Source organism: Streptopelia decaocto, assembly GCF_964273445.1.
Source record: "Streptopelia decaocto genome assembly, chromosome: 14".
NCBI lineage: Eukaryota > Metazoa > Chordata > Aves > Columbiformes > Columbidae > Streptopelia > Streptopelia decaocto.
Genome location: NC_138669.1, coordinates 8133481 through 8205569, shown reverse-complemented (window position 1 = coordinate 8205569; position 72089 = coordinate 8133481). Strand labels below are relative to the sequence as shown.

The 72089-nt window shown below is 44.6% G+C and overlaps 1 long non-coding RNA gene across 4 annotated transcripts; it reads left to right on the top strand.

Moving 5' to 3' along the window:
* The first annotated feature begins 29134 nt into the window (after positions 1-29134).
* On the top strand, positions 29135-46160 carry LOC309445963. 4 transcript variants are annotated; one of them, XR_014185390.1, is made up of 5 exons: positions 29135-29521; positions 29669-29827; positions 32891-32978; positions 43962-44241; positions 45570-46160. It is a non-coding gene; the product is annotated as an uncharacterized lncRNA (long non-coding RNA). The 4 variants fall into 4 exon arrangements; XR_014185387.1 differs by lacking the exon at positions 43962-44241 and having other exon boundaries at positions 29135-29288; XR_014185389.1 differs by lacking the exon at positions 43962-44241.
* Positions 46161-72089: the final 25929 nt, after the last annotated feature.

Below are 72089 nucleotides of genomic sequence, written 5' to 3'. Positions count from 1 at the left end.
TATGTGCCACAACACGGGGAAAGGGGATGAGCAATGTCTAAGTCCTGACGCAAAGGGAAGAAAGTCGTGCGGTGATCACTGATTCCCTGAACTGCACACTGGAGATCTGATTGACCGCAACAACGTGAATATAGAGAGAAAAAGAAAGATGAGAGCCTGGAGTATTCTCTAAGACAGCCATGATCTTGGGGATAGGCTGCCTGCAGATGTGCTGTCCTGTGCTATCAAGATCTCTATAGTGTTTCTCCTTGGAAGGGTTTACAGATAGAGAAATATTGCTCTCCCCAGAGATTCCCCTAGGAAAGAAAAGCAACAGCTCAATGAACACTCCTTTCTCCAGGAAGGCAATGTAGCAGTCTTTGAATTTATTACTGTAATTGCTACAGGACTTATTAATAACCTTGCTATATCCTTGCTAACCTTGTCTCAAAACCAGTCAAGACCAGGGGATGATATTGCATGAGTGTACCCATTAGGTAGTTCTATACTCTTGCAGATGGACTTGACAATATTAAACCCTGGGCGGATTTGGCCAAATACGGTGCCAATCCCTTGCTGAGCTGGAAACCTACTCAGAGGACGGTGTTTGCACCAAGCTGCCAGCACATCCCATGCCCTGCTGAGCCTCACCTCCATGTCCAGGCAGCCATGAGCAGATCCAAAAGCAGGGCAGCCTGCTGGGTTTTCATCAAAGGCTCATTTATCTCTGGTGAAAGTACATGACGGATCAAATGTTTTGCCTTGATTAACGATGCTAATTAAGCTAATGGATCTGAGTAATTTTACAATTGATATTTTTCTGTAATTTTGTTTTTGCTCTGCGGTAGCCAGAACTTACTGCCCTGTCAGCTGTTCTCCGTCATGTTCAACATTATGCACAGACATCATCTTTAAGGTCATATAAATAAACAAAGCAAGAAAGCTCTTTGTATTTATCTCAGCTCTCCCCCTGACACCTGCTGCACATTCTCGGGTTGTGCAACAAAGCAAGATTTCAAAAGCAGGGAGTAAAGTCACCAAAAGCAGTATCCTAGCAGAGAAAAAGATTGAATTTGGGGGTCAGGATGTTAAATTTGGCTTCCAGAAACTCGACTTCTCATCCCAATTCTACTACGAGTATCCTGGGGGCCATGAAGGAGCCACTCTGTTCCTCATCAGTAAATTGGATAAACGAGGCATGCTGTTGGCTTGCTGTGGCAGAGGCTGCAAATGAACTGTGAGTGTAATACACACACAATATTGGACTCTACGATCTTAAGGGTCTTCTCCAACCTAAAGGATTCTATGATTCTATAATATGGGTATAGATGTGCAAGAGAGAGGGATGCTGAGCTAGATTTGGGCCCCGAAGGTGATGTTGTAATGCTAGCAAATACCCGAGGGATAGAGCATGTTGATTAGGTGGTATTGCAAGAGACTGTTTGCCTGGCACAAAACCTCCGTGCACATGTAGGAGCAAAGAGCAGGAATCAGACATGCATTTTGTGGGTGCAGTATTGCACGCACTGAGGAGCCTTTAAAAACCCTGTCTGTTTTATGTAGTGCCTCAATCCCCACAGGTAGAATTTGTGGGTCTTTATTTGTTTACAGGACACCATCAACCAGAGAGCCATGTAACTACCAACCATGTAATTACACTGTAAGGCAAATTCCACGTGTTGACAGGGTAAATAAAATACCAGCTTATTTTTCCCCCTCTGTGAGAGAGGGTTATCATGAGATCTTACAGCTGCGAATTATGTAGTAATTATGACTTCAATAACCAGGCAACTTCCAATATGGTTACCAAGTGATTACCAGAAATGGGAGACTATTATATACTGGGTCCACATGAATCATGGACACTAGAGACTGATGTGGCAGGTCCAAACACCATTCCCACCAGTTCATTTTCCATTTTTTATCCAGTCTAGTTTCAAACACCTCAAACAATGGCTTCCATGATCAACCTTGGAGATGATTCTGCCCAACAGAAGGAGAAATGCTGAAGTTCATCACTGTAGCTCTGGCTGTATTTATGCCCCATATTCCTCAATAACAACCATCCTGACCCTGGCTTCAGCCTCCTGAGTGTGCCTGAGGCTGATGGCTTTAGAGCAACCGAGCAATGAGCCAAGAGCAAGAAAAGCTCCATCCAGCCTTACTCAGCATGCTGCTAAAGCAATAATTATATATGTAGTGTTACAGCTCAGCGGATAGCACTGGGCAATATCTGTAAGCCTAAATCTTGGCAAAACTTGCATAAATGTCTAATCTCTCATGCTGAGCATGCTTGCAAGAAGTGGCACACCTGGAAAACAAGAGGGCTGTGTGAGTGAGAAGAAGAAATGAATAATGATTTGGGAGGTGGTAATATACTTTAGGTTTTATGCTTGGACTAAAACAACATTTTATAATGTGTATATTTAGTGAACCTAGAAACAAGGTCAATGGGTCAAGAAGTAAATAACTAAGAGGTGTCAAGTTGTGTGTCCTGCTCTGTGTGAGGGCTCTGAGGAAGGAGGCAGGAGCTGAAGCTTTGGATCTGCCTGAACTGCAGAAGAATTGTGCTGTGAGATGGAGCCCATGTTGCTCGGAGAGCCCAGTCCTCTACCCACAGGAGCTGCTCACCTCCAGGTCAGCAGCTGGGGGACCCTGGGCTCCAGATTTTGCATCTCTTGGGTGAAACAGGTCTTTGCCTTGGCAGATGGTCCATGGCCAGGTCTCTGCTGAAGCTGAACGAGTTACACCTGAACTACTGCTCAGGGGTATCACACACAATCAGACCTATTTCCTGAGTATGTGTCACTTTCATAAGAGCAAAGCCACATACTTTTCTTCAAACTCTACAGCCTTTTAATTCAATTTTTAATTATTATTCCTTATCATGCTCAGTGTGTTTCTACTGCACTTAGGAAACTGTCTCTTGTGGTTAATTTAACACCTGCAAATTCCCAAAGCTGTTAACCTAAATCTAGTGGATAAAGTCTTTGCCATACATTTAAAAGATCATGAGGTCAAGTCTACTTGGGACTGAGCTTTTGTTACTAAGCCCACAGGGTATCTATTTTACTTCCTCTGTATGATAGACCACTGTAGGGCTTTATACTTATTTATCATCATTAACGGAGACATTCTGCAGTTGACTGAAATTTTATGCAACAAAACAAAATCTCAGAAGTGAGTGCTTTCGGGAATATTTCTTAACCATACCCTGCTTGAGAAGGACAAATATTGATTCAGAGACTTTGGGTACATCGATTATCCTTTTAGAGAAAGCACGATCGCATTAATAAATCTTGGAATTTTGCTCTTTGTGTTTCTGAGAGACTGTTTTCTCAGCACAGTCACATGCTGAATAACTGATTAGGGTCTCTTTTATTTGTTTTGTTTTTTCCCCTCTAACACTACAGTGCCAGTTCTGCTGAAGTGAATGTGAGCCTTTTTGCTGCCACCACATGAAGTCCTGCCTTTCCCCCTAAGCACATGTACAATACAGAAAGGGTCACTAATCTTAGCTCATAAACCTCTTTCAAATGACAAGCTATTACTTCCTCAGCCTGTAAGAACTAAGGCTTGGCTGCCCTTTTTCTTAAAAATGGAGGGAAAAGGAAAACCTTGAGGGGTAAACCAAGGCCAAGCTTTTCAGATGGTTTTGAATGATAAAATAAGAAAATTTCAGTGTCCAAGGTCACCACTCATCATTAATTTCTTACTATCATCCTCTTCGTTCAAACTATAGAACTGTTAATTTTATTATCTCAGAAGATCTCCTCTGCCCCTATAATTGACTGAGAAGATTCAACATTGCTGATAATCTGAGAGGAGGATCTGTGAGCTTCCACCACAGACCAGAGGAGTCATCTTCTAATCTCCTCCTCATGAACTGTAACATCAACATGTCCGAGACTGTAGCTGGCCAAGAGATTCAGTGCACTTACAAGCTCTTAGGCAAAAAAACGCAACAGAACTGCTGAAGAAACTACTCCTTCCTCCTTCTCTGAGCGTATGGAAAGCAGATGATGGGTCAAAAGGGTGAGGGTGAGGCTCTGATGTGCCCCAGCAATGACCCTAAAGGAGTGGCTGTTTTTCCTCAGATGAGGAGCAAGCAGGACAACCATCATGATAGCAAATGATGCCATTCTCCTTGAGCCTAAAGGAAATCTTTTGGAGGACATCTGTGACCCCGATAGATCAATGGCAGGTCAGATAGTCCTCAGAAACACATATGATATTGGCATCTTCCTGGCACAGCATCCCCAGAAAATCCACTCTTGGCCAATTCCTCCTGAAGTTGAGGCAGGTAATTTGGCCTCATAAATCAGGGATTGTGGGGAATCGCATCGGAAGACTGGACTTGCAGTTCATTCTTATCAGTGTTTCTCAGGTCTTTGCTTGCTGTCAATAGCCCTCCATTTGATGTGGGAAAAGGCATTATAATACAGCTGTAATTACAGTCCTCTCTTTTTGGAGGCTCCTCAGCAGTTACAAATGTGTATTTAAGTCAAAGGAATTGTGCTGATGTGCAGCCAATGAGGATCTGGCCTTCGGTTTTAGAGACACCACTTGTAATTTGCTTCAATCATTTTCCTGCAGGGAAACAGCACAGCAAACTATCTATACACAGATGAGAAGAAGCAAACAGTATTTTCCGCAGTTTTAAACAGATTTAAGCATGTTGGTTTATAGCAAGGACACATATACTCACCAAGTTGGGAGACACAGCCCAGCGCAAACCATACCACCTTCCCACCAGAGAATGAAGCACAGTCTCCTACTCATGTTTTTTCAAGTATATGTGGCACATTACCTTAAAAAAGAAAACAAATATGAGACGTTTCACAATGCATTTTTCTTCTAGGTGAGTGGGAAAAAGAAGCTGCCAGGACAAAATTCAGACCCATCTCCTTCTGCCCTGCAGAAAGCTGCTTGGTTAAACATAGGGTAGGAGTGGCACTTGCCATGTCCTCAGACCCTCTCTGCTCAAAAAAAAAACCCATTTTGCAACCTGTCAGTGCTGGGGCCAGGCTGACAGCTGGAGGTGACTTTGCATGATGCCACTGTGCCTGTTAGGAATGGGAAGACACCTTGTAGATGATAGCTCAGCCCCCACGAACGTGGCTGCCCTTCCCCAGCGCTTGCTCTGTCCCTTCCCCAGTGAGGAAGGAAACCTGAGAACACTTTCTGGTGAGGGCAGCGAGCTTGACAGGCTCATAAATATCACACCGCGTACCCTTCCTTTTCTGTCCTTTGAGAGAAAAGACTGACACTAAGGAAGCATTTGATCACATTGGATTTGTGCCATTTTGCGGCTTACTTGAATGAGCTGAAGGGGAGAGCTGGGAGCAGCAGAGACTGGGGGAATTTCATGGATGCAGCGGGGTTGTTGATGGAGAGACAGGGCAGCCAGGATCTGCATGAGATATTGGTGGCTTTGTTGGTCAAGTCAGCTGGAAATATCTCCGTTGCCCATTAGGGAGCTGAAGACAGAAGGGAGCGGAGCATGGCTGGGTGCTGAAGATGCCTCCCTTTGGAGAGCCCAGTGCATGTAGCTCCTGGGTCATACTTTCTCATGACTTAAAGTGAGGGGGAGGAGAAAGAAGAGTGAATTGTGTCCTAAGTCACCCTGGTGTGTTTACATCATGACTTCTCCAGCTACACCTATGTGTTGCTGGTGCACATGGGATGCAAGGCAGCATGCAATGGGTATCACCCCGATGATCCTGGACATTCAGTGTCTCTGCTCCATATAATGCATTTCCAGCCCTATTTCCCTTTGCTGTATGCATGAGAAGGATGAATGCAGAAACAGCTCTGCATTTGCAAACTAGTAAAAGGTGCTTTTTTTTAAAAAAAAGCACCAGACCATCTCTATAGATAATTTCTCCTCATTTTCCAGGGTTTGTGGCCGTAAATTTTAGCTCCTGACACAATCTCTATTTGGGACAGATTGGCCTTTTGAAAACCACTCTTGCTCTCACTTTGGAGCTCTGGTTTGCCCTAAGATATGGGCTCTTAGTTTACAAATGCAGTGTAAATTTATGGTGCTATGTAGAAGAGAATAAATGATTCTTTATACCAGGTCCTTGGATTTTTTACAGCTCCTATGAATAAAATACAAAAAGACTTGAAAGGCTTTATTAAATAAGAAGGTGGGTGTCTTTAGAATGATCAGTATATAGGCATTGTATTGGTGTTGCAAACTGTTGGTTTTAAAGCCTTTAGGGTAATCTATAGTTGATCCAAATGATAAAACAAAAAAATACTTTTCACTACTTGATGTGGAAATACCATGCAAAGACTACACTGACCTTCCCCGAAACAGAAGAACTGAAGGATAAAATAACTCTTTGGATGTGGTACCGTGACTGATGGATTCACATTTTACATGCAGGATCACTTGTCTTTCTTGCTAGGGAAATCCCAAACTAAGTTCTTCCTTGCTGTGTTTACCTTCCTGTCCACATGTATTTGTGGTTTGTTTATTTTTTATTATTTTGTGTGTGTGTGTTTTTCACATTAGCACTTGCTTAATATATCACAGCACATCATTTACTTTGCTCTGTAGCTCCAAGACCTCTGTATACCTTTCGCTCCTCACAAAATGAATTGCAGGCTCAAATATTCAAATATAAAAAGAATACCATCACACAGTATACAAGCAATTTGTTATCACAGTGTGCAAACAAGGTAAAGAGGGGAATATGCTAGAGTAAATTTTATGTATAGCTACTGTGTAAATTTGCCCATTTCCCATGAGTGGTATTGTCACTATTAATCGTAATAGCGTTTCTAATATGGCATATTTCCAATATTTTCTCCTTAATTAGGATTCTGATCATACAACCCCCATTTCATTCCTGTTGTGCTTCCCCTTGGCTTTCTGTAACCTGCCCAGCTCTTGTGGAAATGGTGACGGTTGGTGGCACAGGGGAGGAGCAGGCAGGGCCACCCCGCGGCCACCGCGTCACCCAAGGACAGGCAGCATGTCCTTTGAGCCCCTTCTGTGTGTGAAGCCCGTGGCAGGTCTGTGTTTGCAGAAAATGTTGTTTCTAACAACAGGCAACTGAGCGGATTTCTGTGTGCTGCTATTTGCTCCTGGCTCTTTACTAAAACGCACATTTGTGTGTAGGTTTAGGGGGGAAATGAGATTTTTCGGAGAGTAGCACTATATAGTTCTGTAGGAAGAGAAAGGGAATGAGGCAATTTCTGAGGCTTGGCTGTGTGGAGTGCCCTTGACCATGACTGCAAAGGGTTCCTGACAACACTGATGTGCAGCAGGAGTCTGGGGACAACTGCTCCAGGTGAGGGGCCCAAGGTGTGAGCACCACGTCTGCACGAGCCATCCACCCAAATGATGAGCAAACTGCTATCTCAAACTGTTTTAAAGTGCAATTTCCCCATTTATACACACAAGGTTTAATCCACCCTGTCCTTACCTCTTCCTTAACCCTGTTACCATGACTTCTGCAATACCCTGGTGCATTCTCTTCACTCTTGGTTATTTCAAACACACAACCCCTCTTATTTAAAAGAAACACAGAAAAAGCATCCTTGCATGGAGGTTGTACAAAACACACCTGCATTCCTGTCGCCAGTGTCAGGTACAGGATACCGATGCTGTGCCAGTGGAGGTTTTTTTCATGGAAAATGCAAGCAAGTCAATAAGAGAGGCAAGGGAAGACAGCAAGTAGCTGTGGTAGCATTGAAACTGTTAAAAAAATAGATGTGGTTTTGTTTAAAAGCTAAAGTAAATCCTATAGGGAACTTCACATATTCTGTTGGTGGGAGGGTAATTTTTCTGCAATAAGCTTAGAGAGTTCCTGCTCCGTGGTCTCGAGCAAGACCTTTAACTTCCTCTATCTCTGCCTTCTCAAGTACAAAGGGAGAACAGTAGTCTCATCCTGCCTTGGTAAACACTTCAAATGCCATGGAAGAGGCATATAAAATATCTTCTAGTCCTATGAGGTGAGAAGGGCAAGGCAGAAGATCTTCACACACCATGGATTAGGAGAGCACCTCTGGAGCATCATCAGTTTGACCCATTTTCTGCCCTTTCCAAGGGGGGATAAAACAGGAGAATAGACATTCTCAGCTGGGCTTGAAGCAGTTCAGCCAGGACTCGGGCTATTCCAGCAGTTCCAGTATTAATCCTCTGGGGTTATAACCTGTCCTTAGAAAAGAGGTAGAGCAGATTATCCTCTTCTTTTTCACATCTGAGAAGTGTGGGAATGGAACAATTTATAAGGCACCAAAAATAACCTACAATCCTTTCAAATACCCAGAGGAAAGAGAATATTCAGAGTCCAGTAAATAAATGGGGACAGTGTTGCTGTGACCCTTCCCAGCCTCTCTTGGTCCAGGTTCCCCATTATGCAGTAAATAAATAGCTATCTGTTATATGGCTATTTTTTTTTAATAAAAACACTTCAAAGTGCTTTGCTTTCCCTTAATTAAAAACACATCAAGCCATGGATAAAGCTTTGTGGAATGGCTTGTTGTGGCATTGCCTTTTACAGCTGGCAAGCAAATTTCTAATAAAATGGTTTTTGAAAGGAATATTGCCTTCATTCAAATCTCCTATAAAAACTACCCATCCATTAATTCCAATTAATGACACTACAGCATTTCCACTAACACTGGTAGTAATTCTTGGCTAATGGATGATTTTCAGCAAAATCAGAATCAATGTAAGTTCGGACAGGACCCTTGCAGAATTAATTTACTGCCCCGATGCTAGCTGAACCAGAGCACAGTGGTCTTCTCAAGCATATAAATCACAGGAAAAAAGCCCCGAAAGCCATGAAAAAAATAAAGCTGTGACTGGTCCATCCAGAGAGAAGGGAGTGAATTCAAGCTGCAAGAAAGTTGGGGCAAGTGGCAGCTGCTGTGAGTCTACAAGGCTTCACTCAAGCAAGACGCAACATTTTCTCCCAGCTGCAGGTCTCTGGATTTCTTCCTCCTGAGCTGAAGGTCCAAGTCTCAGTGGGACTGAGAAGCAACATCCAGTGTCACACTGGGAGCAGTGGGAAGATAAAAAACAGGATAGAAATGTTATATCTGATTAAGGGAGTTTCTAGAAGGAACTCCGAATGGGCCTCTGTCTTTTTGCTCCTCCAGTTGTATTTAGATTTTTTATAAATATATGTATACACACACTCTGTATATATATATGTCTATATTTATGTTAATATAAAATCTGTAATGTTTGCTATTTGGTCGCCAAAAGGGAAGAGGAGAACCAATTACACACTGAACTGGTCAGGAAATGTTGAGTAAAAATGAAGTTTCTGTCTGATAATTTCTAATGAAAACTGAGGAGCAGAGCACAAGAGACATTTTACTGGAGACTGCATGGGAATAAGAGGCTTTGACATACAGGGATAAGAGGAAAATTCACTCTGCCCCTAATAAAGGGATTCACCTGGTGATGGGAAGGGTTAAGGCACTTCTTCCTTCTTCTGAAGGACTCTAATTAACAGCTGATCATGTTGCTTAATCTATGCATCTCTGCCTACCTGCTGGTTGTTCCTTTGTCCTTTTGGAGAAAGAGTGGTAAAACTTAAATTGTTGACCTTGAAAAGCAATCATCCTGCAATCACCTCATTGGAAGGACTAACAGCGTCTCTGAAGTCCACATGAACACAAAAAGGGTGAACAGCACTAAAATCCTGATGGACCAAGTAAGCCCCTTTTCCCCTTTTATATATCATCAGTTTTACACCCTTACCAGCGACCCTACTGCACGTGGAAACCTTTGTGTGTAAGAGCAAAATAAATTGCAATTAGTGTAAAACTAGCCATGTATGCAGGGAGGTCTGGGATGCACTAATTTGCATCTGTTCACCAAAATGTGCCCATCGATAGAGCACAAGCAGCAATAGCAAAACAGCCGTCGTGTTGAAACCCACTGACAACACATCAGCATGGGCCCAAGTCCTTGAAACCCCCAAAAATATTGAGTGCATCCCATAACAGCTTCTCTCTGGATAGAAAAAATTCCCATTATCCACCTGGAAGGAGACCAAAGAAATGCCTGATGGGATGACCACACATCCCAGATGGTGACGGGGCAAATATTCAGACCTTTCCCTAAGCTCATTGACCGTCGCTGGCTACTTCCAGGCCAGCGGATGCTGAAAATGGTCTTATCGGCAAGAGGCTCAGAGTGATCTGGGATCGAAGGCTTAAGAATAGAAAGGGAGGTTATTTATGCTTTATTTCATGTATCAATACTGTGCGAAAAATGCAGAGAGCAGCAACATGAGAGATTTCTGAAAGAGAAAAGACACAAAGGCAAGCTGGGGGATCACTAATGTAATTCTTTTCTTCTTTTTTTTTTTTTTTTCCTCCCCAAAGCATTCATTTTCTAATGATTCAGCCGTGCAATTCAAGTCAACTCCCCTTTTGTATTGTGGATTTAGGTAGAAAACCCAAAGGGTGTTTATTTTACAATGTATTACAGAGAACAGGCATTAACAGCCAGAAGTGCAAGGATCACGAGAGCCGGGGCACGAGCCGCTCTCGCAGCAGCGCTCGCGGGCTGGGCTGGGTCCCAGCAAAACTCCACGAGGGATCCTCATCAGCATCCCTCCCGCCACCACCAGACAGGGCAACTTAATAGAAACAGCTTCCAAATCACAGAGCCCTGTAACCTGTCATTTTCTGGATGGCTTTATTATAGCTTTCCATGTCTGCAGTGTCAGAAAAAAAACCAAAAACCAACAGGTTCATCCTTTGGCAGGTTAAAGGGATTGCGGGGTTTCCCGGCTAACGGTAACACCGTGCTGTGCAAATGTTGGCAGCAGAGGGAAATATTATTTCAGCTGATAATACGGAGCATTAATGAAAGGAGCTGCATCTGCTGGGTTGTAGCAATGTGTCTAAACATGAGCTCAAACAGGCTGTTGGAAATTCTCCTGCTGGCCCCAGGGTGGTTCATGCTCAGATTTCGGGGGCTGTGGGATGCAAAGCATCACCCGTGCCCCATGCAGGGGTTTCCCAGGGAATCTGTTCTCAAACAAGGTCTCATTGTTGCATTTTGAAAACTTAATTCCAAACCTCTATCAGTGGAAAATGTGCTTAACACTGAGCCATTCAATAAGACTTAAGCACTTGCCTAAAGCTAAGCAAGTGCTTAAGCATTCACCTGGTTAAGGATTCTTTCATGAACCGTGAGCGAGACATGGTGTTTTTTAAACTGATTGATATATTTGGAGTAAGTCAGTATTAATGATCATGTAAATTAAAATCTGGAAGACATCCAACTTTTTAAAAGCTTCATCTGACACTGCAGCTTCTTGCAAATCGACATTGTGTTCCAAAGATACCGACATGGAAATGTGCTTTCACTCACAAATATTTCTGGGTACAGGTTGCCTTTTAAAGAAGCTCTAGTAATTACTGTGACAAAGCGATCATGAGGGTCATCTGACACTAAGACCAATTTGGAATACATATTGTTCAAAAAAACACAAACATGCCCATCATTAATAGAATCAGTTAAAAATATCAATAGTAAGATGCACAGATGTTCTTTGCCTTGTTTGCTTACTCTTTCTCACGTGACAGCGGTCACGCAGGAGAGACAAAATGTCAGGGTTTGGAGCAACCCACTCCTTTCTGGCATTGTTTCTGTCCACTCCGTTGAATCCTGGACTCCCCACCTGTGCAAGAGCCACCAGATATTTTTCCTTCCCTGGACACATCTACATGCTGGAGCATCACACCCAAAAGGCACGTGAGCACCCCAAATATATCTCCCAGTGCCAGCACTTTTTGCATCATCTCTGTCCTTCAGTGATGTCCCCTTGGCTTCAGCTAGAGCCATTCCAAGGGAGAGATCCTGGGGCTGCTTCATATACTAATCTTGTAAACACTACTCGTTTTTGCCCAGGCTATCAAAGTAAAATGTCTCTACAGTGCAGTACATTTATTAAAGCCCTAATGGAATTAGAGTCCTCCCACCAAAAAGCCAGATGGTTGGTGTTTTTATGTTATTAGTTAATGCAATTTTGTATTAAAGTTTTCCGTTTAAAACAGCGCGTGTTGTTTTCTTTATGACATCTGCTTATATTCTGCCAGGAAGACAAAGTTACATTTAAATAGGGCCTTTCCTTTATTAATGAAGTCAATTCAAAGAATGGCCCAAATGAAGGGGATATTCAGTTTTGGAAACAATCACCTTTTATTACTGCAGGCAGTGCTGACTCTGGGAGCCATAGTGCTGAGCATGCGCTGGAAAAAACCCTTCAATGTCCATCGTGTTTAACAGCCACCAAGAATCAGGAAGGAGAAATAAAAACTGCAGAGTGTCACAAGAGACCTCATATTTTTGTCGCCGTAAAATATCTTATTCGCAGTGATTGGCAGCTGCCAGCGGCGTGTGGGGGGCTGGAGGAGGGATGTCCTTGGGCGAAGAGTGCTCGGATGGTCACACATTTTGCTCGGTCCTCATAATTCATTTCAAAACCCACCACCATAGCGCAAAGGCAACTCCAAAGACTATTTCACAGGCGGGCAAAAGGCTCGATAGCACACAATTCCACTTCACTCATTTTATTCTCTTTCTTCTTCCTTCAGTTTATAGGTGTTTTATGATATAACAGCAAGGACAGGTCTCTCTCTGATCACACTGGTCTTCCCCAATGCTGATGAAAACGGGGATGCAGGACCTGGTGTGGGAGGACCCAAGGGACAAACTCCATCCCCAGCCACAGGCTGCACTGGGGGTGGCACAGGGACCTGAACCCAGGCTTCCCCCGGTCATTGTGGAGGATGACTTTGCCCGTCAGGTCGGTGTCACCTAATTCTCCACTCTGGAGCCGCAGTCTTATGTAAAATTGCTGCAATTTACTGGTTGTCTCCTTTATACCAACCCCACAGCCTTTTCCTTTTCATAGCACACTGTCATTACTGACCTTTCACATTTAGGATTAGGCAAAATGGAAGACAAAATCTTCATTCAAATCAGATAAATTTTAGTTTTCTTTTTACTACATACTCTCTCTTTTCTTTCTTTTTATTTTTTTTTAAATGCATGTACCTCCAAGACCCATCCAAGCAGCAGCAATGCCATCAAGCAAATGCTCTCAGCAGTCATCACAGTTGTTCTGAGATGTGAAATTGTGAAATACCCACAGATTTACACTGCAAACATTACCATAGCATTTATGGACACACACTGCCAAGGCAGCTGGGCCAGATTTTGTCTGGACTAATCTCTAACCCAACTGAAGCCAGCGAAGGAAAGTCAAACTAAACCAGTGAGGATCTGAGTTGCAATTTGGTTGCTCTTTTCCTGCATAATAACATTGCTCTTAAGTCAGTAACTATCTGCTAATTAGGAAACTACTAAAAGGTCTCAGATCCATCTCAGACAGGAAAAGTGAATCAGCAGAATAAAATGAAGTGAGGGTTTTCTTGCTTGCCTAGACATCATCCTCTTCCTGGGCCACCCAGAGTGGATTTCATAGCTGCTGCTCTTAGAACAGAAAATAGGATGTCTTAAAAATGGGTATCTGGGAGACACTTCTGGAAACCTGTTAAACTGCAAAGCACAGATTGAAACACAATAATGACATACAACTTATTCTATTCTATTCTATTCTATTCTATTCTATTCTATTCTATTCTATTCTATTCTATTCTATTCCATTCCATTCCATTCCATTCCATTCCATTCCATTCCATTCCATTCCATTCACCTCCCCTGCACGCGCACCTTACCAGAAGTGCATTGTGTAGGGCAGCTAACATCTGTCATGCACGACAGATTTTCTTTCCTGCCTCCTCTCCCCAGGCCTGGAGCTGGGTTTAGGGCACGGTGCTTTGCATTGCAAATGCTCAGCTTGTTCAGTTTCTAGATGCCTGTAGTACTCCGGCTTCACAAGAGACAAGAGTTCCTCTGTGAAAGTGGGCTGCACTGCAGGGTGTTGGACACTGGGGTGGTCTAAGTGCTCTGAGAAGAGCGTGAGGCAGCTCACACCATGGAGAAGAGTACATGTTGGCTTGTACACGTTGTTCAGACCTCACCAAAGCAAAGGGCGAGATGATTCTAACAAAGTATTTGGGCTGAGGAAGATGGGAATGGTTGTGGCTACACAGATCGTCTGGCTACAGAGTGTTCTGCATCTGGGGATCTCAAACAGCCTGATGCAATTAATATAAAATTCAACAGTGCTGAAAAAAAGCAGAGCTCAACTTGTCATTTGCATGCCAGAAAAACTTCAGCTTGGTTTTTCTTGCCTGTTTTCATGTTCTGCATTCTCTTGCCAGCTTTTAGAGAGCACCTTGGGGAAGCAGTGCCATGACCCTCGGAGGGCAGTGCAGGTGGTGCAGGAGCTGGGACAACACTCAGGACATGAAGGACATCACTCAGCACATGAAGGACATCACTCATCTCCATGTCTTGCCTGACTCCTGGCTCCAAGAGCAAAGGCTGGGGTCAGGCTAGGGTGTCTTGGCTGTCTTGGACTTCTGTGTCCTCCAGTATTGGCAAGAGAGGGTCAGATCCAGCTCCTTGAGTTCCCTAAACCAAGACATAAGTCCCAGGGTTTGCTCCTCGGTGTTTCTCTGATAGGAAACAGCATCTCCTCCAGAAGTGCTGCCTTCATCCTGCTGGGAGCTGCTCAAGAAATTGGAGCCATTCAGCTGTGGATGAAACTGCCCTCTTCTCCCTGCTTTGCTGCAAGAGAGAAGTGCTCCTCGGAAATTATTCTTTTCTTTTTATTTTTTTTTTCTTCACTTGAAGCATTTCCTGTAAACCAGAAGATATATGACTGTTTCAAAGAGTTTTAATACTTTTACCAGTAACTCCGCAGCGCAGTTATGAAGAAGTGAGGCATTGCGGGTGAAGAAGTGCATGGCAATTTAGAAGATTTAATAGAAGTCGATTTTACACTTACACACATTAACATTCACACGGGCTTGATGAGAAAAAAAAGCACCATCCAGTATTCTCACAGCTACATGATGCTGTTTGCCAAAGCCTTTAGTTATAATTAGTCAGATTAAACTCCATCCATAGATAGCTTCGACTCCATCCAGAAAATCTACCTCACTTTCTATTTTTACAAACCATGCTGACAATAAGTACTCTCACATCTGACAGGATATATTGTCTTTGCCCGTTGCCTCTTATAACCTGACAGTGAAAAATGTACACTTCAGCATCCAGGGAGTCATTTGTTACCTCTCCACTTCCTTCTAATTAATGAAAACATAAGGGAAGAAACAATAACTGGGTCTACTGTTCAGGCAGAAAATGATTATTGCTCAGATGAAATAAAAAAATATATTTTTGGCACCTGATTGCCTCAGCAATGACATAATCAGCAGGGATTTTTACTGACTATGAAATAAATGCAAAATACTTAAAGGTTTCCCCCCCTTTCCTTTGCGTGTAGTTACACCTGCCATGAAGGCTATCTTAAAGATGATAAAAAAGAGGTGTGCTTGATAGACAAATGATCTTGTTACAGAAGAGTGAGAGATTGAGCCCAAAAAGCAGTCCAGGCTGGCTTCACTCACAGAGATGTGTTGCTTGGCATGGCACTTCGATTGCTGTATTTGGGCCAGGTAGCATATTTTTGTGCTGGTACACGGGGAAATGATGGATACAGATGAAATCTGGAAGTCAACAGAGCACATCCCAGGATTTGACTCCAGCATGAGTCAGCGGAGGGGCTGGGGTGCCGCAGGGACTGGGGAAACAACCTCACCAACACAAAATGCATTTCCCCAGGGGCTTTGGGGTTTCTGCTGTGAAAGGTGGGGGTTTCTCCAGTCTTTTTTTAATTTTGTTGCTTTTCACGAGCACTACACCTGGCCAGGGCATTTCTGTTTGAGACGTTCATGCCCAAGACCCATCTGGTGAAACACCTCCAGGGTATCCGAACTCATTTCAGAAATCTGATTTTCCAATTCATCGTCCAGTCCTTCAGACTTTACACAGTAATGTCCTGAATATAATGACTGTCCTGACCTCCATAAATACAGGGCAGTATTTTCTCAGTTGATCAAAATCGCTGAAAAAGTGCTATTCCATTTCTCAGAAAGCAAGTTGCAGAGAGCTGTTGGGATCAGAACTGATGTCTTCATTACCTGCCAGAAGTAAATGGAAAACCAGTGAAACTCAGGGAAAAAAAAAAAAAGAAAGAAAAAAAAAAAAAAAAGAACAGCAGTGATATGTTGATATTCTAGTTTCAACTGGGTGACACTCTATTGCCTGGTCTGAATGAGACTATGAACAGTGCAAGATGCTTTAGTACACCCAGGTACTAAACCCAAGCCTCAAGTAACCAGTGACTGTCTTTCATCTTCACTGTAAATCCAATGTTTGGCTTGTACCAAGTATAAACAACATATCAAAATAAGAAAGTGTTGTTATTAATGGGACACAGTGGCTTGCAAGGATGGATGCGTGACTATCTAGGAGTAACTCACCCAAAAGAGGTTTCATTCTTTCAGAAAAAGAGTGGATACTCAAGTTAATAATTGTGATGCACAGCCAGAAATAATTAGAGACTGCAAGACTGGCAATCATAAATTACTTTTCTTTTAATAACATAACGAAGGCAGAGACGCAGAGGTAATAGAAAAGTGCAACTCAAGCAGAGAAGTTAAAATGAAAAAATCAAGGCCAAATTCATTTCTTTAATTCCTTTCTTGCACAAAGGGCAATATAGTATTCATGGTTTCCAATGGACAAACTTAAACTGTAGGTGATTTTTTCCACAGCCAACTTGTCTAAGGGAGAGGAAGAAGTAAAATCTTAAAGGAGAGCTCTACTGGCTCTTTAAATCTATGAAATATAACACTGGAAAGATTTCCTCCACATCTGCAGCAGGATGCTCCGCGTGATGGTCATTGTAGATAAGAGTGGGTCTGGTCTAACAAGCTGATTGCAGCTTGAAATTCCAGCAGAAATTCTGGATACCAGCCAGGAATGCTAATGGGAGCACCAGAAGCATAATTCTCCCATGGGACTTTCTTGGGATACATCAAAGTGAAAATTCTTCCATTGACGGAAACATGTTGCCACCCTCCCACCTAGTTTGCTCCCAGAGATAGTACAGCAGAAATTAACAGGCTTAACACCGGCGACTAAGCTGGCACAGGACAAATGATCCTACAGTGAGACTCTGAATGATTGACTTAGTGCCCGTCTTTAGAAGCTGGAGTTGGGGGAGATGAATCCTCCTGAGAACAGCAGCCTGGAGACTGGATTTGTTTTAATTCAGCCTGCAAGGTGCTGTGAAAGCAAGATCACTGAAATCTGCTGAGATGATGTTATCCATTGCAGTGATTTTCTTTAATTATGGTAGAAGCTGAACATCCTTTTGTCTGTACAGTATGATAGACTTATTAAAATATAATGTAAAACTTGAAATGTAACAAAAAGAAATTAAATGATTCCTAAATCAGTTATTCTTTGGGAAAAGAGGAAAGGCTTTGCTTCCATGCACATGCAGAGATAATATCAGTATTTGCACTATAGTAGAATCTTAAAGCCCTGAGCTTGAGTTTCAGTTGTCTTGGGTGGCATCAAGCAAAAAAAAATATACAACCTTTTATGTGAATATAATTAAACATGGTTTAATATATTTTCCAATGTGAATGTAAACATATCTGAGACAAAAATGGGTTTAGTTTGAATTGTACAACTAACGTAAGCTGGAGATTCCAGCATGACTTTCAAGCAGGAGTCTGCAACTTTTTCTATTTTAATTTGACCCATCCATTCTGCTGGGTAGTCTCATTAATACAGCACAGTTTTACATCAGAAATATCCCCTTTGAATGATATGAAGCCTAATGTATTCCTCCCACACTGGAATAAATATAATATGTGGTAAACGTATTATGCCTGCTGATCCTTAATGTAACTGACTGATCATCAATTTTCAAAAAGGTAAACCATCATTGGGTAGAAAATAGATCAGCTATTGAGCCACACAATTGTCTTCTTTCCTGAATGAGACGCTGTGTGCCAAATCAGAAAGAAACAGCTATTTGGCAGTACGGTAGATGTAACTAATACCTTTAGGACAAGTTGGACAAAATTATTTGTTAGTAGCGCTCCAAGGGCTGGGAAAAGGCTTCAGGACCAAGGTACATGTCCCATTAGTGGCATGAAAACCACTTCATGGTGCTACAAGGCCCTGCATGGAGTAAGGAGCTGTCGCTGCCAGTAGTGGTACCTGTTGACTTCATGACTGTTGGAAGGACCAACGATGTTCTTCAGTCCTCTTGGTCTCCATCAGGACACCTTGTGCATGGGGAAAGCAACACCAAGACATGTTGCTCAGTAACATGATAGAAGTCCTTCAACAAAATGAGATTATCAGCTTTCTCAATCCAGTTTGCTCTTTTAAAAGCTGTATGTCAGTTTACATCAGACCCTTTGCTGGCTAATGGAATATATCAAAGGGACACTGTCAAGGGTTTTCAGGCCACAGGTTTGACCTACCTTAAACCAGTTGTTATTAAATGGGATAGAAACCTGGATGCCTTTTTTTTGTTTTGGTGGGGTTTTTTTTGTTTGGTTGGGTTTTTTTTAAGAGGAAAATGACACTCTGGTCTTGCAAATTTGATGCCTGCCATTAAATTTAAAAATTAAAATAAAAGATTCAGATCAAAAGAGAAAAAAAATGCTCTTTATTTTGTTTGTGTCTATAGAAACACAGTCGTTTCTCCTTTTGCAGCTTTGCAGCCTGTTGCTGGAGCTGCACTGTCATTGCTGCTGAGGCTGATACACACACAGAGAGATTCTGGCACAAAGCTCCCTTCCATTAACATATTTTTTTCTGTGAATGGCACTGTTTGTCCTGCAGAGTGGAAAATCCTTCTGCTTGAAAAAACGGTCTCGAGGGACCACCTCTAAAGAGAAGGAGGAAATTTATTCGCCCAGGCTCACACGGTCTTGGTCTCTCTGCTGAGAATGACAACCAGCGTGACTCCATGTGTCAGCAGAGGTCCTGGCTCAGGAACTGGGCTGAGAAATATGGAGTAATTTGATGTTGACATTAAAACCTGTCACCATCTGAAGCAGCGGGGGGGAGTTTGAAATAACAATATTTGCTAAAAGGCAGAAGATAAAATCACACGATGAAATTACTGCTTCAGAATGACCTTCTAAAAATACCTGCGGTGATCAGTCTGGATGGCTGGAGAGCTACAAACTGGAAAGGTGGAGACCGGGCTCTGAAACCAGGTCCTGCCTGGAGGGAGGTAATTTGCACCTTGCAAAAACACTGTCTCCAAGTAAATTAAGGTCATAAGGAATCACAAAGACAAGAGCCAAAAGGAGTCCTTTCATTGTAAACAAAGGAGCAGGAGGGAAGGCTCCAGCTTCAGCCAACAGCTGTCATTATCTCTCATTAGTGCAAAGGTTAATGAAGAAGGTCCTAGCACACCTCCCACAGTCACCATCCCCTACAAAACAGGCAATGATTCATTTGCTGCTCTCCTTTTCCTGCATCCGATGACACCTATTAGAGTTTTCCAGGAGCTCTTGGCAGCAGGATTCCCGTTTGCATTTCCCGCTGCCTCCTGACAAGGGTGACATTGCTGATGGACCTGTGGCAGGGCTGCATTTCCTATTCCTTGCATAAATACCTTTGGATTTCACAATCTCTTTGCCACAGGCAGGAGAACAAATACACAACTGGGAACAAATCACCCCACAGGCCCACATACACTCTTAATTTCCAAGGCATTAGCGGCAAACTCCAAAGATCCATTCCAAGACACAGACAATAAAAATGAATTAACTGAACAGTCATTAGGATATAATGTGGTAGTGTTAAGGTGAGTCACAATATAATTACCATTATTTCTAATGGAGTTACTATACCATTACTGCAGAACAACACACCTCACCTCCACCTTCCAATAGGTACACACTTCATTGCACACGCACTGTGGTGTGTGCTCGATTCGAGCACAAAAATCAAGGAGAGATCTAGCGCTTGCTTGGAAAACTGCAGCCCCAGTTCAGATGTGTGCAAAAACCACAGGCGCTGTTAGTGGTTGTGCTTGTTTGAAAATCTGGGTCTGCGTCAATGACATAAAAACGAGCCTTTTATTGACTACAGGGAGTTTTGGATCAGGACCCTCAGGTTTCTTAACAGGGATTCCTACAAAAAGGTAGATTAGGCTTTCATGATCTGTGGGTATTTAAGTAAGTTTTGAACCTGAAGGCCAAATTCATCTGCATTCATGGGAGGAGCAGCAGACAGAAGGTCGTTTGCTTTTAGCAGGCTGCAGGAAAACACATGGCTGAGGCAAAGGCATCAAGTCCTGACGGCCCCATGAAGGTCAAGGCTGTGGCATCTGCTCCCCAATCCAACCTTTGAGAAGACCCTTGGCTTCAGCAGTGTCCTCCACAGGTTTGGGGTTTGCTTCCCTCAGGACTCCTGGTTTACAAGGTGGTCAATGGACTTTTCACAGTTTTCATCTAAATGCCAAGTTTGAGCATGTTGGACAGCTCCTGAGAGATTCTCCATAAGGAGTCCGCAAAGGCAGGGAATATGGGATGTGACATAAATGTATTCTGCTAATGCTGTAAATCAGTCATCTCAAATATGTATTTAATATAATAAATTTGGAAGACAGCTACTGTAGGTTAAGTGGCAACTGACAGCACTTATAATGAGGATTAATATACATACAGGTCCTAAAGATTTGTTAAACTTCAATAAATATTTATTATAATCCACTGGTTCTTAACTTACACTTGAATAAATTGGCTAATGTTAAGTAAATAGAGAAGCATGACCAAAAGGAGTGGGCAGAAGCCTGTCAGTGCCACCGACTTGACTCACAAGGAGTACATCCTAACAAAACCCAGCCTAATTAGGTCTGTCTCTGATGCCAGTTAGTTCAACAAGATTTGCATTAGCGCTTTAGTTTCCAAATATGTTCTAGAAGGGAATTTCTTTGTGATTTTAGATGAGATGATCTTTTTCATTCAGAATATGGTTGAGGGTTACTTGTGTCCTTCCTAAAGAGCAGTCTTTGCTACAATTATTCCAACAATCCCAAGAGGAAATTAGTTATTCTTGACTATATGGCCTTCTGATGCAGTCTGAGCATGAAAAACCAACCAACCTAACTTTTGCAGCTTGAGGGAAAAATTGCACAAAATTGCTCCCATCAAGCTGTTGTGTCCCAGTAGTCTGGGAAAGCTGCAGTTGGAGATATCTGACCAGGGCCTAGGGGTGGTCCAAATGCCATCTGACCATCTCTCAACGTGGCATATCTGACATGGCTCTTCCAGAACTGACTTGGTCAAAACCAGTTTGGGTTCATTTGGTGAGCTGGAGGCATGGCAGGGTGCCTGGAAGGAGCAGATTTCCAAAGGTATTCGGGTCTCTTAAGATGTGGGAGGCAGTTCAGTTGAATTTTAGAAGTGCTTTGCCTTAAGTAAGCATCTAATTCACTGCCTGTGCTTTTGGAAATGTTACCAAGCACATATCTGTCTGCATGGGTTGGTGCCTAATTGCCGTTGAAGGTCTGGCAGGGGCAGGGACTGCATTAAAAGCTCCTCAGACATTCTAGACCAGTGTGGAAGGTTTGCACAAAGCAGAGATGAAGAACAGGGATTTTTTTGAGCTGGTCAACACGATGAGTACAGAGCATGCTGTTTTGCTAAATTATTTTTGCTCATTGCTTCGCCTATATTTTCTTTGTTGATTTTTTTTTTTCCTGACTTATCAAAGAAGAATTTATACCCATATCTGATGACAAATTATCTTCTCCTGTAAGTGCAACACGGGGCATTCTCTGCTGGCTGGCACTGCTGTGCATTACTATCTTTCATGGATCATCTTGTTGGCTTCCTCTCCCACCATTATATCTTTGCCTATGATAACCTCCTTGACATTGTCTTACTGACATTTTCTTAGCCTTCCTGGACCCTTTTCCTACTGCTGTCATGCACAGGCTTGCAATGAATATTTCCTCAATCCCATGTGACAGATAATAATGTTTTTCTTAATTGCTAATCACATCTATTAGTGAGTTACTTGCAGGAGAACAGTTAATTCCAGACTGCTTAGAAATTCTGCAGAAGGGCTGAGGGTACGTGCCGTGCTTCCCAGGGTGAGTCCCAAGCCCTGGGGATCTCTGTACCACGACTGGATCTCCAGGTGATGTGGCTTCGTTCCCAGCCCTGGTCAAAAGAGGAGGAGATATCAACGTTATGGCTTAGATCAACTCCATCCAGCAGCGCAAGTCTTTTGTAATGCATTTTGGGGAGGGAACACAGATTCTGTAGGAAGGTGAACTTGTAGAAAGTGGCTGATCTGGGCAAGGGCTTGGCTCAGCAGAGCATTGGGCACAAAGTCCCTCAAAGGACATCCCACCTGCTCCTGGGCAGGGATGGGACCCTCTCTGATGCCCCCGGCTGCAGTGGGTTGCTCATTTTTAACACCTGTGACACAGTGCTGCAGGATTTCCTTGGCTCAGGCATTGTCAGAGACTCAGAAACAGTCTCAGGGATTAGATAAAGGTGGTGGGGTGACCCTGAAAGCCAGACAATCCCGACAACTTCAGGGAATTGAAGTAAAGCCAGAAGTAAAACCTGAGTGAGAGCCTGAAGTATCTGTGCAGCACAGCCTGATGGGAAGATAACTGTAAGAAAACGGGCAGGGAGGGGGGTAAAATGAAGCAGTAAGAGTGTGTAAATGGGAATCCTCAGGAACTGAACATGATTACCTAAAGAGTCCTGCACTTCCTCCGAACAGCTGATTTCTCTGAGCTAAATAAATCATGCATCTTGTTACCTTACCCTGTACGCATAGAAAAAAAGTGCTTAAGCAAAAAAGCACGGAGCCCTGCCAGCACTTTGTTTTTCCCACCAGTCTGCACCTCTTTGGTGTCAGCTCCTGATCTGGTTTCTCTCCCACCCTCCCCCAGTTACTCTGCTCCCAAACCACTGTGGCACATCCCTGGCTCTGACCGACCACCAGCAGTGGCCTGAGATTTGCAGTGGAGGAGCCTGATAAGAAACCTGAGAGCAGGTTTGTGCTCAGTGGAGTGGGGTGGAGTTCTTGGATCATCTCCACTGGTGTCCCTGCCACAGCCCTCGTCTCCCCGAGGGTGCTCTTCTTGCTCTTCAAAACCTGGCTGAGGATGGTACCTTGCAGCAGGCTGCATTTTTGGGGGCAAAGGGCACCGCTGCATTTCGGGGATGAGTTATTAGAGGTAGTGGGTCTTCGCAGAGGAAAGTGAATATCAGGAGATATTTCCATAGTGTGCACCAAACCATGAGTGTCCTTTTTGGCTGATAAGCACCAGCACAGTTAATCTGGGAGGGAGCGGGAGGCGTGCTTGCTGGAGGAAGATGTGGGAAACCAATTACAAGTTCTTATACAAATCCAAATGTGTCTTCCTAAATACGCCGCCTCTCAAAATGAGGCTGAGATTTAGCTTTCACAATAAGCCTGAACTATGAACTTTTTAATTTGCACATGGTTTCAGGAAATCTAAGTCATCCTATCAGGAAAAAAAAAAAAAAAGCCACTTTAAAAAACCTCTTTTGCTTGTTTCTTTATTCCAGGAGCAGAGTAATTTATGTACTCATTTAATTTTGTTCTGCCACAAACAAAACCACAGTATATAATGTGATCTCTGTTGTCGGAATGCTTATTGTTGGAAGGACATCGGAGAAGACATAAATGTCCCTGACACAAAAGAAGATCCCAGGTTTCAGAGAGATCACACAGATTGGAAAATACGTGGTTTTTGGTTAAATTTATGAGTGGTCCTTTGTTCTTTCCTTTATAGTATGATAGCATAATAATCTTTTAAAACCACAGTAAGAGCCAGGCACCTGAGAGATTGGTGCTTTATAAATACTTAAACAGATAGACCGCTATGAAAATCTTTTGTTCTGCTGCATTTTTGCCCATTGTTAATATTGCTCTAACAATGCAGGGGGAAAAAAAAATCTCTAATAATTGAAAAACATTTGTGTTTGGAGGTGAGGTGGTTAGTGTCTTCAGAGAAATATCTTCCAAAACAAAGAGCATTAAATTACACACACAAACTGCAGAAGCAACGTGCTGCTTTTGTGTATATGTGCATACAGAGATACGGAAAGTCTCCCAGCCAGCCAGTGAAACAGCCGTATTTCAGGGTTATGACAGTATCCGCCAGCTGTATTTCACAACTTCTGAGAAGTCAAAGAAAAACCCAACACTTACATCTTGCTGAACTAAAAAAAAAAATCCACAACATGTGAATGAGCTCAAGTCAGCTGGTGGGTAATGGGCTTGGTTATCTCTAATGTCACCATTTCATCCCCCAACAGCAAGATGCTGATAAGATGCTGATAAGGGAGGATGGGGGAAAGCAGCCCCCCAGCACCCCTGGGCTGTCCCTGTCTCCCAGGCAAAATAATCCCTTCTCCTGCCTCAGTTTCCCTATTAATATAGGAAGGGCATCACACCAATGTATCCCACATTAGGGGTTTGAGAAGAAAGGGTGTTAGCACCACCTCTGTCATCAGTTTTGAAAACAATATTGTTTTCTTCCTCTTGTCAGAAACACCAAACAAAAGGAAAAAGCTTGGAGGAAAAAAAATAAATAAATTTTTAAAAAAGCACTTTGTGCATAATATCCACATGAATTGTATGTCACACTACATGTTGTATCCATGTATATTGGAAAAGTTTGCAGGTGGCCCCTGGGAGAAGTTAGGAGATGTGGGGTTTTTAAGTACCATTACATTGCAAAATGGGGATGCAACTGCTGCTTTCATCTGTTGGAAAAGTCACAGGTAGCTTCTTCCCTTGGTCTGTCTTTGCTCATGGGGCTGAGATTTTCTCAAGTAATGTGAAATTTTGCAATAGGTTCAGTTAATGGAGAGGTGGGACCCTGCACAAAAACAAACAAACAAACAAACAAGGTGCTTTTTATTAAAAAAAAAAAAAAAAAAAAAAAAAGAAAAAAAAAAAGGAACCTGAATTACCAAAAGGGAGAAAATTAGCTTCAGAAAGGTGATACTGAAATAAACACTCTTTTTTGGGTCAAACTATAGGTCAGGTGTTATAGTTGTGTGATGTAAGAGCCAGATCTGGTGCTGACTTAGAAGACTTTGCAGGTGGCTCCAAAGCTTAGAGTTGATCTTTCTCAGTCATTAATAAAAGACAAAACCAAGAAAAGATTTGCTTTTATAAAATAAATAATAACTCATCTCTTCACTAGGTGTTTAGGCTATTTGATATTTGGTAAGGATGTGCTAATTTGTCAAGACCTTAATTTTTTGAAACAATTCATCTGTGTTGAGAGAACTGCCACTGGCAAATGCTAATTCCACCCAGTGATGGAATTTTGGGTCAAAGTAAGAAAAAGAGACAAAAAAGAGAGAAGGCACATCCCCAGCAACCTTATCAGCCAGGAGCAGGACAGAGCCACATTCAAGCTTCTGTGCCAATAAAAAATTAATTATTCATACAAGTTCTTATGCAGAACAGAGGAGGACCAACCCCTGGGTGACCAAGAACCTCCTCGTCACCAGCGAGGTGGGAAGTGGCTGCACCGGGAGGTTGCTGCAAGATTCCCGGATTTTCCAGGAGCACCCTCAAGCATTTGGGGGTGATGGGAGAGTGTATGGGGTGGATGGTTTAGTCGGTTTGGCTTCATCCCAGGAAAGTGCAGCATCCTCTGCAGGGTGTGAAAACCTGAGTGACCTGATCCTTGTCTCAGGGCACTGTCCAGTCTTTCGGTTCAAGATCAGATTTGGCCCAAAGAAACACAGAAATCAACTAAAAATTGCTCTAATTGGGTCAATAATCTGCATTTTTTTAAGATTGGAAATATTTATATTACAGTAGCTTGGTATTTTAGAAGGCTATAAATGCATTTTTATATAATCAGCATTTTTAAAAGTCTATAAACATTCACTATGTTTGCCTAATGTACTATAAAAGCTTCCAAAGGAGCTGTTATTATCCAACTTGTCACCTCACACATGCTCCGAGGAGGAATTTTTTTTTCTTGTCTGCTGTTAATAAAATGAAGCAAACCATTAACAGCTTTGGAGCTGCAAGGAGAAGTAAAGGGGCTTGTAATCTTGGACTCCAAAGGAAACGTCTGCAGCTTTGCTTCTCGCCTGTTGAGATTCCCAACACGCAACAACAATTTCAAACAGACAAAATCAGTTTAGGTTACATAAATTCAAAAGCCCAAGCCTGCCTCTTCTAAAGTAACATCTTGCATTTTGTTTGGAGTGTTGCAATCTCTCACACTACATCTTGAACTGGTTCAGTTTTGCAGTCTGCTGTGCACCTTCCTTCTTTCTTTAGTTAAAGGAGATTTAATGCAGAATTAGTACATGCACACATACATGCATTATTATTACATATGCACATACATATATATATGTGTATATATGTACGTGTGTATGCAAATATAAAAATATATGAATATATAAAGTCTAGCAGGCTGTGTGATTGCACCTCCAGGACCCACCTCTCCTGGCACTCTTTGCATGCCGAACTCCAGCGTTATTGCCACGTGGAACAAGCTCCAAACCAAGTCCTGGTAAAACGATTGCATGCATTTTGGAGAGCAACTCAGATATTTTAGTCCCTGCGAGCTCAAGTGCGACTGTGGTGTAAATCAATTAGTGAAGGGAAGAAATCTGTGTGCAAAAAAGCGGGTTTAGGATTTAAACAATCTTTTAATTCACATCTCAGAGATTTGCTTTTGGTTCATCTCTGTTTATAGTTTGCTCCTGTTCCCAACATATCTTGGTGTCAGGATGGATTCTCAACCCCGGGGAACCTGTCAGGGATGTGATAACAACTCAATCTGAAGAAGGGCAGGATTGTGCCTGTGACAGCGAGTGGCTTTTCACAGCTCCTCTGCCGCCAGAGCCGGGTCCTGCCAGGGTACAGGGACCTGCTCATCCCAGGGGCTTCATGATTTTGGATAGGGCTGAAAATAGCATGAGAACCTGTCGCTTTTGGCATTCGGGTTGTCAAAAACCCCAATATGTTTCCAAGAAGGTAGCAGGCAAAGAATTCCCTCTGTGCTTACTGGGATGGTATTTGGGGTAAAGGCCTTTCTGGATGAATTTGGGGTGGCCCTGGGGCAAGCCAGGATGGAGAAGGGATCCATGGCTTCAGTTATTGAAAGGGCATAGGCTCTAAAAGGCACTAAAAGTCCCATCTGATGCTCGAGGGGACCATCTTGGACATCCCTGCAGTGATAAAAAAGAGGAGACAAAACCAACAGATGGGGTTCAGTCCACTGTGGGAAATTCCAGGATGTTCTGCACTGTAATGAGCTGAAGGTGCAAAGGGGACGTTGGTGGTCACAAGGACCATGTTGGTGCTCAGGAGTGGGGAGCCCAAGGGCTGCTCTGTGTTGTGGCCACCACGGAGGTGGCCCTGAAACTCAGGGACATGAGACTTCATGGTTTTGCTGCCACACACCCTGTCCTGGGCTGTCTGAATGGTGACAGTGCAGAACAGCCTGTCCTCAGGACTAGAGGGGGACAGAGGGAAATCCAAGTTCCCAGCACGGGTTCGGGAAATCCATCAGCTGAAACAGACAAAGAGCCACAGCAGCCCAGGACAGGGAGCAGACACGTCAGCCATAGTGGCTATTTCTGGCATCGTCCTTGGAGCTGGGGATCTCAGACATCAGGAACAGGGAGGCACCGCTGGGACCTCCTGGGAGCCCTTCCCACCTCGTGTCACTATGAGGTGGTTCCTGCAGGCATTTCCCATCCTCAGATGACTTGTTATCACCTCCAACAAGTGCAACAACCTCAGACGAGTGTTGCCTGACAGCCTCACGCGGATGTCACAAGTGGAGGTGTCCGTTGGGATCGGCACTGCTGGGTTTCTGTGCAGCAGCACACAGACCCCACGGATGGGCGTCTCCATCACAGGTTGCTCCATGTTCATGGATCACTGATGGGAGCACAGGGTGTTGGGCATCTCATTTGGGTTCATGCCAACTTCCCACCCCAGCTCTGCATCCAGCCACTACCACTCAAGCACGCGTTGCCAGTTCCCAGTCCCTCCAGCCCTGATGTCCCAAAGCCTGCCCATGCCAGTGGTCCATCAGAGGCATGAGGTGTCCACGGTGTGGAGACCTGGTGTGGGCAGGGTGGGGGGGCTGCTGGATTCAGGAGGTGTTCCAGGATAGTGGGTCGCTGCAAACTTGCAAGATGGGTTGACTGAATGCAACCACTGCCACTTTTGCCACAATTTTTCCACTTTCCGAAGGTAAACCCCTGTTATACCGGACATCTTTAGTCGAAAGCCAGGTCTAACATGAGTTTTGAGGGTGGTTCACCTGCTTGTCTAGCTGCAAGCCAAAGGCAGTGCCTGTGCTGCCCAAATTGCCCCTTCTTGGGGTACTGCCTCAAGGCCCAGGAGTTGTGCTGGTGACCCACATTAACTCACCATGGCAAGAGGGGTTTCCCCACCTGGAGATGGGGCTTCTCAGTGCTCCCCATGTAGAGCAGAAGGTCCAACATCTTCCCAGCCCACAGCATCTTTGGAGACATAAGAAAACAGAGGTGGCTGGACCAGAGACTACCCAGGACCTTGTGGTGGGGGACTTGGACCCAGCACAAAGTCTTTGAGCCCCAGTTCTTCCCTCTGTAAGGTGAAAATCAGGATCACTTAAGCTTCTTCCCAACCTTCTTATCTGGGTACTTTTCTACCATGGAGGAAGAAATATAAATTAAAGGAAATAAAGGGAGGAAAAGAATAAATATGGGAGGGACCTAAAGGTCTTCTGGCATGGACAAGGTCTCCACTCCATGTCTCCCAGTGCCGGCACTTACCAAACATAGCCAGGGCCCCACGAAACCTCAGGCTGATGGAGAGTAGTAAGATGAGCTCCCTCTTTATTTGGCCTAGCTAAAAATAGCGGAGGGGAAAAAAAAGCCAGAGTCAGGACCCTGCAGGACCAGTAGTCAATGGGCTGCGAGGAGCGATTGAACTCCAAATCCTGCTCAGCAGCCTCCAGCTGACGGGCTATTTTTTGCCGTGGTTGACTAAATATGGTCAGGGAGGGAAGAGCAGGAGCAGGGGCCGCTGGCCCGGGGGTGCGTGTTTCGGATGCTTCGCTGGGTATATAAGCACTGGAAAGGTGGACTCTCTTTCTGACCAGCGCTTCCCCCTCCTTCCCCTCCAGCAGCCCCCCCCCACGGGGTGTACGTGTGTGTGCTGTGACCCCCCAGCCCGGGCTGACCCCCGGGTGGTGGAGGGGTGGGTGAGGAGGAGAAAAGCGGGGGGGGACCGGGCACTTCTGCAGGCGCAGCCCTTTCACATCAAGGTGTGCTGCAATCCGGGCGGGCAAGGTTGCTGCTCCTTAACTCCTGCCGCGCCGGCAGCGCTGCCCGGAGCCGGTTGGCCGGGGGGAGCCCCGGGGGCATCCCCGCTCCCCCCCGCTCCACCGCCGCTCGGCCCCCGCGGTACCGCGCTGCCTCCCGCCTCCCCCCGCGCTCCTCCCGAGCCGCGATGCAGCAGCGGGGCTGCAACTGTGGTGGTGCTGGGTGGAGGGGTGAGGTAAGGGTGGATGGGGAGGGGAGGGTTTGCCTGATCTTTTTTTTTTTTTCCTTTTTTTAAAAAAAAAAATTTATTTATTTTTTTTTTTCTCCAAGTGAGGACTAATACCATTCCTGGGCCTGCTCTCTTTTTCCCTTCCTGCATTAGAGATTGGCTATAAGGAGAAGGCTGACGGCTGCAGCATGAAGCGCATTATTACCTTGTGATTCCATGACCCTCCTCTATGCATCCCTAACTCTCGAAAGCTGATTCAGCTTTCAGCTAGTGCTCTGGTGAGTCCTCTGCTGCAACAGAAGCTCCTAACTGGTATGTCTTTTTTTTTTTCCCCCCCTCCCGCTTCCCCTCTTCTTCTCTCTGCCTTGCCTTTAACCGCTACCAGCTCAGCATGGTTTTAAACACTTTTTCTAGCCAATGCAGGACCATCCAACTTACCCGGTGACTTAAATGTGGGCTTTTGCATCTGGCAAATGGATGTGTATGTGTGTGCCGTGTGTGTCTGTGCAGGGCTGTGCTGGGTGTGTGTTTAATCTCTGGATGGGTTAGAAGATCTTTCCCCCCCCCCCCCTTTTTTTTTTTGTTCTGCTGTGGCATACTCTGCATTTAAAAAAGAAAGAAAAAAAAACCCTAACAAACTGCAGAGCAAGCAGTGCACTAGAATAATCTGAACTGAAATGTTAGAACTTTGACATGCAACTGTTCTGCAAGGTTAAACCGGCCTTTAAATGCCTAATTCAGATACAGGCTGGCTAATGACACCTGGGGGGAATTGGGACTTTATTTATTTATTTGCAACAAACTAGTGCTATGAACTGATACCAGCCAGAGCAAAAGGGTGAAATGTGGTTAAACTTAGCCTAACTTGCAATGATCTCAATGCTGCGGTGATTAACTGTTAAAATGCCGAGAAGTGAGCATTAATTACAGGCGCATGGTTTGTGGCTGATCAGAAAGAGAATATGAAGAGGAGAAGTTAGGTTTTCCTGGCAAGGGTTTGGAATTCAGATTACACTTCATACATCAATTGGCTGTTGTTGCTTCAGCAGCTTGGAGTTGACTATGGTCATTATATTTTATATGATAGTGGTGATACCTAGTCACATAAATATATAGACATCAATATTGTGAGATGGATACTGTGGTACATACACACATGCACACAAATTTGGGTGTGTTTTACAGCATGCATATGTCTGGTTTACACATATTTATACATAGTGATATAAATGCTATATGTAAGCAGGTGTAACATATCATCCAAACACAATGCATCTCCAGGCTGTGTTTAGAGTAGGAATACACGTATATGTCTCTGCCAGAGAGAGTGTACGCTCAGCAATCATGTGTAATTGTATAGGCAGAAATCTGTGATTTGTGCTGTCAGGTTAATTGCTGGCTTCTCTCGAGCGGATGGTTGTGTCTGTGTCTCCCAAGGACCGAGCTCCATGTCCAGCCCAGCCCCTCTGCCCCGCTTGCCTCTCCCTCCTCCAGCATCCGGCCCCAGATACGGGCTGGCTCCCAAGTCCCCAAAGTTTTGTGCTGCACAGCTCCAGCTTGACTTTGTCCCCTGAACCTGAGCAGCACCTGGAGCCTGGGGCAGAGCAGGGATATAATACACAGCACCTTGCTTTCCATCCCTCCCACCATCCTCCTCCCGCCTCCTCCTCCAGGTAACACCTCAGGCTCTTCCTTTTTATTTGTCCCTCGGCCTCTGCACTATCCAAGTTTCCATCAATTTTTCTCCCCCGAACAACCACAATTTTATTGCGCATGTTTTTCTGCTCAGAGCGAGCCCAGCAGCTCCTTGAGCCCAGATGGGTCGAGAACGTTGGATGATGCTCACCCACCACCAATTACTCTTGGTGGCAGCTGCAGGATGAGAACCACAGGGTGCTTCAGGCATCACCATTAAAAGCCCCATCAGGCCATTTATCTGTTCTTCCACCAGAAGGCACAACCCTGGAAAGCATGGTCATGATTTCATGCAGAACCTCAAAGCAGATTTAAATCTCCAGGATGAACTTTGCTGCCATGGTTGTGTCTTTGTCTTCAGTTTTAGTAAGGACTTAGAAGGTCATTTTTTTTAGCTCTTAATTAGTGCTCTCTTCAGTGGCCGGCAGCTGCTGTCCCATTCATTTACAGAAGCTGAGGACTCTTCAGGACAGCCTATGTCAAATGCATTTGAAGAAATCAAATTGGATATGAGTTGCAGATGTTCAAGGGTCCAAGAAGTCCAGTAGCTCTTCTACTGTTGTCAGTCTAGAAGGAAATTCGATACCATGGAGTGCCTTGGCTGTGCAAAACCCCCCACCAGCACTTCGATTTTTGGTTTTTTTTTGAATACTGAGCACTCAGACTTGCCCTCACACTCCTCAGCTTTCCCTTTGCTTTAATTTCACTGCAGTCATGCATTACAATGGTGCCACAGCTCCATCTCTCTTCCCGTTAAACCAAACTAAAGGTTGAAATTTGCCTTGAAATGAGACAAATAATGATGGTTGAAAGGGCCAACAAACTCAGGGAATGAGGAGGGGAGCTGCACAGACCAGGACTGAGGCATGTGCTGGTGTTGCTTGGGTGGTGTAAAGCCATTGTGGGGGCCAGGGGCTGAGCGCAGAGTTATTTACACCCCAGTTTCACATGGCCTTTGCTTTCCAGTGGTGCTAGAAATCAACAGGGAGCAGGGAAATATTTCCTCCCCAGCCAGCACTGATATTTTAAAAAGCAGTGGCGAAGCATCGATGCAATTAGGTATTCCAAAGTGCTTAGTTTGCCACTTGCTAAGTTTACTTAAACCCTCTTTAAAGGCTTCATTAGAAGCCTGTGAGGAACGGCAAAATTCATTAGCAGGAAGGCGGCCATTCTGCATTTGCCTGTAAATTGGTATCGATCGGCGGCGGCGGGGCGAGGGGCGGTGGGTGCAGGTGAGCGCGGCTGTGCTGAGCGAGCAGGCAGCGGCGCAGGCAGCGCCCGCCGTGACCTCCGCCAGCGCTCCCTGCCTAAATCCTGCCCATAATAGCCTCCTATTCAGCGTTCGCAGCCCTGCCACTCGGCCCCCACATTGTTCGGGGAGCTTTAAAGCTCAGCAGGGCTGTGAAGAGGTGAGGGAGAGGGGAACAGCCAGCGGCTGCGCACGGGGATGAGCCCCACGGGTGCAGAAGCGGCGAGCAGGGGCGCGCATCCCACGGGGGCTGCGGGAATAACTCAAAAAAGACTTTGGGCCGAGCTCCCGGCACCTGGCTTTGGCTGCTTTTTATGTTGCATATCTGCAGGTGTCTCCCTAAAACCCCTTAGCTGGCATGGAGCTCAACCGGATGACTTATTAGAAGCAATTTTTAATTTTTTTTTTAAATGCCATGAATTCCCCAAAAGGCATGTACTATCTTTTGGGGTTTGCTTATCTGCGAGGTAGTGTCTCACTCCCAGTGACCAGCAGAGGAAGAATCATTGGATTCACTAGGTAAGACGCTTTCTTCTTCCTATGCTTTAATCTCTACTTACTGATGAAAGCAATTGCTTGTCTGGAGCTGATGAGTTTTCTTACTCTGGCAAATAGAGCAGTCCTTCCCGGTGTCGGTTTGTAAATCAGTAGCTGGTCATTTGATTTGGGGCTTTCTGAAAACAAATTGGCTTTTTGTTTCCAAATTGGAGGATGGAGGCAATTGGGAAATAATATATGTCTAACTTTCCCCCACTTGGCTTTGTCTGAAATTATCTCTATATACATGTAAAGCAAATCCCTCTCACTAAACCACTTTTTGGTGTTTTTTAATTGCTGAAAGTTTATGATTTTGAGTGAAACACCTACTTTTTAGGTGGAGTGGGAGGTTGGCTTTTACTCTGTGCTGCTTATGTGACAAAGAGCCCCTGCCAGGGCAGCCACCAGATCCGCTGCTACTTTGTGTCCAGTGAATTACCCAGTTCCTCTTCCCAGGGACCAAAATCCATCACTTGCCGAGGGCAAAGCCCAGGATTGCCAGCGAGGAGCAGGATCCGGGGGGGTGTGTGTGTGTCTGCACATGGGCTGGGCAGGAGGAAAGTCTGCTGGTTTAAACTGAGCCGTAACTCACTCTCAGGATGTAAATTGTAAATCAGCGTTATTTTTCCTCCTGTGACCATATAAATGCGCATATTGAAACTACCTGCTTGAGAGACATACTTCTTTATATGCCCATATGAACCTGGGAAGCTATGGAATGTAAAGAAGTATGTATTTCAGGTGGGAACCCTTCTCAGAGGAGTGATGTGTGACCCCAGGTGAAGGAGGGGAGAAAGACAGACATTATTTTATATGTATATTTTTTTTTAACTGCCTGACCTGACAGACCGACTGGGGAGTCAATTGATGATCTTGTTCCAGCGCGTGTATTGTTCTGTCACTTTGCCTGTGTCAGCAGGTGGAAATGCTCATCAGGACATTAAATATTCAATATGCTGACTGCGGCATGGGCTTTGAAAGGCGATGCCAGAGGAAGGCTGGCTGTCCACTCCCGGGTTTTAACAGGGATGCAGGCCAAGCGCTCCTTTTTCTTGCTTCCCCGTCAAGGCTTGATAGCGAACAGAGTTGGCTGATCTCTAAATCTAGGAAAAACAAAAGGAGATAGAGGGCAGGAGGAGAAAAGACAGAAACAGGGTACAACAGTTGTGACTTGGGCGTGCGGTGTTCTAGCTTTAAATTAATGTGAAAACTCTACTTTTCAAATCTTTCCTGTGGTAAAACTTTTTGTGCTTAAAACTGGAGAGAAGGAGATCTTGTCAGTGTGAGGAACCATCAAGACCAGCTAGAGCCAGTGGAGTGCTCTGAATATAGGGGGATTATTTTCCAAAAGGAAAATAAAAAAACCCAGCTCCTTTAATTCCGGCTTTCACTTTTCCTCTTTAACCTTTTCCAATGTAAAGTGGTTGGCCATTTTTCCAGGATCCTACAATAATAAGGCAAGATGAAAGAAACTGAGTTTATATACGAGTTTAACATTTCTCTCTTGGTAGGAGTCATGTCCGAGGGTGTAAAGCTTCCAGCCCAAACATCATCATTCATCTGCGCTGCCTGTAATGACGGGCAAAGCCAAACTCCTCAGAAAGCCGCTCCCCAGCTACCAGAACTCACTTTCCCATCTCCACGGGGCAGCTGAGAGCAACATTTTGCTTTTGAGTAATTTCCCTGCAATCACAATATCCTTCTTGGCTTGGCTAATGGGCTCCTAAGGCATCCTTTGGTAGGTGTGATACCTCAGCATCCCGCGCTGAGGTTCATCAGGTCTCACCCAGCACAGCATCCTCTGCCGGGCATGGGCAAGGCTGGGAATTTGGATTTCTTGAGCCTTTATCCAGCTCTATTCACAGCGAGCGCCATCATCACTTGTTACACATACACCAAAGGGGATTTAACTCTAAGCAGGTGCTTGTGAATAGCGGGTTAGAAAAAGCAGGCTGGGTTATCAGGGAGATTTCCTACGTATGGGAATTGGTGGGCTTTATTAAGAGCTGTTTTTGTTTGTTTGGTGGAGGTATGGGAAGTGCTGAGCCCCATCCTCGTGGAGGAGGAGCCTTTTCATTGCCAGGAAGCTTTGGGAAGGCTGGGTTTGTGCTGAAGGATGGCTGATTTGCATGACATCCCGGTTGCATTTTAGGGTGCTCTGGCGATGCTGGGCCCTGGGAAGTTGGGCTTTTCCCAGCTGGTTGTGGTGGGATCTCTTGGGGCTTTGCTGGAGGGACACACCGTCCCCCTGGGCTCAGCCCTGCCAGCAGCCACCTTGCATGGGGATGGTCCCCATGAAGATGGGTCCTGTGGTTGTCCAGCCTTGGTTTTGGGGGTAGATTTAAGTAAAACACTGTTGAATATTGGGAAATGAGCTGAGCCCAAGCAGGAAAGCTCCAGTGCCCAAGCGGGATTGCAGTTTCACTCCCTTGTAAATCCTCAAAGTTAGCTTGAGTCTCAGGATGAAAAATGAGGACAATTCTCACCATTCTGGATATAAGATAAAACTATATGTTATATATAATTTATATATAAATTTTCCCTTCCTTCCTGCTGACCTTTTGCTTGACTGCTTCTCCTCCCGTCTTTCCTTGTCCTTTTCTTGCTTGCTTTTCTTCTCTTGTTTGCTTGCTTTCTGCCTTGCTTTCTCTTTTCTTTATATTTTTCTTTCTTCTTTCCCTCTTTCTGTCTTTCCCTCTTTTCATTCCTGTCTCTTTTCTTCCCTTTCTTTCTTTCCTCAGCCCAGGTTTTACTAAAACTCCTGTGCTGCTGTGCATTGTTCTCACGAAGGTGCTCGCGGTCTGATTTACAGTAGATACCTGCATTCCTAATGCAATTTTTAATCTCCTTCCCCCCCTCCTCTGAATTAATACGCTTGTTAATCACACGGAATTGCTAACTTTAGGAAGTCACTAAGTGCTCAGATTTATTTTTTATGTAAATATTTTCAAAGCCATAATTCTGAGCGCTGTCTCACAGCATTGGCAGTGGAGGTGGCGGGGAGGCTTCGCCGTGGCACGTGTCCCGAGGCACGCAGGCTTGGATGATGTTAAAAATTAAATGGGGAGTAAATGTGTGGCCCCCTCAGAGCCACAGCAGCCCCTTGCTGTTGGCGTTGATGGAAGCTGATGATGGCCATTGGTCTTCATCAACCAGTTTGTGCCTTTCTTCCACCTGGCGGCAGCTCCTCTTCCCTTTTATACCTTTTTGGACTGAAACTGTGACCGTTACACAGTAGTAGGTCCACTCTGTTTGTTAGCTAGAATTAAGCCACTTCTTTTTTCACTCTTTATAAAGCGATGAATATCTCCCAGCCTTGAGCTCTGTGGCGGGAGCATTGGTGCTGGCCCCGCCGCGTGCGGCAGCACCGGGATGTGGGAGCACCCACCCATCCTGCAAACCACGGGCTGCGCGGTGCCAGCTGCCGAAACAGGAGCTTTGAGACTTGTAAAAACCATAAATCCAGTGGACCAAATTAGTTAAATTTTTCTATTCTATGCCTCACAAAATCCAGCCGTTCTCAAGATGAATTCTCCGCATGTAAGCGGAACTACCAGCAGGTAGAAGATGGATATTTTGCACATGCATAAGAGAGCACAGGGACAAATTTGTGCCATGCGGTTTTCCCTGGCGAGTTTTTTTTTTTTTCAGTTTTGTGCATTTGTTATGTTGATGATCAATTATTACTGTTGTTACTATTACTTAATATTAGAAGACAGGTGGTCCCATAAATTCCAACACCCTCTTTTTTTTTTTTTAATAAATAAAGGGGGGAGCATGTTTGCAATTCAAGTTTAATAGCGCATTCATCAAGAGCAATAAAGCATTTTATTGCACAAGTATTTCAAGGGATGTGCTGGCCCTGGTAAAAGCATTAGTAAAGGGGTGCATCAGCAATCTCATTTAAAACTGTCGACCCAACGTGAAAAATGTTGCGTTGAAGAATAAACTGCTATTAAGCATGATTAGATTGACCTGCAGGACAGATATTTTAGCTGCAGCAGCACAAGTCGATCAAAGTGAGCATCGCTTAGATTGCAAAAAAAAAAAAAAAAAAATTAACGCCCTAAATTAAAAATGAATAAACCTTAGAATATTTAGGACCAGAAAGTGACTTTGGGTGTGAGATTCGTGCATTCGATTCGAAGCTGTTTGGAAAGGTGGGAAAAGGGGGGAAATGTATTAATTGCTGCCCCTTTAGCATACATTGAAAGTATGTTACTCAGATCAACCAATCAAAAAAGAAATTGTGCTGACTCAGCATTTGGGCTAGACTGCACGTCCGATTGCAGAAGAGATCAGCACTGCACTGCAGTATCTTTCCCTGCCTTTGACACCAGCCTAGCTGGGCAGGGCTTTCCTTGTGTTTCCCAGGACTGGTTTAGGCCAAGAACAAGAGAAGGCCCTGAAGAGAGGAGGAGACAGTCAAGGTTGCACGAGCCTCAAGCTGCTAATGATCCTTTTTAGTCAGTAAGCAAGAGCTTCCATGTGAGGTTTGCCCTGCCAGATGCAAGCAGCATGAATTGCTTGGGAATATATCTATTTTTAAAGACTTTCACCACATCTTGCACTTAGCAGTGACTGTGGGCGAGGGGGTGGTGTGTTCCTCGCAGGAGAAATATCCTCGCTCCTCAGCTCCAATCCCTCCCCTGAAAGCACAGGGCTGATTTGAGTTTGTGAAGTCGGTAGCTTCAATGTTTGCTGCTTGTTGCTGAAGTTACTCTTGACGTCGGCCAAGCAGGCGGCAATGCTGCGAGATGCTTTCCTGTTGGGATGTGGGATGGCGAGAGCAGCTCAGAGCTCCAAGGATGGGAATCAAGGGCACAGGCTCCACTGCTGCCTCACTGGGCTTGCAGACAATTAATGTAGCTCTCCTGCCTCAGTTTCCCCCAGAGCCAGAGTAGGTGCTCGCCATGTAATTGTTGAAGCTGTTGTTTGGCTAAAGTTAGAGGAGGCCAAGCCAGGTTGATGTGACTGCCCAGGACAAGCTGGTTCTGGGTTTGTAAGGACCTCCCTGCTTTGGCGTTGGCTTGCACAGTGATGCCTGGCATGTGTTTTTGGGGAGGTGGCACTGTGCCCCTTCTGCACTTGTGGTGAAATGGAAAGACTTGTCTGGACTCCCCAATATCTCTGAGAGGGTGCAGGGTGTGAGGTGCTGAGGCTGGACCTCCAACCCTATGGACCTGTGGCTGCTTGGGGGACATCGAAGCAGGAGCGAGCTGGGCGATGTGGTCCCTGGGATGCTCCAGCTCTGCTCCATGATGCTCTGGAGACGTTTTTGCTCACACTGTTTAAGGCAGATCAGTGTGCATCCCTGCTTTAGTTTGTATTTTCGCAAAGCAATCTGTACAGAGGAGCAGAAGCTAGTGGTGGATATCCTTGTGCATGCGTGGAAGGCTTTCAGATACAGATACGTCTTGAATAAAGCAGAATTTAATAGCCGAAGGTTTGAGCAGTTGGAGTGAGGCAAGCTACATGCTGGGCCTCAGGGGAGGCAGGATGGCTGACGTAAACACATGCAGGGTTTTCCATTTTTTTACCTTTTTTTTTTTTCATGAAGCACAGGGCTGTGCCTGTGAACGCCTCACCATGCCCAGATATGGCCTGTGCTGGGACCTGTGCTGCTATCTCAAAAAGCCCCTGGGCAGCCTGATGAGCTCGGGGAGGACCAGGGAACAGCTGCTATAAATAGTGCTCATTCTCAGCTGCCCTTCTGGTGGGACCGGATTAGGTGACATCTGGGCAGCCAAGAGGCGCGGGACTCGTGACCACCGACCGCAGAAGTCACCCAGCAGCTGTAAGGACGGGAGCCAGCCCTGCAAAGCCCTTACATAGGCAAGTCAACCCTGGCATTTGGGGAGTCGGATAAAGTGATGGGAGAAGGAATCCAGTGACCTAAGAGCGGTCAAGAATAAAATTCACCCTGATGGCCGTGGCAGTGCTTCCAATCTGGGAAGTCACCTGGTGCTGGAGGCAGGACTTGGCCTTTGGCTGCTGGAACTGTTGGGCGCAAGTGAAGGAAGGTGCTGGGAGGGATGTGGCAATGCGGGAACCAAAGCATCACAAGGAGTTGCCAAGGTGAAGAGATTGGTGTCCTCTTCTGGGACAACATGGGTTAATTTGCTGGCAGTGAGATTACTGGAAGCTCTGATTTAATATTTGTGTTTACTTCGGATAAACAAATTAACAAAAAATCCCAAGTCTTAATAATTTAAGGCACCAACTTGATTGAGGCTAGTAGAAAATAATGAATCGCATAAAGTGATTTCACTCCTAACATTGCAGAAGGTGGACAGTGCATGTAGTTTATGCTTTTGTGGATACAATATAGCTGATCCCTATATGCGAGGGATACGTGTATCTATAGGTTGCAGGAGTGTGACCCAGCTGCTGTAACAGCAGTGGAAAGGACTGGGTTTTGCTTGAATTAAGCTCCGCCTTGAGTATTTGAAGGGAAAAGACAGAGCAGGTAACAGGTACAGTTTGGCGGAGCAGAGGAGGCGATACCCAGGGGTGACGTCCTGAAATATGTGAAATGTGGGATTCTGGATAAAAAGCAGGGAGTGATGCTGCAGCTTGTCCCTGAGCAGGTCTGCTGCAGAACAGGGACTGGGATGCAGGGATTTATATATGGGCTGTGTCCATTCCGCTCCTCACCGGTGTCAGGGCTGTGATGCACAGGGAGCAGCACCACTTTGCTCTCTTTAAATTAAGCCAGCTTTGTCCTAAGGCCTTGTCTTTGAGACAATAAGATGCACCCGCACCCACTAAAATCTATTGTGCCATTTTTGCAAAGACCAGCAAAAGTCGCCCGTGTGCCTTCCCCTCCCTGTCCTCCACGCTCATTTGGCCTATTTGAAGCTGAATTTATTCCTGGGAAGGTCCCCATCAATTTGCCTTGCTCTTTTGTTGACAAGTTTATTAAAAACCTGGGCAACTACATATTAAACTTTTATCAGTGTCGAGGAAGAATATGTCCTTTGAGCGGCCACAAAAGTTATGGATTGGGTCTTAACGTTTCTTGTTCCACTGTTCGGCTGAGTCAGCGTAACAAATAAAAGCTGCCACTTTTTTTTCATTTCTTGAGAGACAGTACCCTTAACAGTGTAAGTAACAGTGTCAATAATGCAAAAAGGTTTTGAGTCTGAGTAAACATGAGACTTTTTTTTTGGGGGGGGAGGAGTTGAACGTGTGGCCATAAGCTTTTAATAATTGGAATTATTAACTTAAAATGGGAATAAAATATGAATGCTGGAGAAAGTTATTGCTTATTAATTCTGAGTTAGTAGTTTTGATAATATAACTGATACTTTCTAGTGTTTATAGGGAAAAATGCCCCTCAAATTAATAATGTTTGTTGTATCACAAGTGTTGTGATTCCATCCACTGTGAGGGCGTGAAGGGGTTGGAGCGCTGGCCCTTGGCAATACCTGGTTTGGGATGTACCTTTAGTGCTGCTGTGAGATGGGATCTTTGCTCTTTTTCTTTAGTCATAAGATGAAACAAAGAGGAGGCCAATATGTTGCACCAAAGAGGTTAAAAATAAAGCGTTAGAATCACATAACCTAGTTCCCATTTTGCCGTGCAGCTGAGTTTTCAGGAGTTGGAAGAGGGCTGAAAAATAATCGGTGAGAAGGAGTTTGAACTGATATAACAACAGACAGGCAGGGAAAAAAAGTGAGTATCTGTGGGACTGAGCCACAATTCTTAAACACTGCCATATAAATAAATAAATAATGGTTCCCAAACAGCATCTTTCTCTGCCTGTCACCGCGTCCAAGGATTTTTTAGTTCTTAAACAGGTTTGCTGGCATAATTTGTCAAGTCCAACAGGGAGGTTTCTGTGTGACAGAGGATCATTTTTCACCACGCACAGCGGTGCACCAAAGCAGTCCTGCAGGCTCCCAGCAACTCCATAATTAGATAACAGTTAACATACGTGTATTAGATGGCTCATCATTCATGCCATAGGATACAGCCGAGCTCATCGCTGCCGATACTGCGCCGTGCCGAAAGCAGGCAGGGAGCGTTCTGGACAAATACGTCTTCCTCCAGGAGTTTATCTGCATCACCATTTGCTCCAATTATAACTAATTGGACACATATTGCATTTTCATAGCGCCTAATTTTCTATTGATTTTAACGGGACTGCTGGTGTTTTGTACTATTAAGTGGTATCTCGTATCAGTTGCTGTTTAAAAATGCTGAGTACACTTCCCTGTATGGAATTATGCAGTCAGCAGATGTTTTAAAACCTATTTAATTGTTTGGTCCATAAAATGCACAAACTGTATTAGGGAATGGCTTTGTTCTCTTTTGAGTGTGTGAGCTGAAAAAATCCAACCCCACAACTATTTCCACCGCTGGTTTCAGGAGATGCAGCTCCCAGAGACCTGCTCAGAGTTTGCATTTTGGGGAAAGAGCTTTGGAGGGTCGGTCTCAGTCCCGTGTGGAGCCGGAGCATCTGCAGCTTCTTCCAGGTATTGATGCTCTGTATTGCCAGAACAGATCAGATCTGTGCTTGAAATATAAGACTTTTATTTTTACAACAGGCCTAGGACCAAAATTTGGATTAAGACAGAGATTCAGATATTGAGAGCTAAGATTTTGGTAAGGTTACTTTTGACTTTCTGTGTATCTGAGGAATAAGGTGATAATTGTGGGGTTTTGAGGCTTTATTCTCTATCATAGATATTGCCATGTACCTCGGCAATACATCCAAATAAAACCGGATTATCAAATTAGCCACTGCATTTTAGCAAATACTCAATGAAGCAGGATGAAAGCAATAGTCTTCTGCTCAGCATCATTTAAGGAAAAAAAGATTTAAAAGAGAGATTTAGGGGAGGAACAGAGAGGTGGCCTGGCAAAAAGCATTTCCAGCAATGCGCGGTGGATCATTGGGTCATGGATATTGGATAATGGTATTAATGGCAGGGAAGGCAGATAAGAGGTGATGGAAATTATGTTATGGGGCAGCTGAGTTATCCCGGGGTGCTGGTGAGTTTGCCAGCAACTTGCTGCCTTCACTGGCCATTAGCACGAATCACCTTGTGCCCATGGGAGACAGGTGAGTTCATGTGGGTGTATAAATTAAATAGACACTTTATTAAGTTCAGGTAATAGTTTTGGTTTGAAGGACTGAGTGGCTACTGCAATGTCAGCAACTGCTTTAATGCACAAAGGAACTGAGTGCTTTTTAATTAAGTCAAATAAAATCCAAGCGGAAGGCTCCCAGGCCTTGTCTGGAGTCTACTTTTTGGGCTGAATATCTATAATTTTAGAGATGTTAATAAAACACAGTCCACTTTTTCCCCATAACAATATAAGTTAAATTAATATTTGATGTCTGTAAGGGAAAAGATAAAAGCAGCAAGGTTGTATTTTCTGGTTTACAAATGGCACATTGTGCAGAATACAGCGACTGTGGCATTGATTTAAGCATCCTCACAAAGACACCATGCAATAAAGTTGAATCATCTACAGTACAAGTATGGCTCTTTGGTGGAAAAAATAGCAAAGTGAGGGAGTAGACATTTTCCTGTATTATCAAAAGCCACTTCATTTTGGGGAAATTTCCTCTGATTTAGTAATGTTTGGATGGAAATCAAATAACACATTAGCTTGAGGAAAGGGGAAAAAAACCTTCCAAAGCTAATTACAAAGGGAATGTGCACTTCATTAAGATAAAGCTGTAGGAAATCAATGTTCTGTATTGTTGTTTTTTCCTTTTGATTGGATTTTAGGATGATAAATTGTTAATGCATTTGATCTAAAAATGATTTGTTTATTCAGATGAAGAGTAACGGTACTTTGTCTCGTTTGGCCTTTTAGCTTGTAATGATAATGGCTTGGAGGGATGTTCATTTCTCAAAAGGGTATCGGACTGGAATAGGCAGGAGATTTCTGGACTCAGAAGGATGGGCCCTATGCAAGGGTTCATTGTAGGCTAATTCTATTGCATGTTGAATCTTCTGCTTCATTAGGAATATCGACAAATGCTGATAAATTCTTTGGCTTTGCTGTACTGTCTATAACACGTCTTTATTAGGATATTGAGGCTAAAGTGGAAAGGTCTTCAGACCAGACCCTCTTACATAGTCTACTACTGATCCTACTTGTCATGGCAATGGTTTGGTAATGACACGCAGGCCAAACCAAAACTTGGGTGCTACCTAACAGTCGGTAGAGAGGGAAAGGTGATGTTATCTTGGCTTTGATTTGCCTCTAACAAGTGTTGCTCGCTTTGTGTGCCCATGGCTCTTCAATGCCATCCTGCAGCACGTGTGGACTGTGCCCAGCTCGGGGATATGCTGGTGTGATGGGCTTGGAGCAGGGTTCTGCAAAGGGTGACACCAGCACCTGATCCTGGTCCTGAGGGACAGTACAGCCAGAAAGGATGTCTCCAGTATGAGAACAAATTTCAGGAGGAAATGGCTGTACCTAGGTTCACTGTGGATAGCAAATTTAAATTTGGTGGTGTCGGGTGGTTGATATTTTGAACCCAGGACATGGTGCTGTTGCAGATGGCACTTGCAACATCAGCATAGGCCAGAAGGGAAGGTGACACCAAAGCCCTGTGTGGCTGTTAGGGCTAGGCAAAGCTCTCCTGCCAGATCCTGCCTGCTGAAGACTCTGTAATTCATCTTGCTCAATGGTTTGTACAGCCTCAGAGCCCAGCCTGGCAGTACCTGGGCTGGCGGAGACCTGGGCTCTCCCTGCCAGGGGGTTACAAGCCCCGATGTGTTGCAGCCCTCTCCAGCTGATAGCATAGGCTGCTCTTTCTCAGCTGCTGGGAAAGCCTCACCACCAGAGAGATATCATTAGTTTTGATTAATGGCATCCAGAAGAGAAAAACTAATTTTCTAAAAAGGAAAACCTCACCCATAACTCACTGCAGAGAATTTAAACAAAATGTTACAGAGCATTCACGCTGATTCACATTGATTTCAAATGTGTTCCTAGGCAGTCCCTGAAGCAAAGCTGGGGGGAGTGGAGACAGCGCTTGTCAGAAGATGCTCAGAGTAACTCCAACACTGCTCTCCCACAGCACCACTTTCAAATGACTCTCCCCAGACTACCGGCAAGCATACATGGGGAGCAGAGTGTGTTTTAAATCTGCAGTTGTGATGCTCAGGCAGGTTGGTGCACGCTAACCCGAAATCCACGTGCACGGCAGGGTTTAGCTTGCAGGCTCAGTGCAGCATCGGTCACCGTTGGCACTTCCACCTCCTCCCAATCACCGGTAAATAATTACTTTCCTTTGCCTCCTATAACTCACCGAAGGATGGATTTAATACTTCCAGGTCTTCACTGTCTAAGTTTCCATTTAGTTCCATGGTTTGATTGTCTCTTGAAAAGGTACCTAGAGATAACTCGATTAAATTAATTGTAGAGCTCTTTTTAAGAAGCTATTCTCTCTCTCTCTCACTGTGTCTCTCTCTCCATTTATTTATAGGCAGCATAGAATAACAGGTTTGGGCAGTTAAGTGATCTGCAGTACTTACCATTACAATGCAAAGCCTGTATTTCTTGGGGAGCTATAATGCTGGTCCACTTGCAATATTTCTGCATACAGTGGTTATAAGTGCAGGTGCTTTTTCCTAGGATCAGCTTGCAGCGTGGTGGGCTGCAGGAAAGATGGGGGAAAAGTCACCTTTGCCTTATGACGCATATAAATTCTTTAAATAGGTTATGCACATGGCGATGTGCAATATCTGCTCGTGGCTCTAGGTTAAGAAGGGAAGGCCTAACTTTATTGGCTCCCACTGCAGAAATGATTGGAGCTGCCATGATTTTTAAATTTGATTTACCGAGTTATTTTTAGCAGTGGGGTGGTCATACTGCAGGGCTCTCCAGGAGGAATCAACTCCCCAGTGCTGTAACACGAACCGTTGACTTGGGCAGTGGCGGTGAGGCAGGACTGCCTGGCAGGGGCTTGCTTTCATTTTTTGGGAGCAAATTGCCTGATTATGAGATTGCAAGAAAGAAAAGCCATTTTTCCATTCCCTCCCTGCCTTTTCTTTTTCTTTCCACCCTTTCCTGTTGGTTTCTGATGATGGTAAATACAACTATTGCTTATCTCAAGCAGATCTCAAAACCACTGGTTTTAATTCCAGACAAGAAAACACAGGGTAGGGAGGATGAGCCTGCTAACCGCTAAAAAAGATTTCAGGGATTTCAGCCTTTTTGCTCCCATTTGCCAAGGAGACGCCCAAGGGGAGAAGAGCAAGACTGACTTGGCTGTGGGCTGGGCTGGTGGTAGCAAAGAGCATCTCTCAGCTTTACCTGCTGCTGCTACATGTTGGGTGGCACTTCAGATACCAAAACACAAGGCGTGGAGGATGGCAGACCATAACAGGTTGAAAGGAAGGTGGAAGGATATAACAGTTAAAGTATCTGTATTAAAACAATAGCCTTTACTTATGTCATGCTGCAATAGCAATGTGGGTCTCAAAGCAGATGAAGCCAAATACCGGGTTTAAAAATGCTCCAGGCTGGTGCTTACTGCTGCAGACTATTCCACTGCTATTAAACCTGCCTCTTTAATTCAGACCTGCTCTTCAGCTGCAGCCGCTAAGAAGCTTAAATAAATCCTGACTGCCTGAAAGTGAAGCCATTTGAACCAGCGCAATGTCAGGCAGCAAGTTCAGAAGAGGTCCTGGCGTCTGGGAAAGAAAAGACCCCAGGGAATTCCCTTCTTTACTGGCCGCAGCCCGTGAGGCCAAATGCTTTGCTAAAGCTGGTAAAATGGAACCAAATCAACTGTTCAATGGATTTGGTCCCCTTCAACCAGCTGTAGCTGTGCATTGATCTCTCAGATGCACCTTGGATAAAACACTTGAACCGGACGGAGGCAACTCAGGTAGCAGAAGACAAATGGCCACGTGAATGCTGCCAATAAGGAAATTATGATGACCGGCATCTGCAGATCTATCAGTCGTGCTCTAAACTGGTAGGCTGAGCCTGCATCATTATGTGGTCACCAGTTAATTCTGCCTTAACAGAGACCACTCAAGATTGATAATCTCTATCATCCTCCTATATTGATCTCAGCTGCAATTCAGGACTGTGTATTTCAACTGCAAATGCTGTGCGTTTTCGTATGTATTCACTCACACTCACCCAGGAGCTCTGTGCCTCAGTGTTTCATCTGCTGCAAAGAAGAATAAAGGTTTTGATCTGAAGTTCCTTCCTTGTGTTTTATACCATGCGCCGAGCTGCTCATTTAATAAGCTCTAGTGAAGAAATGGGGATTAGTGGGGCTACTAGAGCAGGAAATGAGTTGGGAATAACAACTATTTCCTAATTGCCCCAAATTGCAAATATCCACAGCCTGTACTGGCCAGCAATGTGTTGTTTTTTGTTTTGGTTTGGTTTGTTTTTTATTGTTTGGGAGATAAAAGCTATGATCCTAAAAAAGGGTTCCTAGTTTGACTTTATTGACCTAAAAGACTTGTGAGGTGTCTATCCCAGTCTGGTGCTTACAAGCACTAATGTCATGCTAATGGACATAAAGAAAATCACTCACTTTCCCATGTAATAATGATTGGTGGGAAAGTAAGCCCAACATCATCTTTTCCTAACCATTGTAAATCTATAGGACTATCACAAGCCATGAATATTGCTGGTATAATGAGCCATTTGAATGCAAAAGTCTGACGTGAGGTTACTCACGTCTTTACTTCTTAACGACAGCTGGCCCAAGTTAACCCCTGGCATGAGATGGTGCAGAGATTTGTCTCTTTTCACACACCAGAAATTTGGTTCACTTGACTCCACGTCTCTGGTCCTTTAGGTACCATTTAACTGTTCTCACTAGGGCCAAGAGTATTCGTGTGCTTTAAGATAAGGAGCTATTTGCTGGATCTGAGGCTTAACATGCATCTAATGTTAATGCCGCTGGGTATTTAAAAGGCAAAGACATCAGGAGCGATGTTACTGCAGGAGCACCTTTCCTTGGCTAAAAAAGAAAACGGTGCCTACTCGCTTCTGCTGGCTCATTTTTCTGCACTGCAACAGTGCCTAAACATCCATGCTGAAATCCTACTAAAGTCTACATGGTTGGGGCTTTTGAAATTATTTTTAAAAAATTATTTAATTATCTATTCCCACATACTTCAATTAGATCAGGCCCGTACCCCTATACCTGAGAACAGGTCCAGGTTGAAGAGCATGAGCGGAGCTGAGAGCTCAGCTCGCCAGCTTTCTCTTTCAGGATGCAGCAATCAATTCTCATTCTGAAAAGTTCACAAAGATGTCAAAACTTCACTAAATGTGGCTAGTGCCCCTATAGCTGCCACACAGTGAGACCATCTTCCATGGTGAAACCCCCTTTTGCTGAGCCCAGGCCTGTACCACAGTGATGACAGATACATTTCCAGTGAGCTGCTGGGAAGATGTAGATTCTAAGTTGTTCTGTTACTTTCTGCCTTTTCTGTGGTTTGTCAGTATTGAAGTGTAAATAAACCAACAAGGAGAGGCAATGGTATTCAGAACTGATCAGAAATTTTCCTCCTTTTTATTTTTTTTTTTTCAATTTTGATGCAAAATTGTGAAACAACAAATTAACTTTAGGATATTTTCCTTCATACCACCAGCTGATTTCTTCAAAACATGTATAAGACATTACGATTTTTTTAATTTAGTTTTCACAAGCACAACCTCTTTCAAAACACCCAATAATAAATTCAAAAGGGCTTTAACAGAAGAGATGCTGCAATGTGCATTTACTGACATTGGTGTCTGCAAAGAGAGGCAAGTGAGTAGCTCCAACAACTCTTCACATTAGCACGGGGCCAGTTTGCAGACAGGGGCAGTAAGGATGCTTGTGGCTTTCCAGCTGTGGCCACACAGCACAGCTCTGCCATTGGCCAAATAGGCCAGTGGCCACCACCTCTGTAGCTGCAAGCCGCTGGCCCGTCTCTTGGCACACTCTATCACTGCCAATTATTTGCTTTGCAATTAGCAGTGCTGGTTTCTGAGAGCTACCCAACCCCACCTCCTAAATGCCATCTCAGAAGCATCAAGTGAAAGCATCCGCAAGCACCACCTTGATGCTGTTGCTGTCTGTCCCAGGATTCATGAACAAGGATGGAGACGAAAGCACAAGGGAAAGGGAATCCTCAGCACAAGTCCCTAATTGCTGGCAGTCTGGGCTGTGGATGATATCGGGACTCTAGAGGAAAAGGTTGAGTAGAAACAGATGCTTCAAGCAGGCTGTGGCCTGGCTTTCCAAAATACCACGCTCCTCTCTCCTGCTCCTGCAATCTGGGTTATTCTCTCTCATTCCCCAGGGCTGCATCCAACGTAAACGCCACCATTATTAAAATTCTTCCTTGGTAATGGTAATTAAATTACTAAAAAATGTCAAATGAGGAAGCTGGAGGCATCGTGACTTGAACAAAACCGTAAATGAAAATGTTTTCACCTTAAAGAAGCATGATCCATATTTAGGTACCCCCAAAACCACCTGAGCCTTGAATAGCAGGAAAGTTTCCAGTTCTCCTGAAGACAGAGGAAATATGAATACACAGGGGCTACAAAAGTTGGGCCGTGTATTTAGCTGCTTAAATGTGAATCCCACCTTCAGGCATGCTTGAAGATTTCTGCCAGTAGTTTTGTTGTCTAATCATATGTTTATGGAATGGGAAACTCAATTTACTTAACAAGGATTTTCTATAACAATACAGCCTATTGTGGCCTAATCAAGGATATACAAGGCCTAAGCAGAAGGCAAGCAGGTAGACTGCAGGGGAACTTTGTAGGGACTGCTGATACATATAGGCACAAACCGAAGGCAAGGGCCAAAAAATAACAAATATCCCTCCCAACAGTTCGTGTTTCAGCCCTGCTCACTTGCCAGTCCCTCCTGATGCCACAGCAGGGTTTTGGAGCAAATTGAGCTGCCCAGGTCATCAACCTGCCCATGGTTTGAAAATCAGATCTGCTTCAGTTGGTTTCCTTTAAAGCACAGCTCTGAGTGAAAGTTTTACCGCTGACTTTGAAAACCCCAGGATCAGGTCCTGGCTAAGTCATTATAAGCCTTTAGCCAACCACCCTTTAACTACATAAAATCTAATTGTCCTCCATATCCTCTGAGAGGCCGCTCTGATGGCCCACCAGCCACTGCTGCTTTCCTGGAAACCCTATTAGCTTCTCAAACAAGGCAATCCTGAGGACTCAGTCCTGCAAACCTTTTGTGCAAATATTAAATAGCAGCGAATAATTAGCAGGAATAATCCATTTTGCTTGACCTTCTTCTGTAATAAAGACCTTAGCTGGCAAATGCAAACGTTATTTTGAGGAGCAATTCATAACCTAGAGCTGCTAAACACATCAGGCTAAATACACTAATACTCTGATATCCACTGTATTTATACAGGACTTAAGACAGATAAAAACAGACACATTATCTATCCCAAAGACCTGAGTCCATTCATCAGTCAAATGTAGGAAGAGAAGGTGTCAAAAGAGGTGGTAAAGAAAAGACCCTTTTTAACCATTGATACATTTGCAAGTAGATCTATGGGTGGAGCAACCAGGTCACTTGGATTCTGTCCCTGGAGTTTTATGACTTGTATCCGTTTCCTTAATCTGTTTTTTTGTTGGTTTTGTTTTGCTTTGTTTTGTTTTGTTTTTTCTGAGAGGAGAGAAAAGAAAGGATAAGCAAGCCAACAGGCAGATAATTGTTCTGTGCTGACAGTTTGTCAAGTAAAGGAAGCACAATTTTAGTCAAGAGATCCACATTACCGCTTGAGCAGAAGTCTCTTCTTTTCCTCCCAGATGGCATTGACATATAGCCTGAAGGGGCTATCAGGATACAAAGCTAAAGATGGTTAAAGACATTAAAAACTGTACAATGTGAGCACCATCTACACCAGGATCATCATCTAGGAAGAAGATTAATCCTGACGTATTGGGCAGAAGACAGACCTTCTACTGGTGTTATGTATAGCCAACAGTATTTTTTGAGATAGACAAAAAAAGTATATATAATCCTGCTACTAACCAGGCATTTTCTAGTGGGTCTTTATTGACTCTTGAAAAACTATGACCAATAAATGGAATGATCTGCCTTCCCCTTGTTTTCTGGGTGAATGATGGCTCCTGCAGTGTGTTTATCACTGAGTGCAGTGACTTGCTTGAGCTGTTCATGTCTGACTCCACTTCCCAGCAAGATATGGAATGCACCCTCTTCATGGCAGGACCACCAGCATTTCCCAGGTCCTACCAGGGTCTCTGTTAATAGTAAATATTGCACTCAGAACAAGATTGTAAATCTTGCCGTAGGATGGAGGGAATTTGCAGTTCTGCATTCTTTGAGTCTAGTGCTGCATAAGTCACTGTAATTTACTTGCACAGAGAATGGGCTTAATACTCTTGCATTTTTTTTAGTAAGCTGCACAGCCCTTTTGTACAGTGGGTGCAGCTGGAGGGATAGAGAATTGCAAAGAGGGGACTTCACCTGCAGGAAAATATCCTCTACTTCCCCCCAAAGTGATGAAAATGTCAATACTATTGACACAACCCCTAATTAAAAATGACTGACATAATCATGCATATGATAGCCGTAGGACATTGGTGTGGATTAAACATAAACGTAGAGATGTGCTGCACTTGTTTTCCAAAGGAATAAAGGGCTGGAAGATGGAATCCTCTGCACATCTGAGCAAGACAAGAAGAAGGATGCTCGGCTCCCATGCATGGGCTGCTCCTCTGCTGCCCAGTCCCAGTGAGCTCTGCAATGGCGACAGCCTGAGCTATTTGCAACAACGCAATGAAACATGTCCATGTGCACTTCTTTGGCTGAGGTTTAAGCAAATGTCCTTTACTTTGTGTTTGACGTGGCCAGACAGCGTGTGGCGGGTTCCTGCACCACCTCAGTCACTGCGGCAGTGCTGAGCTGTAGTAACACCCCAGCCTGGGGTGCAGATAAGTCCTCCTTTTTCTCCCAAGGCATAAAATTCTTCCTTTTGGAAGAATGTAATTATACAGGAAATACCTTGTCAATGCCCCACGAAAATTATTTTCTTATGTAATGGATCTGCCTGGCTTAGACAGACACCCTATTTTAATGTTCATCTGCTTATGCTCTTGATATTAATGTATACCCAGGCATCTCTGCTGTCTAGATGTAGTTGTCTTATTGTACAACACCAAAAATAAACAGTGTGATATTCTGTGTAATCCCACGGCTGCAAAGTAGAGTTGCATCACTGAGCTGGGGCTGAGCAGAGAAGCACCATCTGCTACAGGTGGGCTACAACAGGCTGAATAACTGAGTGATGGAGGCAGAGCATGGCCAGTTTTTCTCTTGAAGGTACAAGAGACTGAACACCAAAGACTTCTTTTCCACCTCCATGTGGGACAGGTATTTCACATCACTTAGCACCTCCCTCCGATAACATTTGCCTCCAGCTCTTTCTGCACTCCCCCTTCCATACATCATTTTGTGCAGTGCATGACAGATCACTTCTGCTTTCTCCTTTTACTGCTAAGGGGGGGAAAAAAAGATTAAGATTGACAGACAGAGAGATTTGAAACAATCTCCCAAATGCGCAAGTGTTCTGCCATGAGCTGATATCCTGCCAGGGATAAGAGGTGTCCCCGTGCTGCAACCGCACAGGACCAAATAATGAATTATCCTGCAGTTCCTCCTCAGTATTGTGGAAGGAATTAATTTCTATCCCCCTTTCATGAGGCAGCCCATTCTCCTGCTCCTGGGCTCCCCTTCCCCCAGCATCTGTCACCCCCTCGCTAAGGGACACTCATTTACTGGACAATTTATGGCAGGACAGTCAGGTCACACTGTCTGCTCCTGCCCATGGCTGTGGGTGGAAACGAGTCTGTGTTTCCCTAAAAATGTGCTCTGAAGATGACAGCCCTCCTTTCTGTCTTTTGCTCCCCAGATCGGCTGCCAAAGCTCCTGATTTTGTGCCATCATAGTTTTACTCAAAGAGTAGGAAAAGCAGCTGTGTCCCCTCACAGGGTGGTTTAACGGGGCTGGTAGTGCCCTGGGCTGAGCTGATCGGCCTGTTTGCTGCAGCAAGGTTTGCTCATCGCTTTGGTTCCAAGTGCCAACGGCTGGGAGCTGTCTAACAAAATAAATTTCCATTACAGGGACTCCCGCAGAATTTAAGGGGAATTTCCAACCCTGAGGCCTCTTCTCCCTTCCTGTGCTAAAACTCCTCTTTTGTGAAATTCCAGCATGCTCCGTGCTTCAGTAATGAAACACAGTAATGAAATATAATTAGACTTTTGTCTAATACCATGGCAGCGTTATTCCCAGATGGACAATAATCCTAGTTAGTTTGCCCCATCTATCTTTCCAAGACAGTCTGGGGTTTTTACACAAAGAAAAGAGGAGTGTAACATGTTAGTTGTTAAGTATTTAGGGGGAAAAGTGAATCACCTTGAAAGTAAAGGCATAATCCATCTTTCTGTGGTGAGGAACATGGCTCGATGAGCAAAAAAAAGCCTGTGAAGAATAAAACCTGGGACAACCCCTTGAGCTGGGGCAGTCTTAGAAAGAATCAGGAAAAGAAAAAAAAACCAATAACTGCACCATTTGTGGCACAGGGCATTTGTGCCAGCACTTCCCAAGTCCAATGATCCTGACCCCAAAACTACCATTGCAGAGGCTTAAGAGTTGTATCCTTCTTCATGTTAAAGCAGATGATGGAGTGTGAAGCAGTCAATAGAAAAAAAGGGATTTGGGGAAACAGCCAGGCAGAGATTTAACCCAACTCCAGACCCCCTACCTCTTAAACCTTGGAGAAAAGTTGAAGCTGGATCCAGAGCTTCTGCATTGTGGCTCAGGTCCATCTCCAGCAACTGCAGAGGATTTATCTAGTAAATACACACAGCCTGACTTTGCAGATTCCCCACTGGCAAATGACCCCTGATGTCCATGGGAGCTCTGCCTGTGTTGGGGTTGTGGAGAAGCCAGAGTTTGCTGGAGTGTCCCCATCGATCTGCTGTTGGAGTTACTGCAGGACCTGGTCAACGTTCGCCATAACCAGGTGTTTGGGCTCGTAATGTCTTGTCAGACCCTGTGGTGCAGTGAGGAAGGGGCTGGCAGGTGTCTTGGGCCCTGATTTAGTCAGGATTGGTCACTAGAGCTCTTCTGTTTGCAGTTGTGGGTGCTTTTGGCACTTGTGAAGAGCCAGGCTAAGGCTGGAAAAGCCTAGGGGTTTGCTGCTTGTGCTGATGTTGATGCATGCAATTCCATGACTTTACCAAGACAGCATCACCTCCAGTGAGTAAAGCTGGAGTTAACCCTGGTGTAACATCCACACTTCACTTTGGGGATAAGCATTTCATGCTCAGTTCTAGTGGAAGTGCTGAAGACTTCCAAATACTATGTTTTCTTCATTTTAAAACTTTGATTGTTAGGTCCAGCATGCAGTTTGACACTGGAAATTTTTATGTGGGGGATTAATAGGTTTTCAAGCATGGACAAATTAATTCCTGAGTGGATTAATTTGATGCATCTTTTAAATGGAAAACTGACATACTTTTTCCATCAGAGACCCACTAATAAAGTACATTTACGTGGTTAATACTTTCTTTTTTTTTTTTTTTTTTTTTTTTTTTTTTTTGCACTAAGTGCACTGCATAAAGTATAAAACTACCAAATCAATAGCCAAAGAGTGTATAAAAATGAGACTGGGTGATCAGAAACCATGTGTGATCCACCCTCCCTTCGGCTTCTTGGGGCACTCTGATTTCTGTTTCTGCTGCCGAAAGATTCATTCCCAAAATCATCTCAGGATAGCGAGGCTGCAGAACTCCAGGTGTCCTTACAAGTCCCAGAGGAGAGCGGGCGTAACGAGCCACCTGCTTCCAGGGGTCTCATGGCATCAGCTCTCCTGCAGCCCTTCCTATTTTTAGAAGTAGCTAGTTTGAAGATATTGGGTTTTTCTTCTTTGTTAGTTTTCTTATTGTATTGCAGAAGGAACTGAGTAGCAGGAATTCATGTAAAAGACAAAGGCATCTTCCAGTACATTTGTGCAAGGAGCCTGTCTCAGCCTGCCAGGGAATCTGCACAAACTCCCTCTTTTTTTGTTTTTTATTTTTCAGTTGGAGTTCAGCAACGTTATTTCAAAGAAAATGCCTGCACAGCCTTGTCTCTGCAAACACTGCAACCATCATTCGATCAGTGCAACTCTCTTGTGTGAGCTAATTTAACAAGTGGTTGCTTTGCAGGCTGTGGAGAATTGCCTCTTACCTAATAATTCTGCTAATTTGCTTAACTTTCCCAGATTGCAAATGGCCCTACTCTGAACAAGCAGCTTTCTAAATGAACCCCCAGACAATTTCTTGACAAGAGGGGAAAGGAAAGGTGGATGGCTTGGGAGGTTAAAGCTCAGAGTCTTTTATTTTTGACCTTTGGGCCAGCATTCAGATTTGCTTGTTGGGAAAACTACATTCAGGACATATTTTCTTCAGGGATTTATGCTACCCTTTTGCTTGTAATTATTCTCACTTGATGTTTTCCATAAATTAAAGATGAGCTACAGTCCTCTCAATTATCTTGCTAAAGTCTTCTTATTTGGGGCTGCGAGCTACACCACTAGGATCGCCGTTCTTGAAAAGCTCCTGGTCGGTGCAGGAGAGAAATAAGGAATGTACATGGGTAATACAAATGTCTGAGCAATCCCAGAAAGAAATGAAAACTGCAGTAAAGGTAAATGTCAGACTATTTAAAGACAATGTTAACTATTGATTTTTTAGAGGAGACTACCTCTTCAAACGATGGCAAGCATACCTTCGGGTACAGACAAGGCAACCTAGATGGATGGGGGAGAGAGGGAAGCGAGTGAGCTGGGAAGACGGAGATTTTCCCAGAGAGCAAAACGAATCCTTTTTGAAGCCTTTTGGATTAAAGAGGTGGCTTAGTTTTTTTTCATAGAGTTCACCCTTCAACCCATTTAAGAACTGTGCCTTTTCCAAGAAATGAAGGGCAAAGAAACCCTGATGAGCAATAAAGAGATAAGCAGCAAAGTACTCAGTTCAGCCGTGTTTTCCAATGAAAAATGAACCCTTGAGCACACCCAGTGATTTGTTGTCGAAGTGGCAAAGCTCACCCAGGTTCCTGATTCTGCTTCCAGCAGAGATGCTCATTGGTCTTTCTCACACCCCGGAGCAACTTGCACTCATTACATATTGTTTGGCTCTTCCCACCCACACCTGCCTGCAGGTAAGCTGGGACCACCAAGGTCCTGTGCTTGCTGCTGGTGTGGAGATCCAGGCAGGTAGCAAAAAGCAGGGAACAAAATGATCATCGTCCCTGTGTCTACAGCTAGGAACTTGTGGGGTATTATAAATAACTTGGTAAATTTTTACCATTCTTTAGTACAACAGGATAGGCTGTGATTTCAAACTGTTTAAGAGAAAATCAAGCCTCGAAAAAAAGGCTTGTTTTCTAAGATACACGTGTATATATATAATAGAAAAAAACCCCATATACATATATATATATATATATATATACACTTATCTTATGGCCCATGCTGTGATATCCCTGCCAAAGCACCCAGGAGCCGATATTACTGGCCTTGGATGCGCACATCTGCAGGGAATTGTTCTTTTCAAGCTGCAGTGCAGAGACAATGCTATACATGGTGCTTTGGGAAAACGGCATGATAAGAATTTAGTCAGGGGATTTAAAGGTCTTCCAGACCTGCATTTTCAAAAAGGGAAACTTCTTATCTCGATGGGTGCTTTGGAACATGAGGAATGAAGGATCTAATCCAGTGAAGTGTAATGTCAGTGAGGGCGAATTAATTTTGCATTTGGATACAATGCCTTGTTCAGAGGCCAGTTTGGGTCTTAAAATAAAAATTATTATATGCATCCACACAGCAAGAGAAATGGGTGACTCTAGGGGGTCTCTGATGACCTTGGCAGGTTTTAAAGTGGGTACACGAGAGGAACAGACCCTCCCAGTGCCCTGCGTTTCCCCTCTGCAAGACTTTTGGGTGCTTCAGTTTAAAGATCCCCGTAGGGCTTATACCCCCAGCTCACCTTCTTTGGCAGCCAGCTCAAGTTGCAGAAAACCCCAGTTCCTGTGAGATCCCAAACACAGTGCAATATGGGATTACTGCCTGGGGTAACTTCTGATTTAGAAGTATTATTTCAATGAGGAGGTCTTCAGACAGTGTTAAATGACAGATGATATAATTTTTGAATGTGATGTTCATCTGAATTTTATTTTCTGATGTTTTGACTCATTGACTTGATGTCTCTCTATTATGCACACACCTCTGGAGATGTTGCTGGCAATGATTATGCATAGCATTGAGTTAGTGAATAAAACCACTCCAGGAACTGCTTTACAGATCACAGTATCGTTTTCTCTATAATTGTCCCACAAATGGTGGAAGTTATATGGAGAGAGCAGTGTGCTCTGACAGACTGCGTATTTTTGCAGTGTGCATCAGATCTCGCTTTGGCTTCTGAGACTTATTTCTGATGGTTCTTGGGGATTTAACTTTAAGACCAATGTATTTTAGTATCCACATACGCTCCACTGTTCATGTCATCCAGCAGCAACAGAGGATGAGCTGTCTCCTTAATATGGATGAGACACCAATTTATCTAAGTTATCACCTCCCAATCTCTCATTCATCTCTGCTGTTAACTGCTGTGTTTCCGACATCCATACCTAAACTATCAGCAACTTCTTCTCCTTCAATTGAAAACATAAGTAATTTTTGGCTGGAAGTTCTTGTTATGTATATAATGGCTTCTTCATCTCCCAGCTGGAATTCAACCATCAGGTGACTGAATCAGGCTCTGAACACCGCATTTTAAACCCACAACATTGCACAGACCCGCACAGCACTCTAAATCAAAAGTCAGGGTGTCTTTCCACCATCTGAAAATATATGACCAAATTAGCATGTCCCAGGCTTACTCTGAACAGCACTGCAGCCCCGGTTGTGCATAGTCCAGGCATTTGCCTGCAAAGTCAGCAATTTTTTCCCCCTTCCCGATGCATTTCCAAACCAGCGAAACTTAGCCCTATGTCTGGTATTCTCTTTATAGAAGACCCCAGCAGTATTATGTATCAAATAAAGGTCTCGTTACTTAGTTTCTGCTTCCTTCATGCCTTTGCTCTCATTAATCATCCTGTTCTTGAAACTGATGCTGCAAGCCCTTAGGACTGTCTGGCTTCCCACTCCTCACTTAAAGGTTCTTTCCCCTGCAATTCCTCTGCCCCTCCGTGCTGCACGTGCCACGGAGACCACCAACTCACTGGGGACAACTGGTGCTGGTCAGACCAGTGCTGGGTGCCTGGACACTTCTTGGTTCAGAGCTTGTGCTTGAGTATTAATGCAAAGAGATGGCCTCCCCTTTCTGTCCAGCCTCATCCTGGGGCATGTGTGGATTCTCCGGCTGCTAAATACCCCAACGCCGTCAGCTTTGTGTGTTGTAGCATCTCTAGATGCAGCCCCACTGCCAGGCGAAAAAAGGAAAGCTCTTTAGTTTTGCCCCTAATCTGTAAATTTCATCCTAAATTTCCCTGTGAAGAATGTTGCAATTGAGAAGACAGAATCTGTGACATCCCCTTCTCCCCGCTTTGAGTTCCCATTTGGTTTTATTAATATTTGCAGGTCCAGCACAGTGATGACTTTGAACAGCCGCACTCTGCCACCGCCCTCCCCATGCCATGCAGCAGTGTTTCTGTTTGCGGGGTGGAACCCAGGAACTTGGCTACTTTCTCTGGGTAATATATTTTTCAGGAGCACAAATGACTTGTGTAAAGCACTGGAATCTAAATCTCTTTGTGCTGAGGATGCAATGCAAAAAGGCAGAAGAACAGGGGAGTGCAGATCCCCCCTCCACTCTATGAATTCACCAAATCCAGTGGTTTATTCATTTTAATTAGCCTTGGAATTCACATATAAGTTTGTGGGTATATATCTATACACATATGAATTCATATAATGACACATAATTCATTTAGAGTTTGGCATTTCAGAACAGGTAATTAAAATAGTTCATTGTTGATTAATCACTTGCAAAATAAATTATTAGCAATATCACTGTTAACATTATGTTTATTACTACAATTTAGAGAAATTAAGGCGGTTCACTTACATTAAATTAAACATGAAAGCACAGATGTAATGTACCCTAGACAATATCTATTTACTCAGAGAACAAATGTGATGTGTGCATTACAGTACATTTGCTAGTTCATACATCTTGGATGCCCTCTTCGTGTCACCACCAGAAACCTAATACCAACACACAGACAATTCCCATCTCTTTCTGTAAATATAAAAATAGGATCTGCTGGACTTTAGTGCTTGCTCTGCACTGCAATGTGCTCCTGGCAGCTCTGGCTGATCTGCAGATGCTGAAGGCAGCTGGGACCTTCTGGGGATGGATGGAGGATGGCTTTGCAGCTCTGCAAAGGTCCTGGGGAGTGGGGACGTAATAGGGTCATGAAGGGCCACACCAAACACAACCCCCCAAAAACCAGAAATGGGAAAGAAAATCAAGTTTTTAACTCCTCAGCAGGATCGCAGGTCACTGTTATGAGCCAGATTATACCCAAACTACATGAAAATGGAATAAATCTCAGCCTAACTCTATGAGGTGCTAAAGGCTTAAACAGTTTGTTTAAGTGGAATTTGATTTTTAAGCAGCTCTCTGCTAGGCCTGGGACAGATATTGTCCTGTGGGAAATAAGTATCCCTTGCTTTTGACTACTGTTTTGTCTTGAGGATGTTCAGACTGGAGTCTCAGGGAGCAATGGGGACAAGTCAGTAGAGACGAAGAGGACACAGAGCACCTCACGGCACATTTTCTGGATCTGCCTCTCTGTGGTTTTATAGCTATGGGAAATAATCTATAATTAGGTGTATAAAATAGCTCTCTGATCTCCTTGCTTCTGGCCCAGAAGAGCACAAAATTGATAACTCAATTATCGCTGCTGGAAATACAAATAAATTAAAAGCACCTGGTAGGAGGAACTCTAATGGAGACACCCATGCAGCAGAGCGGATGCTGCTCTTTAATTGTGAGCTCAGAGGCAATTAAAGCCCTGAGGCTTGGGCTGGGACCAGACTGATCCTTGTGCTCTCAGATACATGGGAATAGCCACACTCAACGTAACAGAGCTGAATGTCCCCCTGAGCTGATGGCATGGGTTGGTAGAAGCACTGGGGACAGGGAAATCACCTTTTCAACGCAGGAGCAAAGTTGGGGTGAAAGCTTTGGAAGTGGTGACATCCTCTGGGAGGAGAGGGACCTCCTGAATAGCTGGTGAGCTGAGCTCGGCTACAGGGTGAGGAAAAGTAGGGTTGGGTTTTAACAGTTTTCTGCATAGGAAAATAATTCATGCCTAATCCTGACCCCAGCAAATTCCTGTGAGTTTTTGTTCTGAACATACAAGCAGGGCAATGTAGGATATTGAGGGTCTTCTTCACTTTTTGCCAACTCATCTAGCATTTACAAAAAACCCTCTCTCCACTGAGCCTTGGTTTTAATGACTCCTGTGCTGAATTAACAGTCTACACGGGTGTGACAATGACAACAGTCACTAATGACCACTGTGTTTGTCTAAGCCACATGCTGAGCTCTGATTTCAGTCCCTGCCACAGACTCTCTTTGCAAAACGGCTTCTGGGTCTTTTTAAGCAATTTAAAATGTGTAGAATGAGCTGGCCTGTCCATCCCTGCTCCTTTGATATTCTGCTGCCTGGAAGTGTCCTTGAGTCACCAGGGAGCACCTGTAGGGAAGTGTGACCTGGAACGATGTGAAGAGCAGGAGGAGAAAAGCCTTTGAAATTCTGTATTGCATTCAATAACCAGTGAAATTATATTTAAGCAATCTGCCCTCTGATGCAATCTCAACCAGATCAGGAGGGCAAATGCAGTTTCATGAAAAGGTCTGGTTTTATTAGGCAACACACTTCATGGCCTGATGGAGAGCATGTGATGGTGCAGACACACAGGATACATGCAGGTTTTATTTTAAAAAGGAAAGCAAAAGTGCTCCAGATGATCCCCAAAATCTTTGTGCCAGAAACATTCCACCATATCGTGACACTTTCACTCATTAAATTGTTTCTTGGATGAGGGAGGGTATAGATTAATGTTTCTGGAGTGCCATTGCGGGGTTCAAATGACGCAAACCCCAGCCAGGGTCACAGACACCCCGTGATGGCCATGCAGGGGACAAGGCACCACCTGGGGAAAGTGCCAGAATTTCTCATCCCAAGCACCATGCTGCCCACTCCCCTTACAAGACAGCACAACAATATTCACTTTAAGAACACAACAGGTTTTTATTTAGGCAGCAGCATTGCCCATGAAGATGCCCGGTGCACGTCATCCTTCCTCTGCCCATTGCTTGGGGCAGATGTTAGAACAATTCTATCCGAAAGCTTTTAGCTCCTGTAACTGATGATTCATATTTGTGCTGTAATAGCCAGATACTGAAATAATAGTAAGGATTTAATTGTTTTAATGAAAGTAGATTTTTCTGCATTCAAGTCAATTTGCTAAGTTTGGATGATGGAATGTAAGACTGGATTTGGCTGTCTTTTCCTTTGCCCTGAACAAAAAGGCACAAGCGATTTCATAAGAACAAGCTTAGCATACTAAAACTTTTAATAGGTAATATCTGCATAACTAAAGGCAATAGGAACAGCCCAACCTGAAGAAAAAGGGTTTTACGGGAATTAGTGTCTCGCTGTCACATTTGTAGAAGGGACACATGCATTTTTCAGATCTTTGCACATTAATGGCTGTATTTGATTCAAAATACAGTCAGTGAACCCTCAGTAAATGGAATTAAATGGTATGTGTCTGATTTGAGGGTGACAATCCACCAATTGTTTCTTGTTTGAATTACTACCTGCGTGGCTGGGCACAGCGGTAATTGAAACTATAATGTTTCATTCCTCTTTAGCTATAATTTATCTGAAAAGTTCATTCACCGCTATTCTATTCTCCTTCCTGAAATCTCTCCCTTTACCATTACCCTGATGTACAGGGCTGCATCCTTTCTGTGCACCCAGATTTTTACCTGGTTTGAGCTTGGCATTTCGAGCACATAAGCAACCTGCGTGTCCATGGACCAGCCCCATCTGTCCCCCTTGCCCTGGCCACAGGGCTCGCTGCTCCACAGGGCACGGGGCTCCTTTTCCTCAGCCTCAGGTCTCTGCTTTACCTTTGGCTCAGAACTCAAGTGAGCACATCCTTATGAGATTCTTCACATTTCCCTTCAAAGCCAAGAGTTTGCAGTGGCTTTGAGACCATCTTATTTTGTGTGACTCCGGATTATTGACTTCAGGTCTCAGACCTACCTGTAACTATAAATGGAGAGGTTATTTTCTTCCATCTGTGCCTTGTTTTGTTGCTTTATGTGGTTCTTACACACTACACAGAGGTAGCTGTGGCTGTGGTAGTGCTGGATATATGCTAGGGGTAAGAAATAGATTGCCCCTCTGGACACTACCCATTTATAAGCAATTTCTACTCTGTTTTCACCCGATATTGATAAACAGAAGAAAGTAGAATGTATTTTATTCACTCATAAAGTCTGACATTTCCAAAGATGGAATCAAATTATCCTCCTCATCTCTCTGCAGACAGCCAGATTGCTGTCTGGGTACAACTTTACAAACGCAGACTAATGACACCTAGTAAGGACTCCTTAATTTCCTTACAAATAATATGAACCACAAGAGCCAGACTCAGTGTCCCAGGGTGACAGCACTTCTTTCTCCCATGGGACCAGGCTGGAAATCCCTGGGAATCCCTTGACCCCTCTGTCAGCAATGGGGCATGTTCTTGGCAGAGGCATTTCTACAGAAGCATTTGCATCTTCTGGAGCTGGTGCCACTGCCTGTGGTCTGCTTAGGATTCAGGAATGATGAACTTCGGATTTTGTCCTTGCTTTTGGGGTGATTTAGGTGAAAATCCTGTGTGGCTCATATGCAAGTTGTCTGGGAAGGTGATGGTCCTACAGGGAATTACGTGGAAAGGCAAAGCTCTCTGCTGCCTGCAGACACAGAAGCATGGAAGGAGGAACAAAGAGGGGATCATAGGAAAGAAGGTAATGAGATTTAAAAGGTAATTAAGGCTGATGGTTCCCAAACACCACAGTGCTCATAGGTGGGCTGATGAACTCAGGGGAAAGCCAAGTGCTGGAATAAAGCTGACAGACAAGGTGCGGCAAATCTGGAAGTGCTGCTGCAGGGAAGGTCCTCAGTACATTCGAGTCCTGGAGCTGGCCCTTCTGTCCAGGCACAAGATGTGCAGAGATGCTCCTGCTCTGGGAGGCATTCATGCCAGGGGATCCTGGCACCTTGACAAACCATTTGTGTTTGAAACACACTGAGCTGAGGAGAGGGGTGGAGAATAGCAATGAGCAAGGACAGACTGGCATCTAAATGTGAAAGGAGCATGGCAGCCCAGGAAGAGAGATCTGGGGAAGGGGTGGAGATGGAGTGAGATGAAGAACCTGGAGGACAAGGGCTGTGAGGGCAACATGTCACCCAAGGGCAGAAGAGGACAGTTCCTCCCCAGGGAATTCCCTGCATTTCCATACCAGCACCAGGAGAACCCTTTAGTCCCTGTGGTGATGAAGGAAGTGTCTCCTCCATCCTCTTCTGGACCCAAAAGCTCTGGAGTTTCCCCTTCCAAAGCTGATAGGAAAGCTCTCGGTGGGCTCAAATATAACAACTGTTCTGGGCAGAGGGAGAAATACCGATTCAGGTCATGGCACTATTTTCTCTAACAAAATCCCCAGCAGCTAAAGCAATCCCAGCTGCCACAGATGGGAATTTCACCCAAAATGAGACCTCAAGAGTCAGTCTACAGTGCTCTTCTTCACATGCAAACCATCACATACACACAGACTGTCTTTGCTAGGAGTTGTACTTCTTCATGCCTGGAGTCACAGAGCCGTACCAATTTAAACCACCCTTGCCTTTTCAAGTTCACCTACTAAATATTTCTTTTTCTCACCTTAGAGTGTAGGCTGAATAATTAGAGCAAGTGGCTGCATTTCTCAAAATATAACTAGGATTTGTAAGTGCTAGAGGACACCGGCAGTGCTGGAAGGGAAAGGTAATTGACATTCCCTTCAGGAAATCTCTTCAAAAATTCGGGTGCTGGTTGCTTTGGATTTATTGTCAGTGGTACAATACAAGCAGGGAATATGATAATCCTTTCAAGCAAATAAACAACACAACCAAAAGCAACCAAAGCAGTTCAGCTCTGCTGCATCTCTGATGACAGAGAGGGACCGGCTGTGACCTGGCTGATCTTCCAGCTCTTTTGCCCCAAATATGATGTTAGGAAATTAAAATGGAAAAAAAAAAAAGCCAATAAAGCTTTTGTAAATGGGACTAGAAGGTCTCATTCACAAAGCCAGGACCCTGCAGACGAAGCCAATGAGGGGCTGAGTGCTCAGATGTCCCTGGGACACTGAGGGGAATGTGGTTGCCTGTGCTATGGCAGCTCTAGGGTTTCCCGAAACGCCGCAGTGAAGCCTGGCTGCCCGCAGCGGTGCACAGCAACATGGTGCTGATTAACTGCAGGCTCCCCTGGGCTTGCCAGGATTTCCAGAGAAACGATGGAGAGAATTCGTGTGGCATCCCACACCCCACTGTGATGAGAGGAGAGCCTGTCTGCTCCCCAGCCCACATGCCATAGATAAATAAATACCTGTGTATCTGAGAGAGATATATATATATATATATGCACCCACACTGCTGAAAATGCAGTGTATATGTACTGGGTGCACAGCCTTGATTAACCCTTGCCTGAGTCACCCCTCCTCTTGTAACAAAATCTGTGTTAAATTATAATCTTACGACATGAGTTTGTACCAGCCTCACAGCAGCTTCTGCTTAAAGTGCAGCTTCAATGCCCTTGCCATTGCGATATTTCTAAAAGGGGACAAATTATTGTCCCTTATCCCAATCACATTGTTACAAACCACCTTGAGCACCAAACTGCTGCAAAATGAAAAATGTATTTTTTTTAAATGTCAATGGGAAGGGGTTTGCTGGGTGCTGAGGTGCTGTGACCTTGGGGCAGGTTGGGCAGGGAGCCAGTCCCAGGGGTTGTGAGCCCTCTCAACAACTCCAGCTCCCTCTTCCCCACCTGCAGAGGGTTTGAGGGAGTTTTCCAGTGGTTCCCCTTTAGCTGCTCATTTACTAGGGGCAGAGAAAAGTCTCCTTCCTTGCCTGCTTTCAAGATGCTGCTCCCTACCCCAGGCTGCCCAAGCCTTTGACATTGCCATGTCTTTACCACTCATGACGTGACAGACCACACGCCTCATTTCTGCCCAGGTTCTGTCTTTTCCCATTCGGTGATTTTGTAAAAGTGTGTCTCCAAATCTCCCCTCCTTGTACCTCTGTTTCCAAACTGCAATTGGGTGTCTTGTGGTTTAACTGCTGCCGAGAACGCAGCAGCTCTGGTGCATCTAAATAGCTGATTTTTTCAGGATCTGATTCAGGTCTTGCCTTCAGTCATATCAGCTTGGCTGCTGCAGTGGGAACACAGTGTTAAATGTGCTGAAGTGAAGGAGAAAAAGACTTACATGCGTCAGGTACAGCATGGGGAAGGGGCTGGTGACTGCACCTTGGCTCCCCTCCACCCATGCTGCCCTGGACATCGAGGTCCCTGGACCTCCCGCTGCTCCCCGTCTAAATTTGGTGCATGCCTGGAGCACGAAGCAATGTCTGCCCTCCCGGGCTGCAGAACTTCTGCCTGGGAGACGATTAACACGAACACCCTGCTTGCCTCTGGCTCAAATGCCAAGGTGCTGCTGTGATATTGTGCCCATGTCCCTATGAACTTTTCCATCCTCCAGAGGCACACGTGTGCCAGTGACATCCCCGTGCACTGTTCCTCTGCCCTAAGGACATGAAACACTAATAATTATGGGTGCAGCTAAATGCCTGTCCATGCGGGGCTGAGAAGGGGAGGGTGGACAGCGGGATTGTCCATAGTCATCGCTGCCAAGGTGCAGGTCGTACCCTGACGCTTTTCCCTGACCTGAGCAGATCAGATTTAGAAAGAGCCCATGAAGCACTTAATTCTTGATTATCTGCAAGCCACTTATCCCATGGAAAAGAGTCAGCAGGGAGCCAGGCACAGGGCTGGATGGCTCTGGCAATATTTAGCTCTGCTCACAAAGATGCCTTGAGACCCTCAGCAAGCTGCAGGGACCACGATCTTCTGCTTCTGAGCCAGCAGCGCACACCCTGCCAAAATCAGGGGGCATTTTGTGACATGGAACTGGGCAAGGAAGGAGCAAAACCTCCAACAGGATAGCGATGGCAGAGAGCTGCAGCCACGACACTCACCAGCACCACTGCCACAGAGCCACCATGGCTGTCACCAGTGGCCACGTGGGTCCAACGGTGGCTGCGCTGGCCGGGGCTCTGGCCACTAAACGTTCACACATAATTCCTGACCTCAAGTCGAAAGTATAATTCTTTCTGCCACATCTGACATTTAGCTGTACAGCGATCCTTGCCAGGAAATTGCCATCGTTTCAGTTCTGCTCCCAGCTACCATTCTGATTTATATTTTTGTTTTTATCCAATTTTTCTGACTTGTTTTGGTAGGGTGGACAAAATGTTCTCACTCAAGACAGATGACAGTTTGCCGATAAGAGGAGCAACTTATCACAAACAGCTCTGATCCTTTCTCAAATGCTTAGTCTGTTGGAACAGCTTTAAAGTCTAATGTGATATTGTAGGTTAGCCCCAAATCTGCTTTCCCTCCTGTATTTCATACTTTATGGCTCCAAGCATCAGTCCTTTTAAAACAAAACACTTCAATCTTTTCAGATCATCCATGCTTTTCTTCCTTTTTCACCTCTTCCACCCCCCCACCCCCTCTTAATTTAAGTTTTTTGAAACTTCTTTTGGTATGGCAAATAAAATAAACACCGTAGACGAGTGACCTCTTGGAAGCTTGGTGTCCTTGAGTCTAACTTTAGAAATCATTTGTCACAGGCACAGAAATGTGCGCTGCAATCAGAATTAGCTGCCAGATTATTTTTTTTTCCAGACAATTATATTGTAATTTGAGTGGCATTCTTGAGAACAGTTCAGGTTCTTCAGCCGTCCCCCCATGCCCCAACAATCTGTTCACTATAAAAGAAAATTTCTGTCCTATTCTGGTTTTAATTTTTTTATTATAATTATTTATCATATGGAAAATAAGTGAGAGGAAAAAGAGAGACAAGGAAGCTGAACAGCTTTGAGCTCTGGAGATAAGCCCAGTAGGCTAAGAGGGTATTATACAGTTGTTTTAGTTCAGCAAAACTGGGACTTCCTACCAGAACTGGGTGAATAATTTGCAATTAGTGATTTGGATCAGAAAAATGCAGGTTATTTCAAACCTTGCAGCTTTACTGAGTGAAATGCCCTCTTCTGCTCATGATTTGTATGCTAGCATAGCATAACATGCTCTGATCAGGTGCTACTGTTTGAAATTGTAGATTTTGTAGCAAAATCACTTTCAGTCTGCAAATGTGTTATTTCGATGCAGCCATTTATCTCTAACACTCAGGCTGCATCAGTGACTTGCACAGGATGTGGGATACACCCTAGAAAGCTTCTGAAATGCTTTTGGGAGGTCCTGGTCCCTTCCAGAGCAACTGCAGGTTGGTTCATGTCGCTCCAGGGCACATGGGGTGGGAAAAACACCTTCCTGATCGCTGGGTTTGGCTCATGGGTGAGACCTGTGCAGGAAACTCACTTGAATAATTTTTTTTGGGGGGGAAATCCTCTGGATTTGTAGCATTAACTGTGAGCAGGAGAAAGGGTCACTGTCGTGAAACAAAGGTGGCCGAAGCTGCTACACGTTGGTTGCTTGGGGGTCAGGTCTCTTGGAGGATTTTGGCAGTTGATCTCGAAATCTTGAAAGACATTTTTGGGGCTCAAAATACTGCTGCCAGCCTCCATTGCTCATCACATCACCACAAGCACCTCTCACTTGTGTTTGCAAGGAAGGTGTTCCGTGAAAAGCAAAGCAGCCCGGCTCTGTGAACCGTGATGCGTCGGGGTAGAGTCCATCTACCAGCCGTGCCGGAGCATCGCTCCTAAATGCCTAAATGCGGCTGCACCTGAGCAGCACTGACCTGTCCCAAAAGGGGTTTCACAGCTGCATCCTGGCCGATGGCTGAGCATCCTGGTGGGCCCTGCGTGGATGCTGCCGTCACAGGGGACATCACCAGCCACAGCCTGCAGCCGTCCCACCAGCACCAGCAAACCTCTCCCAAGGTCAAATCCCCCCCAAGCAGCACAAAGGACCCTCCAGGGAGCACTAAGAGTAACGAAGTGTGAAATCCAGGTCTAAATACATGTACAGCCAGCAAGGTGCTTCTTTCAAAATGGGTTGTTACCTGGAAATAGGGCACACGGTGTCTTGTAAGGGCACGAGCTTAATTTTCCCAGTGCTGGAACCCCCCAATGCTGGCGGCTCCCCCTGCGACTCCCTGGGCCCTGTGGGCACAGAGGCAATAGAATGAGACACGTTCACTTCTCTGTGTGATGGAGTTATCCTCCTGCCAGTAAATAAATGTCTATATCTGTACTTCTTGCTTGTATCTGAGGAGGCGATAGTGTGTGCTGGGCTCTTTCAATTTTTCATCCTCCTGGAGGGAATATGTGATAGGAAAAGCCTAAAAATTAAAAAAAAAAAAAAAAAGAGTGAACAGCCATACCTAGTACCTTTTTCAGCACAATCCACCCAGTTATTTTCCTTCCTCTGCCTTTTTTAATTTTAAAGCTTCCTCTGAATGTAGGTCCCAGGTCAGGAAGGCATTAAGGCACTCCTGAAGTATCTCAACTTTAAACCACATCCCACGGGAAGGACACTCATCATCTCTCGCATCTTCAACTAAAGACACAGCATTTTATCTGGGATCCAGAGTGTGTCTATAAATATCAGCCCATCTCGCAGCCGGGCAAGTGATTGGTCTATTACAGAAATGGGTAATCTAAATCATGGAGCTGGCCAGGGCTCGCCCATAGTTAATCTTTGTAATGGGAGGGAGCCGGACCAAAATCCATGTATAGCTGAGATGGCAGGAGCTCCAGAAGATATATACAGTGCAAACACCAGGGAAAGCTGTTTCCATAAAGATGCCCAGAATAATCCTGTCTTCTCCAAACTTTCCTCCAGGCACATGTGCCACCATGAGACAGAGGTGATGGGGGACATGGGCGAGCGGTGACAATTGCTCCAGAGGTGTGCAGGTAGATGACAAATCTCAGGGGGGATCTTCAGAAAATAAGATGAGCAAAGACCCATTTCACTGCTCTTCCACTGGCAGAGGAGGCTGGATGGGTGGCCACAGTGAAGAGAAAGTGGGCAACCAGCTTGTTACTGTGCCATATCTAGATCACAGACAGAGAGTTCCTGAAATGCATCTGTATAGCTAAATGTAAAAACTGATGGGATTTCCAACCCTTTGATTTCTACTAGCATTTTACTTGCTTTTTATTATCCCAAATACAAAGTTTTTTAAGGTACCGATCCCTCTGAGAGAGCAAACCTGTGGTTAGTAAGCAAAACCACCTAAGCTCATTTCTGTTCTATTACAGGAAGGAAAAAAGGGAATAAAAAACCTAAATTTGAGGTAATTTGCTGGGGATTTTGTATATGATAGAGAAGTCTCTAAAAAGTGGGAAGAGCTGCAAAAATCTAACATGGCCCTTTAGCAAAAGTATCAAGTTAGCAAATATCAACAAGGTGAGATAAAAGTGTGGTGGTGTCAATGCATTTTGCATGTCTATAGATCACAAACTGCCCAGCTCCCATCTGCCCAGCCCAGGACCTGCTTTTCTGATTAGTTTGATGAGGTTTTGATCAAATTTCATGAGGGCTGTCACAGCATGGGCTGGCAGCTCCTCAACAAGGATTCTGCTGCTCTTCTCTGTTTCCCACATCTCTGGGGAAGCACAAAGAGATGCGGGGTGGGAAATGTCCCCTTCCCCTGGGACAGAGAGCATCAGTCCTTCCAAATGTGGAGATAAATTTTGAAACCACCACTGAGAGACAACCACATCCCCATAAAGTGCTGGCTGCTCTTTGGAATGAAATGGAGATTTCACCTGCTAATTATAAAAATGGCAGGCAAAACCCTGCACGGTATGATTTCTTACATTAAACAAATTTTATGGCGGAGAAGACTTTTAGTGGCACTATTTGCAGACCTGGCCTTTTGCCAGTTCTCTGTCATTAAATCTGCCGATCTTAAGTATCAGCTGCACTTATTCAAAGGGGCTATAAATAAAAAGCCCTGAAGACTATTAAAGGAGCCAGCTTCCTCGGGCTGTTTGTTAAGCCTGCGGACAGACCGACATCACAAGCATTGGGGCGACCCTGGCTGATGCTGAGCATGGGCAGCACAGCACCTCTTGGGACAGGTTTTTCACATGCTTACAGATTTATCTTTTATGCTGCAAGACACACGTGACTTTTTCATTAAAAGAAAACCTCTGTTTATGCTTGCGACAAATAGCCCTTGTTCTGTTAGGGCTGGATGAGTCCTTGGCCACATGCCTGAAGCCTGAAAGTGTTGAAGCTTTGCATGGATGCAAGGGTTAAAAATGAACAGGAGCATGCAAAGAGGATAAGAAATGGAGCTGGGATATTTTATAAGACAACAAGGTGTTTTAATGTGAAATACAGCAGAAGTCACCACTCCCAGGACGTTTATATGCTATCAGCTACACTGGCACTCAGGACCACCACAGTTCTGTCTCTCCTCTGGGGTTTACCTGATAAAAAATCAGCAAGCCCACAGGCTGTGAGTGCTCCCCAGCACCCCAAAATGCCCATGGGTTGCAGGCAGGATGCTCCAGGAAACAGCAGCCGTACTCCGTGTCGCCGGTACAGCCCCTATGAAAAATCGCTAGCAGTACTAATGTGTGGGTAATGACCCATGGTTCAGAAATGACTAAGATGCAGGAATTAAATTTACAATCAACTTCCTTTTTTTTTTCTTTCCCCCTGGAACCTTGAAACCAAAGTTCCTAATGAAAAAAGTCCACCAGGGCAGGTGACTGCAGGCAGCCGCAGTATTGAAGCTGGGTGCTGTCACCGTGCCAGGCGTGACACGGGGCTGCTTCAGTGGCAGGTTAAATTGATGACACAATCTCAGGAGAGCTCACTAGTTGATGCCAGGTTTATTTTTGTAAGTGCAAACTAATGAAATTTAGAGGTTTTTATAACAATAAAAAAAAAAATAGAAGCTACAATTTTAAAATGAAATTCATAACTGGACTGAGCGCCAATTGCATTAAAGAAATGAGCAGCTCAGGCTTTTTCCCAGAACAGTCCCCACATTTCTTGGCAAGAGGCAGGGAGCTCCAATTTGTCCAGTTTGTCCCAGTGAAGCTCCTGGCTCTGCACAGGTGATGGAGCAGGGTCCCTGCAGACATCACATCGTCTGTCTGTCCTGGGCTCAAACGGGGAAACCACCGTGAAGGGCTTGAAATGATGTTTGACCCACAGAAGGCACTGACCTATTACCAACCACTTATCCCTTTCTCATTCCCCCATCGCTCAGCCGAGGGGGAGACCTCACTCATCATGTTCTGAATTTTAAAAGGTAGCCAAGAAATTGCTTAAAAGGCAGGGAAAGGAAAGGGAAAGCAACCATAAACCCACAGCAGTGGTATCCCAGAAAACGAAGTGGAGTTTGCAGGAGGGGAGCTGTTCAAAGAAAAAGACAACCTTGAACATCTCCAACTAGGAAGGATGCATAATTTAGAGCAACCTGGAGGCACTTTGTACCTTGTTTATTTTACAGACTTTCTGCTCTCTTCTCTCATACTTCTCCACTTCTCTTCTCACAGATTTGCCTCTAAATACTCTGTTGGATCAAAGAAGATGGAGGGGGCTATTTTTAAGAGCAGGGACAGGCATATGCCCAGTCACTGAGGCCACCAAGGGCTGAATCTGGAGAACAGCTGTGGTTTGGTTTTGCTCTGAAACAGTGGTTCTGCAATTGTAATACTCTAACATGCACCAGCTATAAAAAAAAAAACACCCAGGCAGGAGACTTTTCAAAACCATCAGAAGTCTCTGTTCCAGCCCTTGGCTGCAAACTCTTTAGAGCTTACAAGAAAAGGGTTGGTTGTTCTAGTCTTGCTTTCCAACAGAGATGGTTAAAATGAGCACAGGTGTGTTCTGGGGTCAGCACAGCTTGGCCTGGGCTGGATTTAAGCCAACACATCCTGAAGCACATGGCAAAGGCAGGAGATGAGCAGGTGAGAAGGAACCTTCACATCTCCAGCCACATCTACTGGTGCCCTAAGTGTAGTCCTTCTTCTCTCTTGGCTTAGGCCCCATCACGGAGGTTTACAAAAACTGCTGGAAATCCCCACGGGGACCAAAAGGCAATTGAGATTATTCCCCAAATGTGATGTTTTTGTGGCAACCCAGTAAAAGTGTTTGTGTGTGCTTGGGGAACAGCATAGCAGGTCAAGCTGAATATGGACAGTGGCTGCCAGAAGAAATCAGGAGGTTGGAGGTCATCTGAAGCAGACATATGACAGACTGTTTTCTGAATCATTCTACATCCACTGCCATGATGACCCTGGGATGCACCTGGGCTGAAACTGGTGGTGGTTAGGCTGAGGTTTTCCCTTCCGCTGTGTTTCTCCTCCCAGTTCTTTGCACTGGTGGCCTTTCTGGAGGAAGAGAAACTTGGACTTGGTGGGCTGAAACAGGCACTGGAGAGCATGGAGAAGCATGGAAATCCATCAGCATCCATCCCCATCTCTGGCACAAGGAAGAAAATGAAGATGCTGAGACATGAGCTAATGAACACACCAAGGGAAGTGAGGAAAAGAACATTAATTGCCTGTACAGCAGTGCAGCGAGTCTGAGCAATAAAAAAAAAAAGTGGGAACGACTAATTTATGAGTGCAAATTCTATCTGGAGAGCATGACTTAAACTTGGGGAGAAAATCCATGTGCCTGGAATATTAAAATCAATAGTTTTAACCTATTTAGAAATAATTGAGTGGGCAAAGAAGGTGCAGGAGGGGCAATCAATATCATAAGTGACATTGCTGTGTTCCAA